Raw genomic sequence first — 72,089 nt, 5'->3', positions numbered from 1 at the left:
ACCTATTGTGACCGGGGTGGGGACTTCAACTGTAAATGTGTGTGGGAACGGGCCTGAAGGGGAGATTCCGAGGATGTCCTTTCATACTTCAAAGCATTACAAGAATGTGTTACCTGCAATAAAATTCATAAACTTGTGTATAAGAGGCCAGGCCTCAGAGATGCGGTTAGAGCACCTCGTGACGATACTTGCTGTCCGAACTGATGTGTTCTCCTCCGGAGAGAATAAACCCTTGTTTCCTGCCTTCCAGTCTCCAGCGCCTGCCTCTTCATTGATTAATATCTTGTGGGTTAAAGAGGCGACACCGCCGGGCAATACTTAAGGATCTTTTTCTGGTTGGTTGCCTGACCTTTTTACAGCTTCCTTCAGAGAGAAAGAACACCGTCTCCAAATTATCAACGTTCTTTGCATAAAAATATCCTCTCTTTCCCGAACCTAACTCCTAAAACATAAGGCGTTATTCTAACTAACAAAGATGACTTTCTCCACCAGCAACAGAACAATTCCAACATGCACGTGAAATTCTCTAACAAACCTAATGCAAGAGCTTCCAGGGAAAATACATTTCAGGCTACAGAAATCGGCCAACATAAGAGTGAAACACATAGGCCCTTAGAATACGCACATAAGTAATCATTTCATTTGGGTCTTCCTAAATCATCATGTTACATGAGCATGTCAAATACATATTTCATTGCAAGCAATCTATGAAATCCTACAAGTTAAGTACAACTAGTCACATCTACATGCAGACTTTAATATGGTGCATGTTTAAATCAAATGCATTACATTACATGTGAGCAACTTTGTTAAACAATTGCAAACAACTACTAAGGGTTACATAATTCAGAATATAAATGCCAAGTTGTTACTTTACATGGCACAAAACATTTCTATCATTGCACTTTCACATGTTCATACTGAATATATCCTAACAACCAAAAGTTAACACGACAACGGTATACATGCGGGTACACCCTACTCGTGATTATGATGCACCCTCACAAATCAAAGAGCACCATCGCGCTATATCAAATGTAACTGATGCTTATGTAAAGCGCTCCAATACTTTCGGGTGGAGTTCAACCTATATAAAACTGCAAAAAAAAACACTGTTAGCATGGGCTCAAACGTCTCAGCCGACAAAGTGCTTTTGACTTATTCGCTGGGACTGGTAGTTGGTGGCACACGTGACCTGGCGCCATCTGACAGCTATACTCGATCATTTGACAAAAAAGCAAGAATGAATACAGTTTTTGTTAAAATTGAAATGCACTGCTGAAAATCAGTTTTCATTATATCTGTCAGTCAAAACCCACCTACATTCTTAAGTTTGCTACATAACATTTTATGCAATAAATGTGAGAAAATATGTTTGTCTTGATTTTTGTTGTTGTTGGGAGGGCATATCACATTATCTTACGCGAGCTGTATTTTACTGCTGTGATGGGTGAAGACGTGGGGGCATATTCACAAGCCCCTTGCTCCACTTTTGCGTCATTTTTAACATGGGAAACATGACGCAAAAGTGGCGCAAGGAGCTTGTAAATCTGCCCCGTGGTGCGTTGCACTGAACGCGACTCTTACGAAGGGCCACTGGAATTATGCGGTGGAAACGGGATCAAATTGTGTGGCAGGGTTGAACAAATTATGCAGCAAAAAAAAGGCAAAATATGTAGTAAAGCAGCACACATTATCTGATAGTATTACTTCGTAATTTTGCCATTTTTGAACCTTATTAGTTACAGTTTAACACCTAAATACAGCAATAATCAATTAAAGATGACTGGTCAAATTTAGCGGAAAGCGTTCTGGTGCGCTTGAGCCCGAGTCGCTACATTTTTGCAACTTTTTATCCGTTTGAGCCAGAAACAATCACAAAAAAAATCAGCAGATTATGCAGCAGGTGATGGATTAAGTGGCAAATGCGGCAAATACATAATTATGCGAAAATCGCAAAATGGCAGTGGTCCTACTCTTAGTGCTACCTTTCAACTGGTGCGTTTACTGGGGGTGTGTGGCTATTGAGGGCCTCATTTACGAAAAGTGACGCATCGCTGCGTGAAAACGGCGATGCGTCACTTTTCATTGCGCCCTCCTTGCGACACCAATGATGCGTCATATTTACAGTATGACGCATCATTTCGCAAGGAGTTACAGATACGTCAGTATTTCTGACGTATCTGTATGGCGCAAAAATGACGCATTGCTGGAGTGTGTCACAAAAGTGATGCAACTCCAGCAATGTGTCCAAAGGGCCTGCGTCAGTCTTACGCCTGCTGTGAGGCAGGCGTAAGAAATTGACGCATTTGTGTCCTAGAAGTGGCACAGTGAAATCTTATAGATTTCACTGCGTCACTTCTATGACCTTTTCTTGCGTCAGAACGCCCCCTGCATACATTATACCTGGCGCAGGTATAATGTAGCGCAGGGGTGTACAAAGTGACGCATCTACCTAGATGCGTCACTTTGTAAATATGGTGCAACAAGGCACATTTTTTACGCTGCTGGTGCGTCACTTTTTGTGACGCACCGGCGGCGTAAAAGTGACGCATGGCCTCATAAATGAGGCCCCGAGAGAGGCCGAGGCAAGCTATAACGCAGTGGGCGGGGCCTGCCTGCGCAGGGGAATAGCGCCTCCTCCGCCCTCGCTGGAGGCTCGGCTGCCAAGGCACACCGCACAGCAGCAACCAGATCTGGCGCCGTAATTAGATTTAAATTGTGGTCTGAATGCTCGAATCCCACAAGGGCCCCGGCAATAGAGATTTCATTTACCCGCTCTTTGAAACGTCGCCTCGCCCCTTAAATAATCATGAGGGCGGCTCAAAGCAAAACAAGCTGAAACAGATGAATATTGCATCAGGGGAGAAACGTGCGGCCTCAGCCCGGAGCCTGCTACAGACCACGGGCCCCAGGGCTGCTGCCGGGGGACACATGGGGGGCGAGTAGGGGCCCATTTTGGAAGACAAAGTACTTTAAATGACTGGCCCTAGGCCGGGCCTACGAGCTTTTGGCCTTACGATGGGCTATGCTCATTTTTAGTTAGATTGCAGTTTCTAGGCGCTACGGGATCAGAGGAAATAATTCGATTAGCGAGGAAGGACGATATTTTGTGTATAGAATCTGAGGAGGCCGGGCTCGTCTCTGCCCTTAAAAGAAAATGCGCTGCATTCAGACCTGTCAACTTACCCAGTTCCCTGAGTGAGTAGCTCTTCCAGTCCGGGTTTTATTTTCTCATTTCTTGCTAGGATTTGTAGTCTCATTTAACCCATTATCAAACCAGGACTACAAGTCCCAGAATTCAAAGAAAAGTCTGCGCGAGGAAGGTACATTCATTTATATGACTGCCCAGGAAATGAAGGGTCCACAAATTATAACAAACAAATATAGATTCGATTTTTCATAATTTAGTCGACCAATTTTCCTATGATGTGGATCGTTGTCGTTGTTGCGGAGGCCGTTCCTTCTCCTACCTCGCTGTCAAGTGCTGGAACGGCCTTCCCTTTCATCACCCTCGCTGGAAGAATTCAGGATGAGACTGGAGACCTGGCTTTTCGACTGAGCCCTACTACCTAGCACCTGGAATACCCTCTTGGGTGATTAGCAGCGCTATACAAATATGATTGATTGACAGCTTGTTAGATCCTTGACTGCAGGTCACCAAATGGGAGGTTTAGTTAGTCTCTGTGGAGCTGGAGGTCTTGCCAAGAAAAGTGGTGACTAAATGTCTCTGGACATGCGTGGTTGTTCGAGAACCTGGGTTTATCGTATGATATAATTGTAATGAATTTGTAGAGGAATTCCATGCTATGACTTTGACGCAGGCAGCCACGGTCGGTAGTGGGAGTAGCTGCTGAACGGTGACGTGGGGAGGGGCAGGGTGGGGGGTAGTAAACAGAGGTTTACAGGTAAGTAAACATATAAATAAATAAAACACATTTTGTTGCGCGCACTGCATCCCCAAATGCGATGCAGTGCGCGCAAAGAATGAAAAAAAAATTATTTATATGTTTACTTATCTGTAAACCTCCGTAATCCATAGTTTACTACCCCCACCCAGCAGCTACTCCCACTACCGACCGCGGCTGCCTGCAACTTTCGGAATACGCACTGTTGGAGCCAACATGATAGCAGCAACATACTTCCACACCCTCAAGATGCTCAGAAAAATCCTCAAATGCCTCCCACTGGACACCCATAGCACAGAAACTCAACTCTCAGCAGCAGCAAACTTAGGGTGACCAGGCGTCCCGGACTTGCCAGGACGTTCCCCGTTTTCCACCAGCTGTCCGGGCAGATTTCGAGAAATTTAGCTCATGTCCCAGTTTTTGGAGAGGGTCGACTAAAAAAGAGGGGTGGTGTTTTTTTATGTTTTCAAAGCGGGGATAGTTAGCAGTTGTTCCAAGAAAACAATTTAATTCACAGGCAAGCTACTGGGTTTAAAAATTGCAACTTATTTATATTCTTACTGCCTGTTTTTTAATTCTCTGCTGAGAAGCGCTGTCATTCTGTGTGCTTGCTTGACGTAAAATTATAGTCCTGCTATTTTTGTGAAATGTCTCGGTTTTTTGCCTTAACATTCTGGTCACCCTAAGCAAACAATACTGTGTTGTTATAGCTGGGAATAAGGCATTCCCTGGGCTTAACTACTTCAAGGCAACCTCAAATTATATAAAGTGGTTTGAATAAAATGACATAGTTCAGTTAAGTGTGAAAGCCTGGATTTTAACCTTGGGTTTACTGGTTACACATTGAGCAATTATCCACGTCTAGCTTGGCTTGACTTGCGCAATATAGTAAAGTCAATGCTACAATAAGTGGAGAGAAAAGCATTAAAAGCAAATACAGAAGCAAACTCAAAAAAATGCACCAAACCATTTATAAAACGAATCACTACGTTTTTATAGATTTTGCTACCACAATGTATGTGATTTCTTAGCTCTACCAATAACAAGTGCTATTTTCACTCGACGTAATAATTCGAACTAACCCCCAGATGCATCAAGCATCCATTTTGCGATAACTTATTAGCGAAAAATAAGGATTCGCTAATAAGGAATAGCAAAATGCCATGCATGAAGAACTCGCTTTAAAAATAGCGATTTCTTTAAATTCCTTAATTGCGATTCGCAAATTTCGAGTCGCAATTAAGGAATACCTCCCCACTCATTCCTATGGGCCTAGTGGCCCATAGGAATGAATGGGAAGACAATCTCAATTTGCGATTCTCAATTAGAAAAATTGAGATTGCAATTTCAAGGGTTCCAGGGAGTCAAAAAGACACCCTGTTGCACCCCTGAAATCTGCATATGGGTACATCTTGCACACACACATGCCCTAAGGGCATGTCTGTGTGTAAAATGGAACATTGAAAAATGCACTTTAGTGCATTTTTCAAAGTTTTTGCAAATTACCATTAAGTTCAACTTCATGGTAATTTGCGCCACCTATTAGCGAAATCGCTATTTTATTAACTTTAATGCATTGCATTTAAGGAATCTCAATTTGAGATTCCTTAAATGCAATAGCAATTTAAGTAATCACAATTTTGAAATTTCTTAAATTGCGATTTTTGCATTTGGGATGATGCATCCCAAATGCAAAAATACCGGTCGCAAAGGGGCAGATTCTGAGAACCTGCCCCTTTGCGAGCGGATTTTAGCTTGATGCATCTGGGCCTATGACACGTGAATCACTGAGTCGGTCCTACCGAATTTTGAACTTGTGAACTTCAGGTCTGTCACTGGCAAGCAGCAGGGACTTAACGTCCTGAGTCATCTGACATGAAATTAAAAAAATATTATAAACTGATAACCTGCTTAAATGTCCAACTTGAAAAAAAAAGAAAACATACATTTAAATAGGTTTAAAAGAAAATACCAACAATTACACCTTCCCTTCTTTTAAGTGGAGTGAAGTCGGAATCCCTGTTTCTGACTCTCCCCAAAAAGCCACAATCCTTTGTATCTCTTCTTACAGTTCACATACCCTTACACCATTAGACGGTGCATTTGCACTGTTGAGTATGAATTTTTCGATCCTTTTCCTTCTGGATTTTGCGGTTTCACTGTTGATGTTCTGGGTTTTGTTTGTCTTTATAACCCCTGCTTAACTTGTAAAACAAAAAAGTTAAATATTTTTATAAGGAGCCAAAAGCCAAGTACAAAAATTGCAAAGTCTTAATTACACCACAAGCTTTTCTGTCTTTATCTCTCCTGCTCTGGTCTCTCCTGCTCTGGGTTATGTTTCATCAGGAAAAATAAGACCTGGTCCCAAAAACTGAGCTTGATGCACACCAGATTCAACCACTGGCACAAACTAAGCACTGGTCCTATCCCTCACCTGATTTTTCCTTTAAGTATATATATATACACAAGAGTGGTTCAGTACTCAACTCAATGATCAATTTTATGTACACCACAAATTGTCAGCGGCCCAAGTTAAGCACTGGATGTGTGCTGTGTAATGCAGCAAATATGCAAAGCAGCAGCTTTCGAGAGAAATCACCACTACACCTTTGTTTATGTCTATTTCGAGTAGGATTTAGTTTTTGAAAAGGTTATTTGATTAGATTGAGCTTTGCATCAAAATCTATGGATGTTGCCTCTTGTCCACCCCAGTACCACCCTCTTGACGTAAAGCATAACAAAGTGTTTTCTTGCATTATGAACAGGGCCCAGGTAATAATTAGTCTGTGCCTCTTTGCATTGCACTAGCACAGTCATAGAACTTTAGTCTTGCACACAAATGTAGTAGAAAAAACCCCAAAACACAGCTGTGTGCATTGTATACAAACTCCAAATGCATCAGTCAGTCAAGTCCTATCCCAGAAGCAGAAGAGGCCATGATCAACCTCCATGCACTGTGCTTCACCACAAAAGGCCGGCATGGTTAGTGACCGCCCGCTTGCACACAAAACAAATCCCTGGCAACAAACCAGCAGACACCCCGTGCTCCAATCAGCCCAACTCTCTAATCAATACCAAAGCAAGGTGGAAACCAGCTGAAGACAGATACCTCACTAGCATAGATCCATTCCCTGCCAACCTCATGGACTTTAGGTCAAAACAAAAATCCAATTTTTTCGAGCCGCCCGGTTTAGATCGACCAAGGCCCGGAGTCCGGTAGTGAAACAGGAAGTCATGTAGTGAAACAGGAAGTACCAGCAATGACCAGATGTCCAGCACCCAAGTAAGACCCTCCAGTACCTGGTACTGATGTGCCACCCAATCCAGAAGGCACCAAAAAGCTATGCTTGCCTCTCCAGCGCTACAAGGACCAGTCACCAAGGGTGCTGCAGGCAATTATGCATGAATGTAACATACATGTCACACAGTAAAGTCCAGATCAATGCTGTGTGTAGTGTCTGCTACTGTAATTATGTTGTGTTGTGCCTCAACAAATAGCAAAAGACTCCATAGTGCTTTGAAAATATTAATTAACATAAGCACAGAGCTGCAGGACGACACAACCATCAGCGCCAACGCGGGCTCGCGCCAGAGTTCCATAGAGAGGGCTGTGCAGATAGGATGCTGCTCCGGGTGGGGGCTACTCTACTATGTAACCCCTTCAATAGACCTACAACCTGTTATTCTACATGAACTGGCTACCTCACTCCTACTTACCAAGAGGTAAACATTTCATTTACAACAGCGTGGCATCACCAAGGCGAGCAAATCCCTGCGGGAGCAGGTTTTGTTTCTTCTCGTCCTGATCACTGCATAGGCCTTTACAACAAACCTGCTGAGCTGCCGAACCACCTGAAACAAGCGGTATCTTGAGTCTTAGGGCCATATGTATCATACAAATTCGCATATGCATAGGCCGAAATTCGCAGAATTTCGGCCTTTGCCAATGCAAATTTGCTAAATGGGATATATGAATGAAAGTCCGGTGCAAAATAAGGAATCGCAAAATTTGTGATTCCTTATTTTGCAATTGCATTTAAGGAATCGCAATTTTTGCGATTCCTTAAATGCAATGTATGAAGCTAAAAAAAAATGCTAATTGTCCCTAAGGAATCGCAAATTACCACCAACTTCAAGATGGTGGTAATTTGCGAATTTCTTGAAAAATGTCAATTTTTGCATTTTTCAAAGTGCCATGTGACGCACATACACCACATGTGCACCCATGCTTATTTCAGGAGTGCAACAGGGTGTCCTTTGGACACCCCTGCACCCTTGAAATGATTCGCAATTTGCAATTAGCAAATTGCGAATCGCAAATTGAGAATAAATTCCCATTCCTTCCTATGGGCCTCCCGGCCCATAGAAATGAATGGGAAAGTATTCCTTAATTGTGAATTCACAAAATTAAGGAATATCAAGAAATCGCTAAAAAATTGCAATTTTCTTGATACATACCAATTAGCGATTCTGAAATAGCGATTTCTTAAGAATCGCTACTACAGAATCACTCATTGGTACCTTGATACATATGGCCCTTAGACGCTTAGAGATCTGTACTGCCTGACCTTTAACGCAATCTGTATCGCCCACAGAGCCATTGGCAATAGAGAACCTGCCTTAATAAAAAATCTGGTTGCCCACTATATCCCAAGCAGGGACCTAAGGTCCTCAGCAGATGTTCTCATGCATCAAGACAGAATAAAAAGAGCAAGATGAGGAGGTAGATCCTTCCGGCACCTGGTCCCCAATTTGGAAATCACTGCCCAAAGATGTACACGTGCTAACTGATGAACTAGCCTTCAGGGAGAGACTTAAAACACTGCTTTTCCCCTAAAACTCCTACCTGGCGGTCTGACTAGCCCACCGATGTCATTTTCTCCTAGCGCTGGGAAGCCTACACATAAACATGGTGGAACTGAGGATTCACTGATAATGCACGTGCCTGGTGCATAAAGCTTTGCACAGTCCTGCAACATCTGCCTGCCTTCACTCTTCATCCCACCACATGGTCAATGTTCAGAGAGCTTACTAGTGGTGGTCTGGAGGTACCTTGGACAAAAGAGGAACACGCAGGAGGTAGCGCCTTTACACCGGTGCCCACCAAAAGAAGGCTCTACCGCAGCTCAGAAAGATTGAGTCGCGTTTTTCTAAGAGGTTGACTCTGGAACCTTTGTATTCTCCTGTGATCTTGGGCTGCGTGGCCTCCACCCCTCCCACTGATGTTTGCTCCTCAGCACCAAGAGGCCTCGTATTCCTATAGGATCTTGGGCTGTGTGGCCTCCTCACCTCCCTCTTTGGTTTAGCTCCTTAGCGCCTAGAAGCTGCAAATCCTCTGAGGAACGTGGGCTGTGTGGCCTCCACACCTCCCTCTTTGGTTTAGCTCCTTAGCGCCTAGAAGCTCCAAATCCTCTGAGGAACTTGGGCTGTGTGGCCTCCACACCTCCCTCTTTGGTTTAGCTCCTTAGCGCCTAGAAGCTGCATATCCTCTGAGGATCTTGGGCTGTGTGGCCTACAGCCCTCCCTCTTTGGTTTAGCTCCTTAGCGCCTAGAAGCTGCAAATCCTCTGAGGATCTTGGGCTGTGTGGCCTCCACACCTCCCTCTTTGGTTTAGCTCCTTAGCGCCTAGAAGCTGCAAATCCTCTGAGGATCTTGGGCTGTGTGGCCTCCACACCTCCCTCTTTAGTTTAGCTCCTTAGGGCCTAGAAGCTGCAAATCCTCTGAGGATCTTGGGCTGTGTGGCCTCCACACCTCCCTCTTTGGTTTAGCTCCTTAGCGCCTAGAAGCTGCATATCCTCTGAGGATCATGGGCTGTGTGGCCTCCACACCTCCCTCTTTGGTTTAGCTCCTTAGCGCCTAGAAGCTGCAAATCCTCTGAGGATCTTGGGCTGTGTGGCCTCCACCCCTCACTCTTTGGTTTAGCTCCTTAGCGCCCAGAAGCTGAGAATCCTCGGAGGATCTTGGGCTGTGTGGCCTCCACCCCTCCCACTTTGGTTTAGCTCCTTAGCGCCTAGATACTGCATGTCCTCTGAGGATCTTGGGCTGCGTGGCCTCCACACCTCCCTCTTTGGTTTAGCTCCTTAGCGCCTAGAAGCTGCATATCCTCTGAGGATCTTGGGTTGTGAGGCCTCCACCCCTCCCTCTTTGGTTTAGCTCCTTAACGCCTAGAAGCTGCATATCCTCTGAGGATCTTGGGCTGTGTGGCCTCCACACCTCAATCTTTGGTTTAACTCCTTAGCGCCTAGAAGCTGTATATCCTCTGAGGATCTTGGGCTGTGTGGCCTACAGCCCTCCCTCTTTGGTTTAGCTCCTTAGCGCCTAGAAGCTGCAAATCCTCTGATGATCTTGGGCTGTGTGGCCTCCACACCTCCCTCTTTGGTTTAGCTCCTTAGCGCCTAGAAGCTGCAAATCCTCTGAGGATCTTGGGCTGTGTGGCCTCCACCCCTCCCTCTTTGGTTTAGCTTCTTAGCGCCTAGAAGCTGCAAATCCTCTGAGGATCTTGGGCTGTGTGGCCTCCACCCCTCCCTCTTTGGTTTAGCTTCTTAGCACCTAGAAGCTGCAAATCCTCTGAGGATCTTGGGCTGTGTGGCCTCCATCCCTCCCTCTTTGGTTTAGCTCCTTAGCGCCTAGAAGCTGCATATCCTCTGAGAATCTTGGGCTGTGTGGCATACAGCCCTCCATCTTTGGTTTAGCTCCTTAGCGCCTAGAAGCTGCAAATCCTCTGAGGATCTTGGGCTGTGTGGCCTCCACACCTCCCTCTTTGGTTTAGCTCCTTAGTGCCTAGAAGCTGCATATCCTCTGAGGATCTTGGGCTGTGTGGCCTCCTCACCTCCCTCTTTGGTTTAGCTCCGTAGCGCCTAGAAGCTGCAAATCCTCTGAGGAACGTGGGCTGTGTGGCCTCCACACCTCCCTCTTTGGTTTAGCTCCTTAGCGCCTAGAAGCTCCAAATCCTCTGAGGATCTTGGGCTGTGTGGCCTCCACACCTCCCTCTTTGGTTTAGCTCCTTAGCGCCTAGAAGCTGCATATCCTCTGAGGATCTTGGGCTGTGTGGCCTACAGCCCTCCCTCTTTGGTTTAGCTCCTTAGCGCCTAGAAGCTGCAAATCCTCTGAGGATCTTGGGCTGTGTGGCCTCCACACCTCCCTCTTTGGTTTAGCTCCTTAGCGCCTAGAAGCTGCAAATCCTCTGAGGATCTTGGGCTGTGTGGCCTCCACACCTCCCTCTTTGGTTTAGATCCTTAGCGCCTAGAAGCTGCAAATTCTCTGAGGATCTTGGGCTGTGTGGCCTCCACACCTCCCTCTTTGGTTTAGCTCCTTAGCGCCTAGAAGCTGCAAATCCTCTGAGGATCTTGGGCTGTGTGGCCTCCACCCCTCCCTCTTTGGTTTAGCTCCTTAGCGCCCAGAAGCTGAGAATCCTCGGAGGATCTTGGGCTGTGTGGCCTCCACCCCTCCCTCTTTGGTTTAGCTCCTTAGCGCCTAGATACTGCATGTCCTCTGAGGATCTTGGGCTGCGTGGCCTCCACACCTCCCTCTTTGGTTTAGCTCCTTAGCGCCTAGAAGCTGCATATCCTCTGAGGATCTTGGGTTGTGACGCCTCCACCCCTCCCTCTTTGGTTTAGCTCCTTAACGCCTAGAAGCTGCATATCCTCTGAGGATCTTGGGCTGTGTGGCCTCCACACCTCCATCTTTGGTTTAACTCCTTAGCGCCTAGAAGCTGCATATCCTCTGAGGATCTTGGGCTGTGTGGCCTACAGCCCTCCCTCTTTGGTTTAGCTCCTTAGCGCCTAGAAGCTGCAAATCCTCTGATGATCTTGGGCTGTGTGGCCTCCACACCTCCATCTTTGGTTTAGCTCCTTAGCGCCTAGAAGCTGCAAATCCTCTGAGGATCTTGGGCTGTGTGGCCTCCACCCCTCCCTCTTTGGTTTAGCTTCTTAGCGCCTAGAAGCTGCAAATCCTCTGAGGGTCTTGGGCTGTGTGGCCTCCACCCCTCCCTCTCTGGTTTAGCTCCTTAGCGCCTAGAAGCTGCATATCCTCTGAGGATCTTGGGCTGTGTGGCCTACAGCCCTCCATCTTTGGTTTAGCTCCTTAGCGCCTAGAAGCTGAAAATCCTCTGAGGATCTTGTGCTGTATGGCCTACAGCCCTCCCTCTTTGGTTTAGCTCCTTAGCGCCTAGAAGCTGCATATCCTTTGAGGATCTTGGGCTGTGTGGCCTCCACACCTCCCTCTTTGGTTTAGCTCCTTAGCGCCTAGAAGCTGCAAATCCTCTGAGGATCTTGGGCTTTGTGGCCTCCACACCTCCCTCTTTGGTTTAGCTCCTTAGTGCCCAGAAGCTGCATATCCTCTGAGGATCTTGGGCTGTGTGGCCTACAGCCCTCCATCTTTGGCTTAGCTCCTTAGCACCTAGAAGCTGCAAATCCTCTGAGGATCTTGGACTGTGTCGGCCTCCACCCCTCCCTCTTTGGTTTAGGTCCTTAGCACCTAGAAGCTGCATGCCTCTTAGGATCTTGGAATGTGTGGCCTCCTCACCTCCCTCTTTGGTTTAGCTTCTTAGCGCCTAGAAGCTGAAAATCCTCTGAGGATCTTGGGCTGTGTGGCCTCCACACCTCCCTCTTTGGTTTATCTCCCTAGCGCCTAGAAGCTGCAAATCCTCTGAGGATCTTGGGCTGTGTGGCCTCCAGCCCTCCCTCTTTGGTTTAGCTCCTTAGCGCCTAGAAGCTGCATATCCTCTGAGGATCTTGGGCTGTGTGGCCCACAGCCCTCCCTCTTTGGTTTAGCTCCTTAGCGCCTAGAAGCTGCAAATCCTCTGAGGATCTTGGCCTTCACCCCTCCCTCTTTGGTTTAGCTTCTTAGCGCCTAGAAGCTGCAAATCCTCTGAGGATCTTGGGCTGTGTGGCCTCCTCACCTCCCTCTTTGGTTTAGCTCCTTAGCGCCTAGAAGTTGCATGCCCTCTTAGGATCTTGGGCTGTGTGGCCTCCACACCTTCCTCTTTGGTTTAGCTCCTTAGCGCCAAGAAGCTGCATATCCTCTGAGGATCTTGGGCTGTGGGGCCTATAGCCCTCCCTCTTTGGTTTAGCTCCTTAGCGCCTAGAAGCTGCAAATCCTCGGAGGATCTTGGGCTGTGTGGCCTCCACACCTCCCTCTTTGGTTTAGCTCCTTAGCGCCTAGAAGCTGCAAATCCTCTGAGGATCTTGGGCTGTGTGGCCTCCACCCCTCCCTCTTTGGTTTAGCTTCTTAGCGCCTAGAAGCTGCAAATCCTCTGAGGATCTTGGGCTGTGTGGCCTCCACCCCTCCCTCTATGGTTTAGCTCCTTAGCGCCTAGAAGCTGCATATCCTCTGAGGATCTTAGGCTGTGTGGCCTACAACCCTCCATCTTTGGTTTAGCTCCTTAGCGCCTAGAAGCTGAAAATCCTCTGAGGATCTTGTGCTGTATGGCCTACAGCCCTCCCTCTTTGGTTTAGCTCCTTAGCGCCTAGAAGCTGCATATCCTCTGAGGATCTTGGGCTGTGTGGCCTCCACACCTCCCTCTTTGGTTTAGCTCCTTAGCGCCTAGAAGCTGCAAATCCTCTGAGGATCTTGGGCTGTGTGGCCTCCACACCTCCCTCTTTGGTTTAGCTCCTTAGCGCCCAGAAGCTGCATATCCTCTGAGCATCTTGGGCTGTGTCGCCTACAGCCCTCCATCTTTGGCTTAGCTCCTTAGCACCTAGAAGCTGCAAATCCTCTGAGGATCTTGGACTGTGTTGGCCTCCACCCCTCCCTCTATGGGTTAGGTCCTTAGCACCTAGAAGCTGCATGCCCTCTTAGGATCTTGGGTTGTGTGGCCTCCACCCCTTCCTCTTTGGTTTAGCTCCTTAGCGCCTAGAAGCTGCATATCCTCTGAGGATATTGGGCTGTGTGGCCTACAGCCCTCCCTCTTTGGTTTAGCTCCTTAGCGCCTAGAAGCTGCATGGCCTCTTAGGATATTGGAATGTGTGGCCCCCTCTCCTCCCTCTTTGGTTTAGCTCCTTAGCGCCTAGAAGCTGCATGCCCTCTTAGGATCTTGGAATGTGTGGCCTCCTCACCTCCCTCTTTGGTTTAGCTCCTTAGCGTCTAGAAACTGCAAATCCTCTGAGGATCTTGGGCTGTGTGACCTCCACCCCTCCCTCTTTGGTTTAGCTCCTTAGCGCTAGAAGCTGCAAATCCTCTGAGGATCATGGGCTGTGTGGCCTCCAAACCTCCCTCTTTGGTTTAGCTCCTTAGCGCCTAGAAGCTGCATATCCTCTGAGGATCTTGGGCTGTGTGGCCTCCACACCTCCCTCTTTGGTTTAGCTCCTTAGCGCCTAGAAGCTGCATATCCTCTGAGGATATTGGGCTGTGTGGCCTACAGCCCTCCCTCTTTGGTTTAGCTCCTTAGCGCCTAGAAGCTGCATGCCCTCTTAAGGTATTGGAATGTGTGGACTCCTCACCTCCCTCTTTGGTTTAGCTCCTTAGCGCCTAGAAGCTGCATGCCCTCTTAGGATCTTGGGCTGTGTGGCCTCCACACCTTCCTCTTTGGTTTAGCTCCTTAGCGCCTAGAAGCTGCATATCCTCTGAGGATCTTGGGCTGTGTGGCCTCCACACCTCCCTCTTCGGTTTAGCTCCTTAGCGCCTAGAAGCTGCAAATCCTCTGAGGATCTTGGGCTGTGTGGCCTACAGCCCTCCCTCTTTGGTTTAGCTCCTTGCGCCTAGAAGCTGCATATCCTCTGAGGATCTAGGGCTGGGTGGCCTACAGCCCTCCCTCTTTGGTTTAGATCCTTAGCGCCTAGAAGCTGCATGCCCTCTTAGGATCTTGGAATGTGTGGCCTCCTCACCTCCCTCTTTGGTTTAGCTCCTTGGCGCCTAAAAGCTGCAAATCCTCTGAGGATCTTGGGCTGTGTGGCCTCCACACCTCCCTCTTTGGTTTAGCTCCTTAGCGCCTAGAAGCTGCAAATCCTCTGAGGATCTTGGGCTGTGTGGCCTCCACACCTCCGTCTTTGGTTTAGCTCCTTAGCGCCTAGAAGCTGCAAATCCTCTGAGGATCATGGGCTGTGTGGCCTCCACACCTCCCTCTTTGGTTTAGCTCCTTAGCGTCTAGAAGCTGCATACCCTCTGAGGATCTTGGGCTGTGTGGCCTCCACACCTCCCTCTTTGGTTTAGCTCCTTAGCGCCTAGAAGCTGCAAATCCTCTGAGGATCTTGGGCTGTGTGGCCTCCACACCTCCGTCTTTGGTTTAGCTCCTTAGCGCCTAGAAGCTGCAAATCCTCTGAGGATCATGGGCTGTGTGGCCTCCACACCTCCCTCTTTGGTTTAGCTCCTTAGCGCCTAGAAGCTGCATATCCTCTGAGGATCTTGGGCTGGGTGGCCTACAGCCCTCCCTCTTTGGGTTAGCTCCTTAGCGCCTTGAAGCTGCATGCCCTCTTAGGATCTTGGGCTGTGTGGCCTCCTCACCTCCCTCTTTGGTTAAGCTCCTTAGCGCCTAGAAGCTGCAAATCCTCTTAGTCCCCCACCACCTTTGGCTTTGCTCCTCACCACCAAGAAGCCTCATACTTTACACAATTAAAATCAAACGGCCCCTGCAGGAGCGCTCTATAATCTACTCCCCTCGAGCTCTGCCCTCCAAGACAGCGCTAAGAAGCAGTTTAGATATGCGCTTTATAAGTAACATGTACATAAACATTTTATTTTACTGTGAGTTAACTTGAATGTAATTTTTCTTTTGTTTATTGTAAAGTACAATAAACAAAAGAAAAATTACGGCGTTGCTTACTTGTACGTATATTACAATTTGTAATATACGTACAAGTAAGCCTCGCCATTTCTTTCATTTTTTCTTAAATCTGTTACAATGATGTCAATTTGCATGTATTGGATATTTAGTATGGCGAAATTGATTGAAAATGTAATGTGGGCTAGCCAAAGTATTTTATTGCCCTCCGCTGTGTATGACCGATTGTCCCAGGCGGACACATCCTTCACAGTATTAAGGCACGTTTTTCCACAATATTAGGCACATCCTTTTCACAATATCAGGGCACATCTTTCAGAGTATCAATGCAAATGTTTTCACAGTAGTAAGTGACATCTTTCCACAGTATTAAGGCACAACTTCTCGCAGTATTAAGTCTCCAGAGTGAGACAACATATTGCCTGGCAGAGCAAAGAGTGGGGCAGCGTTGCAGAGACATATTTCCACCAGACGAGGCCCAGCTGTTGCACAAGTAGCGCCCACGTTTCAAGTACTTGTCTTCATTGCACGTTTCACTTAGTGCCTACATTTCTGTATTATAACAGCTCTTGAACTTACCAAGCCTGCAGAAGACGGGCATGCCGATGAATGGCTGTGGCAATGGGTATATAGCTTTAAAAATTAATCTTTGAGCCCATTTTGGCGTTACAGAGTAACACAGATTCTGCAACCTTTCTGCCTCTTCTGGTTTCCACTAATGATACAGATGTTTTCCACATGTGTAGGGATTGTGTAGAGGAAACATCCTTTCACTTCTCCCACAGGGTGCTCAGATAGTCGCTCTCTGAGTCAGCATGTCCAGCAGCAGAGTGTGTGTCTTAGATACGTTCGGCCTGCTTTCTTGGGAGCTTTCTTCTGCACCTCACCTCTTGTTTGCTGCCAGCAGGTGCTTGTTTTCTGTTGGACTGTGCACAATTGCTGTAATAGTTGGTGTGGTCGTGGCACTGGATTTCGCTGTCAGATTGGGGGGTCCGCCTGGTAAAACCATCACATAGTTTTGCACAGAGTTGTGGGGAAGGCTCACTTCCTGGAGCTGGCTCTTCTAGTGCATACGGTTTGAGTGACTTTCTCTTGGTGACATAGTGGCAAGTGTGCAGTTGACCAGCAGGGCTAGTGTGGTAGAGCCTGTGGCTGCTGATCCATGCTTCTCTGCCCTTTGGCATCACCATTTGTTGTGGCTGCTGTTCCCATGCTTCTCTGCCCTTTGCCATCACCATTTGTTGTGGCTGCTGATCCCATGCTTCTCTGCCCTTTGCCATCACCATTTGTTGTGGCTGCTGATCCCATGCTTCTCTGCCCTTTGGCATCATCATTTGTTGTGGCTGCTGATCCCATGCTTCTCTGCCCTTTGGCATCATCATTTGTTGTGGCTGCTGATCCCATGCTTCTCTGCCCTTTGGCATCACCATTTGTTGTGGCGGCTGTTCCCATGCGTCTCTGCCCGTTGGCATCACCATTTGTTGTGGCTGCTGATCCCATGCTTCTCTGCCCTTTGCCATCACCATTTGTTGTGGCTGCTGTTCCCATGCTTCTCTGTCCTTTGGCATCATCATTTGTTGTGGCTGCTGATTCCATGCTTCTCTGCCCTTTGGCATCACCATGTGTTGTGGCTGCTGTTCCCATGCTTCTCTGCCCTTTGCCATCACCATTTGTTGTGGCTGCTGTTCCCTTAGCACCTAGAAGCTGCAAATCCTCTGAGGATCTTGGGCTGTGTGGCCTCCATCCCTCCCTCTTTGGTTTAGCTCCTTAGCGCCTAGAAGCTGCATATCCTCTGAGAATCTTGGGCTGTGTGGCATACAGCCCTCCATCTTTGGTTTAGCTCCTTAGCGCCTAGAAGCTGCAAATCCTCTGAGGATCTTGGGCTGTGTGGCCTCCACACCTCCCTCTTTGGTTTAGCTCCTTAGTGCCTAGAAGCTGCATATCCTCTGAGAATCTTGGGCTGTGTGGCCTCCTCACCTCCCTCTTTGGTTTAGCTCCTTAGCGCCTAGAAGCTGCAAATCCTCTGAGGAATGTGGGCTGTGTGGCCTCCACACCTCCCTCTTTGGTTTAGCTCCTTAGCGCCTAGAAGCTCCAAATCCTCTGAGGAACTTGGGCTGTGTGGCCTCCACACCTCCCTCTTTGGTTTAGCTCCTTAGCGCCTAGAAGCTGCATATCCTCTGAGGATCTTGGGCTGTGTGGCCTACAGCCCTCCCTCTTTGGTTTAGCTCCTTAGCGCCTAGAAGCTGCAAATCCTCTGAGGATCTTGGGCTGTGTGGCCTCCACACCTCCCTCTTTGGTTTAGCTCCTTAGCGCCTAGAAGCTGCAAATCCTCTGAGGATCTTGGGCTGTGTGGCCTCCACACCTCCCTCTTTGGTTTAGCTCCTTAGCGCCTAGAAGCTGCAAATCCTCTGAGGATCTTGGGCTGTGTGGCCTCCACACCTCCCTCTTTGGTTTAGCTCCTTAGCGCCTAGAAGCTGCAAATCCTCTGAGGATCTTGGGCTGTGTGGCCTCCACCCCTCCCTCTTTGGTTTAGCTCCTTAGCGCCCAGAAGCTGAGAATCCTTGGAGGATCTTGGGCTGTGTGGCCTCCACCCCTCCCTCTTTGGTTTAGCTCCTTAGCGCCTAGATACTGCATGTCCTCTGAGGATCTTGGGCTGCGTGGCCTCCACACCTCCCTCTTTGGTTTAGCTCCTTAGCGCCTAGAAGCTGCATATCCTCTGAGGATCTTGAGTTGTGACGCCTCCACCCCTCCCTCTTTGGTTTAGCTCCTTAACGCCTAGAAGCTGCATATCCTCTGAGGATCTTGGGCTGTGTGGCCTCCACACCTCCATCTTTGGTTTAACTCCTTAGCGCCTAGAAGCTGCATATCCTCTGAGGATCTTGGGCTGTGTGGCCTACAGCCCTCCCTCTTTGGTTTAGCTCCTTAGCGCCTAGAAGCTGCAAATCCTCTGATGATCTTGGGCTGTGTGGCCTCCACACCTCCATCTTTGGTTTAGCTCCTTAGCGCCTAGAAGCTGCAAATCCTCTGAGGATCTTGGGCAGTGTGGCCTCCACCCCTCCCTCTTTGGTTTAGCTTCTTAGCACCTAGAAGCTGCAAATCCTCTGAGGATCTTGGGCTGTGTGGCCTCCATCCCTCCCTCTTTGGTTTAGCTCCTTAGCGCCTAGAAGCTGCATATCCTCTGAGGATCTTGGGCTCTGTGGCATACAGCCCTCCATCTTTGGTTTAGCTCCTTAGCGCCTAGAAGCTGCAAATCCTCTGAGGATCTTGGGCTGTGTGGCCTCCACACCTCCCTCTTTGGTTTAGCTCCTTAGCGCCTAGAAGCTGCATATCCTCTGAGGATCTTGGGCTGTGTGGCCTCCACACCTCCCTCTTTGGTTTAGCTCCTTAGCGCCTAGAAGCTGCATATCCTCTGAGGATCATGGGCTGTGTGGCCTCCACACCTCCCTCTTTGGTTTAACTCCTTAGCGCCTAGAAGCTGCATATCCTCTGAGGATCTTGGGCTGTGTGGCCTATAGCCCTCCCTCTTTGGTTTAGCTCCTTAGCGCCAAGAAGCTGCATATCCTCTGAGGATCTTGGGCTGTGTGGCCTACAGCCCTCCCTCTTTGGTTTAGCTCCTTAGCGCCTAGAAGCTGCAAATCCTCTGAGGATCTTGGGCTGTGTGGCCTCCACCCCTCCCTCTCTGGTTTAGCTCCTTAGCGCCTAGAAGCTGCATATCCTCTGAGGATCTTGGGCTGTGTGGCCTCCACACCTCCCTCTTTGGTTTAGCTCCTTAGCGCCTAGAAGCTGCATATCCTCTGAGGATCATGGGCTGTGTGGCCTCCACACCTCCCTCTTTGGTTTAACTCCTTAGCGCCTAGAAGCTGCATATCCTCTGAGGATCTTGGGCTGTGTGGCCTATAGCCCTCCCTCTTTGGTTTAGCTCCTTAGCGCCAAGAAGCTGCATATCCTCTGAGGATCTTGGGCTGTGTGGCCTACAGCCCTCCCTCTTTGGTTTAGCTCCTTGGCGCCTAGAAGCTGCAAATCCTCTGAGGATCTTGGGCTGTGTGGCCTCCACCCCTCCCTCTCTGGTTTAGCTCCTTAGCGCCTAGAAGCTGCATATCCTCTGAGGATCTTGGGCTGTGTGGCCTACAGCCCTCCATCTTTGGTTTAGCTCCTTAGAGCCTAGAAGCTGAAAATCCTCTGAGGATCTTGTGCTGTATGGCCTACAGCCCTCCCTCTTTGGTTTAGCTCCTTAGCGCCTAGAAGCTGCATATCCTTTGAGGATCTTGGGCTGTGTGGCCTCCACACCTCCCTCTTTGGTTTAGCTCCTTAGCGCCTAGAAGCTGCAAATCCTCTGAGGATCTTGGGCTGTGTGGCCTCCACACCTCCCTCTTTGGTTTAGCTCCTTAGTGCCCAGAAGCTGCATATCCTCTGAGGATCTTGGGCTGTGTGGCCTACAGCCCTCCATCTTTGGCTTAGCTCCTTAGCACCTAGAAGCTGCAAATCCTCGGAGGATCTTGGACTGTGTTGGCCTCCACCCCTCCCTCTTTGGTTTAGGTCCTTAGCACCTAGAAGCTGCATGCCTCTTAGGATCTTGGAATGTGTGGCCTCCTCACCTCCCTCTTTGGTTTAGCTTCTTAGCGCCTAGAAGCTGAAAATCCTCTGAGGATCTTGGGCTGTGTGGCCTCCACACCTCCCTCTTTGTTTATCTCCCTAGCGCCTAGAAGCTGCAAATCCTCTGAGGATCTTGGGCTGAGTGGCCTCCACCCCTCCCTCTTTGGTTTAGCTTCTTAGCGCCTAGAAGCTGCAAATCCTCTGAGGGTCTTGGGCTGTGTGGCCTCCAGCCCTCCCTCTTTGGTTTAGCTCCTTAGCGCCTAGAAGCTGCATATCCTCTGAGGATCTTGGGCTGTGTGGCCCATAGCCCTCCCTCTTTGGTTTAGCTCCTTAGCGCCTAGAAGCTGCAAATCCTCTGAGGATCTTGGCCTTCACCCCTCCCTCTTTGGTTTAGCTTCTTAGCGCCTAGAAGCTGCAAATCCTCTGAGGATCTTGGGCTGTGTGGCCTCCTCACCTCCCTCTTTGGTTTAGCTCCTTAGCGCCTAGAAGTTGCATGCCCTCTTAGGATCTTGGGCTGTGTGGCCTCCACACCTTCCTCTTTGGTTTAGCTCCTTAGCGCCAAGAAGCTGCATATCCTCTGAGGATCTTGGGCTGTGTGGCCTACAGGCCTCCCTCTTTGGTTTAGCTCCTTAGCGCCTAGAAGCTGCAAATCCTCGGAGGATCTTGGGCTCTGTGGCCTCCACACCTCCCTCTTCGGTTTAGCTCCTTAGCGCCTAGAAGCTGCAAATCCTCTGAGGCTCTTGGGCTCTGTGGCCTCCACCCCTCCCTCTTTGGTTTAGCTCCTTAGCGCCTAGAAGCTGCAAATCCTCTGAGGATCATGGGCTGTGTGGCCTCCACACCTCCCTCTTTGGTTTAACTCCTTAGCGCCTAGAAGCTGCATATCCTCTGAGGATCTTGGGCTGTGTGGCCTATAGCCCTCCCTCTTTGGTTTAGCTCCTTAGCGCCTAGAAGCTGCAAATCCTCTGAGGATCTTGGGCTGTGTGGCCTCCACCCCTCCCTCTCTGGTTTAGCTCCTTAGCGCCTAGAAGCTGCATATCCTCTGAGGATCTTGGGCTGTGTGGCCTCCACACCTCCCTCTTTGGTTTAGCTCCTTAGCGCCTAGAAGCTGCATATCCTCTGAGGATCATGGGCTGTGTGGCCTCCACACCTCCCTCTTTGGTTTAACTCCTTAGCGCCTAGAAGCTGCATATCCTCTGAGGATCTTGGGCTGTGTGGCCTATAGCCCTCCCTCTTTGGTTTAGCTCCTTAGCGCCAAGAAGCTGCAAATCCTCTGAGGATCTTGGGCTGTGTGGCCTCCACCCCTCCCTCTCTGGTTTAGCTCCTTAGCGCCTAGAAGCTGCATATCCTCTGAGGATCTTGGGCTGTGTGGCCTACAGCCCTCCATCTTTGGTTTAGCTCCTTAGCGCCTAGAAGCTGAAAATCCTCCGAGGATCTTGTGCTGTATGGCCTACAGCCCTCCCTCTTTGGTTTAGCTCCTTAGCGCCTAGAAGCTGCATATCCTTTGAGGATCTTGGGCTGTGTGGCCTCCACACCTCCCTCTTTGGTTTAGCTCCTTAGCGCCTAGAAGCTGCAAATCCTCTGAGGATCTTGGCCTTCACCCCTCCCTCTTTAGTTTAGCTTCTTAGCGCCTAGAAGCTGCAAATCCTCTGAGGATCTTGGGCTGTGTGGCCTCCTCACCTCCCTCTTTGGTTTAGCTCCTTAGCGCCTAGAAGTTGCATGCCCTCTTAGGATCTTGGGCTGTGTGGCCTCCACACCTTCCTCTTTGGTTTAGCTCCTTAGCGCCAAGAAGCTGCATATCCTCTGAGGATCTTGGGCTGTGTGGCCTACAGGCCTCCCTCTTTGGTTTAGCTCCTTAGCGCCTAGAAGCTGCAAATCCTCTGAGGGTCTTGGGCTGTGTGGCCTCCAGCCCTCCCTCTTTGGTTTAGCTCCTTAGCGCCTAGAAGCTGCATATCCTCTGAGGATCTTGGGCTGTGTGGCCCACAGCCCTCCCTCTTTGGTTTAGCTCCTTAGCGCCTAGAAGCTGCAAATCCTCTGAGGATCTTGGCCTTCACCCCTCCCTCTTTGGTTTAGCTTCTTAGCGCCTAGAAGCTGCAAATCCTCTGAGGATCTTGGGCTGTGTGGCCTCCTCACCTCCCTCTTTGGTTTAGCTCCTTAGCGCCTAGAAGTTGCATGCCCTCTTAGGATCTTGGGCTGTGTGGCCTCCACACCTTCCTCTTTGGTTTAGCTCCTTAGCGCCAAGAAGCTGCATATCCTCTAAGGATCTTGGGCTGTGTGGCCTACAGCCCTCCCTCTTTGGTTTAGCTCCTTAGCGCCTAGAAGCTGCAAATCCTCTGAGGATCTTGGGCTCTGTGGCCTCCACACCTCCCTCTTCGGTTTAGCTCCTTAGCGCCTAGAAGCTGCAAATCCTCTGAGGCTCTTGGGCTCTGTGGCCTCCACCCCTCCCTCTTTGGTTTAGCTCCTTAGCGCCTAGAAGCTGCAAATCCTCTGAGGATCATGGGCTGTGTGGCCTCCACACCTCCCTCTTTGGTTTAACTCCTTAGCGCCTAGAAGCTGCATATCCTCTGAGGATCTTGGGCTGTGTGGCCTATAGCCCTCCCTCTTTGGTTTAGCTCCTTAGCGCCTAGAAGCTGCAAATCCTCGGAGGATCTTGGGCTGTGTGGCCTCCACACCTCCCTCTTTGGTTTAGCTCCTTAGCGCCTAGAAGCTGCAAATCCTCTGAGGATCTTGGGCTGTGTGGCCTCCACCCCTCCCTCTTTGGTTTAGCTTCTTAGCGCCTAGAAGCTGCAAATCCTCTGAGGATCTTGGGCTGTGTGGCCTCCACCCCTCCCTCTATGGTTTAGCTCCTTAGCGCCTAGAAGCTGCATATCCTCTGAGGATCTTGGGCTGTGTGGCCTACAACCCTCCATCTTTGGTTTAGCTCCTTAGCGCATAGAAGCTGAAAATCCTCTGAGGATCTTGTGCTGTATGGCCTACAGCCCTCCCTCTTTGGTTTAGCTCCTTAGCGCCTAGAAGCTGCATATCCTCTGAGGATCTTGGGCTGTGTGGCCTCCACACCTCCCTCTTTGGTTTAGCTCCTTAGCGCCTAGAAGCTGCAAATCCTCTGAGGATCTTGGGCTGTGTGGCCTCCACACCTCCCTCTTTAGTTTAGCTCCTTAGCGCCCAGAAGCTGCATATCCTCTGAGCATCTTGGGCTGTGTCGCTTACAGCCCTCCATCTTTGGCTTAGCTCCTTAGCACCTAGAAGCTGCAAATCCTCTGAGGATCTTGGACTGTGTTGGCCTCCACCCCTCCCTCTATGGTTTAGGTCCTTAGCACCTAGAAGCTGCATGCCCTCTTAGGATCTTGGGTTGTGTGGCCTCCACCCCTTCCTTTTTGGTTTAGCTCCTTAGCGCCTAGAAGCTGCATATCCTCTGAGGATATTGGGCTGTGTGGCCTACAGCCCTCCCTCTTTGGTTTAGCTCCTTAGCGCCTAGAAGCTGCATGGCCTCTTAGGATATTGGAATGTGTGGCCCCCTCTCCTCCCTCTTTGGTTTAGCTCCTTAGCGCCTAGAAGCTGCATGCCCTCTTAGGATCTTGGGCTGTGTGGCCTCCACACCTCCCTCTTTGGTTTAGCTCCTTAGCGTCTAGAAACTGCAAATCCTCTGAGGATCTTGGGCTGTGTGGCCTCCACCCCTCCCTCTTTGGTTTAGCTCCTTAGCGCTAGAAGCTGCAAATCCTCTGAGGATCATGGGCTGTGTGGCCTCCACACCTCCCTCTTTGGTTTAGCTCCTTAGCGCCTAGAAGCTGCATATCCTCTGAGGATCTTGGGCTGTGTGGCCTACAGCCCTCCATCTTTGGCTTAGCTCCTTAGCGCCTAGAAGCTGCATATCCTCTGAGGATATTGGGCTGTGTGGCCTACAGCCCTCCCTCTTTGGTTTAGCTCCTTAGCGCCTAGAAGCTGCATGCCCTCTTAAGGTATTGGAATGTGTGGACTCCTCACCTCCCTCTTTGGTTTAGCTCCTTAGCGCCTAGAAGCTGCATGCCCTCTTAGGATCTTGGGCTGTGTGGCCTCCACACCTTCCTCTTTGGTTTAGCTCCTTAGCGCCTAGAAGCTGCATATCCTCTGAGGATCTTGGGCTGTGTGGCCTCCACACCTCCCTCTTCGGTTTAGCTCCTTAGCGCCTAGAAGCTGCAAATCCTCTGAGGATCTTGGGCTGTGTGGCCTACAGCCCTCCCTCTTTGGTTTAGCTCCTTGCGCCTAGAAGCTGCATATCCTCTGAGGATCTAGGGCTGGGTGGCCTACAGCCCTCCCTCTTTGGTTTAGATCCTTAGCGCCTAGAAGCTGCATGCCCTCTTAGGATCTTGGAATGTGTGGCCTCCTCACCTCCCTCTTTGGTTTAGCTCCTTAGCGCCTAAAAGCTGCAAATCCTCTGAGGATCTTGGGCTGTGTGGCCTCCACACCTCCCTCTTTGGTTTAGCTCCTTAGCGCCTAGAAGCTGCAAATCCTCTGAGGATCTTGGGCTGTGTGGCCTCCACACCTCCCTCTTTGGTTTAGCTCCTTAGCGCCTAGAAGCTGCATATCCTCTGAGGATCTTGGGCTGGGTGGCCTACAGCCCTCCCTCTTTGGGTTAGCTCCTTAGCGCCTTGAAGCTGCATGCCCTCTTAGGATCTTGGGCTGTGTGGCCTCCTCACCTCCCTCTTTGGTTAAGCTCCTTAGCGCCTAGAAGCTGCAAATCCTCTTAGTCCCCCACCACCTTTGGCTTTGCTCCTCACCACCAAGAAGCCTCATACTTTACACAATTAAAATCAAACGGCCCCTGCAGGAGCGCTCTATAATCTACTCCCCTCGAGCTCTGCCCTCCAAGACAGCGCTAAGAAGCAGTTTAGATATGCGCTTTATAAGTAACATGTACATAAACATTTTATTTTACTGTGAGTTAACTTGAATGTAATTTTTCTTTTGTTTATTGTAAAGTACAATAAACAAAAGAAAAATTACGGCGTTGCTTACTTGTACGTATATTACAATTTGTAATATACGTACAAGTAAGCCTCGCCATTTCTTTCATTTTTTCTTAAATCTGTTACAATGATGTCAATTTGCATGTATTGGATATTTAGTATGGCGAAATTGATTGAAAATGTAATGTGGGCTAGCCAAAGTATTTTATTGCCCTCCGCTGTGTATGACCGAGTGTCCCAGGCGGACACATCCTTCACAGTATTAAGGCACGTTTTTCCACAATATTAGGCACATCCTTTTCACAATATCAGGGCACATCTTTCAGAGTATCAATGCAAATGTTTTCACAGTAGTAAGTGACATCTTTCCACAGTATTAAGGCACAACTTCTCGCAGTATTAAGTCTCCAGAGTGAGACAACATATTGCCTGGCAGAGCAAAGAGTGGAGCAGCGTTGCAGAGACATATTTCCACCAGACGAGGCCCAGCTGTTGCACAAGTAGCGCCCACGTTTCAAGTACTTGTCTTCATTGCACGTGTCACTTAGTGCCTACATTTCTGTATTATAACAGCTCTTGAACTTACCAAGCCTGCAGAAGACGGGCATGCCGATGAATGGCTGTGGCAATGGGTATATAGCTTTAAAAATTAATCTTTGAGCCCATTTTGGCGTTACAGAGTAACACAGATTCTGCAACCTTTTCTGCCTCCGCTGGTTTCCACTGATGATACAGATGTTTTTCCACATGTGTAGGGATTATGTAGAGGAAACATCCTTTCACTTCTTCCACAGGGTGCTCAGATAGTCGCTCTCTGTGTCAGCATCTCCAGCAGCAGAGTGTGTGTCTTAGTAAAGTTCGGCCTGCTTTCTTGGGAGCTTTCTTCTGCACCTCACCTTTTGTTTGCTGCCAGCAGGTGCTTTTTTTCTGTTGGACTGTGCACAATTGCTGTAATAGTTGGTGTGGTCGTGGCACTGGATTTCACTGTCAGATTGGGGGGTCCGCCTGGTAAAACCATCACATAGTTTTGCACAGAGTTGTAGGGAAGGCTCACTTCCTGGAGCTGGCTCTTCTAGTGCATAAGGCTTGAGTGACTTACTCTTGGTGACATTGTGGGAAGTGTGCAGCTGACCAGGAAGGGCTAGTTGGGTAGAGCCTGTGGCTGCTGATCCCATGCTTCTCTGCCCTTTGGCATCACCATTTGTTGTGGCTGCTGATCCCATGCTTCTATGCCCTTTGGCATCACCATTTGTTGTGGCTGCTGATCCCATGCTTCTATGCCCTTTGGCATCACCATTTGTTGTGGCTGCTAATCCCATGCTTCTCTGCCCTTTGCCATCACCATTTGTTGTGGCTGCTGATCCCATGCTTCTCTGCCCTTTGGCATCATCATTTGTTGTGGCTGCTGATCCCATGCTTCTCTGCCCTTTGGCATCACCATTTGTTGTGGCTGCTGATTCCATGCTTCTCTGCCCTTTGGCATCACCATTTGTTGTGGCTGCTGATCCCATGCTTCTCTGCCCTTTGCCATCACCATTTGTTGTGGCTGCTGATCCCATGCTTCTCTGCCCTTTGGCATCATCATTTGTTGTGGCTGCTGATCCCATGCTTCTCTGCCCTTTGCCATCACCATTTGTTGTGGCTGCTGATTCCATGCTTCTCTGCCCTTTGCCATCACCATTTGTTGTGGCTGCTGATTCCATGCTTCTCTGCCCTTTGCCATCACCATTTGTTGTGGCTGCTGATCCCATGCTTCTCTGCCCTTTGGCATTACCATTTGTTGTGGCTGCTGTTCCCATGCTTCTCTGCCCTTTGGCATCATCATTTGTTGTGGCTGCTGATCCCATGCTTCTCTGCCCTTTGGCATCATCATTTGTTGTGGCTGCTGTTCCCATGATTCTCTGCCCTTTGGCATCATCATTTGTTGTGGCTGCTGATCCCATGCTTCTCTGCCCTTTGGCATCATCATTTGTTGTGGCTGCTGATCCCATGCTTCTATGCCCTTTGGCATCATCATTTGTTGTGGCTGCTGATTCCATGCTTCTCTGTCCTTTGGCATCACCATTTGTTGTGGCTGCTGATTCCATACTTCTCTGCCTGCTTGGGGCTGCCGTGTGTTCAGGCTGCTGATCCCCTGGTTTTCTTCCACCCTGGGGTCACTGTGTGTTCTGGCTGCTGATTCCAGCTCCCTCTGCCACCCTGGTGCCACCCTTGGGGTCACCGTGGGGTGCCTGGTTCTCACTCCAGCAGTGTATGGAAGGGTGCTGGTCCCCTCCCCTGCTGGCTGGCATTGAGATGTAGTCAAGGCTGGTCAATGGGCTGCAGACTGGTGGTCATGACTGGAGAGGAGAGGCGTATAACTAGACTAACCAGACAGGTAAACAGAGGCCCCGGCCGTTCACTGGGTTGTTGGCTGAGTGTGCAGGTCTCTGGGGTGGTGGGTTCGGGTAGAGGTAATAGTCACTCAGACCAAAGCCCCATATTGGCCCTGACCTGAATATTTTCAATTGTGACTTCCTCGTCTACACCTAAATACAAAACAACATCAGTACCAGAAATTACTCTTGACGACAAGTGTCTCTAGTTCATTTCTCAACCTTTCTGTCACTTGTTTTGCAAATTTTTTCAGATTGAAAAATTTCAAAATATCTCAGCTGACCTCACTCCAGACGCTTGAGTGTGTTTTTCTTTTTTATCTTCACGGAGATTTCACCAAACAAGGCTGCAGAAGATACTTCTTCACAAAACCACAGTAGACATTTACTGTGCATAATGTTCCTAGATAGCCTTATATAGATTTGTGCTCATAAATTATAATGTGGTACAAAAGGGGGTGGTGATGGACGGAGCATCTGAACCAATCAAACACTCACACCCAGTCAAAAGATCTGGGTTTAATCCATCACCGTTCTTTAGCCCACTCTGCCACCCCAGTTCAGACATGGCCATATGCAAATCAGTCTGACCCTGTGCCTCATGGGAACAGTCCAGCCCGAACTGCCAAGCCATGCCTTCCCTAGACCGGAAACAAGCTTCCGAGGACCGGTTTCTGGCAATACAGCCGTCTTCAGCCCGGCTTGCTTGAATCCAGTGGCAAAGTGAGCAAGGGACTCACGTCTGAGCATACCCTGCCACACTTATGGCGGCCAAAGGGGTACAAAAGGGGGTGGTGATGGACGGAGCATCTGAACCAATCAAACACTCACACCCAGTCAAGAGATCTGGGTTTAATCCATCACCGTTCTTTAGCCCACTCTGCCACCCCAGTTCAGACATGGCCATATGCAAATCAGTCTGACCCTGTGCCTCATGGGAACAGTCCAGCCCGAACTGCCAAGCCATGCCTTCCCTGGACCGGAAACAAGCTTCCGAGGACCGGTTTCTGGCATTACAGCCGTCTTCAGCCCGGCTTGCTTGAATCCAGTGGCAAAGTGAGCAAGGGACTCACGTCTGAGCATACCCTGCCACACTTATGGTGGCCAAAGCGGCCAAAGTGTTTGATTGGTTCAGATGCTCGGTCCATCACCACCCCCTTTTGTACCATAAATTATAATGTGACATGTTTAGAAGCGTTATGTATTTTTAGCAATGTCTTATTCTTTTCCTTTAGCCTTTCCATCTATTATTGCCCCTTACGAAGAATATCGCAGGTAAGTCCTGTTTAATTAGACATCTGCAACTTACCTTCTGTTCTAGAAATTGATTAGTGTTTGGGTTTTTTTCCCTTCAGAGGTGTCGATAGTTCATGAGCTGCGCTGCACTGAAGCTCTGTCAAATCTGCAGCAAAGGGATGAAAATATTAGGTAAGTAGTGAATCCGGGAGAAGAAGCGGGGTTGATAGTTTGTGTGTGGCTTATACTGGCGGTCCACACCCAACATGACCGCCAATTCCCCCGATATCTAGCAGCCACTTGCCACAGTTTCATTAGCCTTTGGAGGGTTTAAACATCATATATGGGATAAAGTACCCCATACCATACATTATAAGGCTATCGCAAGTCACAGAGGAGTTCCATGACCATACATTATAAGGGTATAGCAAGTCACCAAGGAGTTCCATGAGCATATAGAGGAGCGAGGCCAAAGGGAAAGTTGTAAGGTTATGTGACTTGCAATATTCTTACAATATACAGCAGGGGGTAGTTTATTTCTTATAATTAATGGTTATACCATCATCTTTACCACAAACCACTTAAATTGCTGGTGCGTAGTTCTTTCATATGGAAAAGAGAGCATGTTTGCAAACATGAACAATAATTTTTTTATCTCTAGTGCAAAATTAACATATCAAATAAACTCTTAGCCAAAACAAATTGTGAAGGTTAATATACATGAACAATATGTTTTTCAAAAGGCACAGTAGAAACATGTAGAAAAATTCAAACTTTTCTATAACTACCGTAGGAGTGTAAAACATAAACATATTGGAATACATTTCTCCGTTCTGCTTGGCACTGAACAGCTAGAAAAACAGACCAGAAGAAAGAAAAGCACTGTTTACTTTCGGTTCTTTAAACAGTGGCTTTAATTAAACTGCACGAGCTGACCTGCCTTTCCCCTCGGCTGCTGGCTCTGGCAGCAGGCATTGTGACAACTGTGTGCCAAAAGTAATAAGAGGAGAGGGTGTGGCCTAACGGCTAGAACGGGCAACCTCAAAGTTGGGAAGCTGGGTTCGAGCCTCAGCAGGAACGCTCAGCATCCTTTGATTCTGAGCAAATCTCTTAATTTCCTAGTTCTCCAGCAAAAAATGAATGTGTTTTGTCTGTAACGCAACTGGTGCTCATGTAAAGCATTCTGATATCTTCGGGTCGAGTTTGTGCTACAAACAACTCCTAAAATAAAAGATATTACAGTTGAGTTCTGATGTCATTTCTTTCAAATCAGCAACTAGGTCCATCATGAGTTGCCGAATATATATAAATTACAGAATGTTTTTAACCCAGGAACTACTAATTATATAAGTGCGCTCGTGCTGAGTCAACAAATGCTAGCGCGCTTTAACCCTTCAAATCCCTGAATCGTTTGTGCCAGGCCCACTAAAGTCGCCCTCTGGCACAACCATGTGATCTTCCATTCTGGGGCGTGGGGTCCAGACAAGGGTGATGACTGTTCACACTGACCTGAGTGTCTTCTGCAACACTTAAGGGCAAATGGAGGGTTCAAGGTGAGAGTGAGGTAGAAGTTGGACAGTGGGGGACAAATATGGAACCTTGTGGAACATTAGAGAGGGTGGAGTGACATGAGGAGAGGTAAAGGGAAAGAGAGATGCTTCAGGCACGGTCTTAAAGATGTTTGTATGAAGAGGGAGCTACAAGAGAGCAGAGGCAGCAGGAAAGCATGGGAAGGTGGACCAGTTGGTGCCTTGGGGGCATTTAGAGTAAATGCTGGATAGTAAGAGGGTAGGGAAAGGGCAAGACATGAATGAGGAAAGAGAGAGTGCAAGGGAACATGGGCAGAGAGAAAAGAGTAGGGGTGGGCGTTATTTGCGTAGTCGCGCAAGGCATAGCTCCGCGAAACGGTAAAAAATCTCTGCGAGCATGAGCAGAGTTCTGCGAACACGTGGAATTGCTTCTTCCGCCCATTTGCGATGTTTTTTTTCCTGTTAGTGAACGCTGTTTGCGTGCTCGGGGGGAAATATCTCGCGAACGCATATTTTGAAAGCGCGAACATGCAATTTTTGGCAAATCCGCGCTTTCCGCGGAACGAGAAACTACCCAAATTATGCAAATTCCGCAAGCGGAACAGAGTTTTCTGCCCAGGCCTAGAAAAGAGCTGTGGTTATGGAAGTGGAGGAAAAACAAAAGAGAACAAGAAGTTGGATAGAAGTGACTCTCGCATAGGAGGGTGCCAGGGGATACTGACCGAGCCGGAGATGGGCTTGACTGATGGTGTGAGCTGGGCAAGTAGTAAAGGAAGGGAGCTGTTAATGTGAAGAGAGATGGGTCAAGGGAAAGACAGAGAAGGCCAAGGTAGGATATAAGAAGAGGAGAACAAAATAAGGCAAGAGAGAAAGTCAGAAATAACAACATTATGGATTCTGGGGGCTGCTCACTCACGCAACACAGTCCTTTCACTTTTGACAACTCATTGACATGGCTGGGAGCATCTAAGTGGCTATATGGAATCGATTGTATAGGTTCCTTTCTAGCTTCACACCAATGAGACATACAGAAATATAAAGATGTAGGTGACGTCCTGGGCCACACCCATTGAGAAGGCCGTCCAGATGAGGAAAGCAGAACTACAATGAACACACAGGTCTTGTGCAAATAAAGATTTTTTATCCGGAGCAATTGTCCAGTTCATAACGAATCCACAAATATACTACCGTAGAGGTCTTCTTCGATTTTCAATCTTGCTTTATTCCAAAATTAGCTTTATTAGAGCCAGTCCAAAAAAAACATAACTTCAGCCAACACATGTTTCGTCTTTTGGAAAGTGTCCCATCAACTTCCTCAGGGCGACAAATAAACAAGCAAGCCTCTATTATTAAAAATCTCACTAAGATTAGTACGGTGTCACTGAAACCATGGCAGAAAGAAAAGGACACAAAGACAAAGTTGGTGATCATAAGTAATAATGAAACATTTTTAATCAAAAGAGATATTTGATATCATAAAAAAGGATGCTCTTACCCACTTACCATCTACAAAAACACATATACACACACACACACAACATGAACACATACGCACACACACGCACAGAACATACAAGCCTATGCATGATAAACGACAAGAATAAAAGTAAAAAAAGAAAAAAAAAAGAAAAGAAAAGAAAAAAGAAAGAAAGAAAAAAACACTGACAACTAGATATGCCGGGCATTTGCTTACAATAAAAGGTAAGTATTGGCCACATACAGGAATGGAAGGCTATCTTGCACTTTGCATAGTGTGTCTTTGCTTTAAAGTTAACAACAAAAGTTTCACTTTCAGAGACAATGTGTAGGCCATCTTATAATGGTAAAACAGTGGTGCGCGTTGCACTATACTATTCCAAAATGGCTACCCGGTTTAGAAACAGTGGCCTGTCAGGCCAGATCAGAGAAGTACTTTAATTCCCAGGCAAACACCACAAATGAAATTACAAATATGTTACACAATGCAGTTGGGAAACAATATTATACCCCTACTAAGATGGTATATCAGTGCAAATATTTTAGCTCTCAGTGGGTATCAGTTGGGGTAACCAACACCAAACCTGTTGCCTACTATGGTAATTCCTGACTGCAAGCTCTAGCACAGTGTAATGACAATCCACCCTTAACAGCCCTTTGTCTTTAACATGTTTCACAATAAATAATTCAACCCTACTGCCTTTGTTGTACTTTTTCATAACAATCAGATCATAATACATAGAATATACATACAGCATCTAACATAACATTTCCCAATTAACCCATCATAGTCTGATTCACTTAGGCTTATTGGGCCCGATTCACAGAACTAACTTAAGACAAAATCCTAAACTTACTACTTTTGGTATTAACAGAAGGCATTTAGAAGTAGTAAAGATAGGATTTTGTCTTAAGTTTGACTTAAGACAGACTTAAGACACACTTAAGACAGACTTAAGACAAACTTAACACAAACTTAGGACAGACTTACGACAAACTTAACACAAACTTAGGACAGACTTAAGACAGACTTAAGACAGACTTAAGACAAACTTAACACACACTTAGGACAGACTTAAGACAGACTTAAGACAGACTTAAGACAAACTTAACACAAACTTAGGACAGACTTAAGACAGACTTAAGACAGACTTAAGACAGACTTAAGACAAAATCCTAACTCTACTACTACTAAAGGCCTTCTGTGACTACCAAAAGTAGTAAGTTTAGGATTTTGTCTTAAGTTAGTTCTGTGAATCGGGCCCACTGCATTGACCATAAGCTTTTCAAGGAGGCAAGAAGTGCGAACCAAGAACTCCTTTTCAGTAAAAGGAAACATGTTTTACCCAATCAAAATGCTGCAGAGAAGCAGCGTAACATCTGGGCGGAGCCTAAGCACCTCTCTGTGCTGCTTCTTACAGCTTTCTTTCTGGTGCTCACATAGCGTATGATGACGGTTTTGATTGCAAGCCAGACCTAAAACCTTATGGAAACATTATGATGAATCAGGTCTGTTTCTGGTAGTCTTCAAACTGTTTTAATCCAATGAGGCTTCAGTCTCTCCTAAGCCAGGGACATTTGTTTGCAAATCTAGCGCATAGAGTCCATTCCAATGAGTTATTTCAGGCCCTGTGCCTAGGCGCTCCTCTTGTGGCATATGTGTTAATGCCACTGCCTTGTACTGTGTGTACCACACACATCACCGGTTTGTACCGTGCAAGACACTAGCACCGGCTTGTGCTGTGCATACACTACTGTGCTGTATACCATATCAAAACCTGCTGTACCATGCATAACACAATGCACCGGCTTCTAAACTACTACCTGCTTGTACCAGTATTTGCTTGAGCCGAGCATATCATACTGTGCTTCATATTGTATATAACACCTGCTTGTACCGTGCTTACAGCACAGCACCTGCTTGCGCTGTGCATACCATACTGTGCGTAGCACATACTATACTGGGTTGCATATGACCTATAGACCTGTGCGTTTCCTGCATGTGACCTATAACACATGCTTCTGTACTGCATGCATAACATACCTTGTACTTGTGTGTACCCTGCATATCATCTCCAACACCTGTGCGTGCCCTATGTACCATATAACACCTGTGCATGCCCTATGTACCATATAACACCTGTGCATGCCCTATGTACCATATAACACCTGTGCATGCCCTATGTACCATTTAACACCTGTGCATGCCCTATGTACCATATAACACCTGTGCATGCCCTATGTACCATTTAACACCTGTGCATGCCCTATGTACCATTTAACACCTGTGCATGCCCTATGTACCATATAACACCTGTGCGTGCCCTATGTACCATATAACACCTGTGCATGCCCTATGTACCATTTAACACCTGTGCGTGCCCTATGTACCATATAACACCTGTGCATGCCCTATGTACCATATAACACCTGTGCATGCCCTATGTACCATTTAACACCTGTGCATGCCCTATGTACCATATAACACCTGTGCATGCCCTATGTACCATATAACACCTGTGCATGCCCTATGTACCATATAACACCTGTGCATGCCCTATGTACCATTTGACACCTGTGCATGCCCTATGTACCATTTAACACCTGTGCATGCCCTATGTACCATTTAACACCTGTGCATGCCCTATGTACCATATAACACCTGTGCATGCCCTATGTACCATATAACACCTGTGCATGCCCTATGTACCATTTAACACCTGTGCGTGCCCTATGTACCATTTAACACCTGTGCGTGCCCTATGTACCATTTAACACCTGTGCGTGCCCTATGTACCATATAACACCTGTGCATGCCCTATGTACCATTTAACACCTGTGCGTGCCCTATGTACCATTTAACACCTGTGCGTGCCCTATGTACCATTTAACACCTGTGCGTGCCCTATGTACCATTTAACACCTGTGCGTGCCCTATGTACCATATAACACCTGTGCATGCCCTATGTACCATTTAACACCTGTGCATGCCCTATGTACCATTTAACACCTGTGCATGCCCTATGTACCATATAACACCTGTGCATGCCCTATGTACCATTTAACACCTGTGCATGCCCTATGTACCATATAACACCTGTGCATGCCCGATGTACCATTTAACACCTGTGCATGCCCTATGTACCATATAACACCTGTGCATGCCCTATGTACCATTTAACACCTGTGCATGCCCTATGTACCATTTAACACCTGTGCATGCCCTATGTACCATATAACACCTGTGCATGCCCTATGTACCATTTAACACCTGTGCATGCCCTATGTACCACATAACACCTCTGAGTGCCCTATGTACCATGTAACACCTGTGCATGCCCTATGTACCATTTAACACCTGTGCATGCCCTATGTACCATTTAACACCTGTGCATGCCCTATGTACCATATAACACCTGTGCATGCCCTATGTACCATTTAACACCTGTGCATGCCCTATGTACCATATAACACCTGTGCATGCCCTATGTACCATTTAACACCTGTGCATGCCCTATGTACCACATAACACCTCTGAGTGCCCTATGTACCATGTAACATGTCTCCTGCATACATACCATATCCCACCTGTGTGTACCTTGCATACCAACTCTTTCACCTGTGCGTGCCCTACATACCATTTAACACCTGTGCATGCCCTACGTACCATATAACCCCTCTGAGTACCCTATGTACAATGGAACACCTGTTTGTATCCTGCATACATACCGTATAACACCTGTGTGTACCCTGCATACCAGCTCTAACACCTGTGCGTGCCCTACGTACCATATAACACCTGTGCATGCCCTACGTACCATATAACACCTGTGCGTGCCCTACGTACCATATAACACCTGTGCATGCCCTACGTACCATATAACACCTGTGCGTGCCCTACGTACCATATAACACCTGTGCGTGCCCTACGTACCATATAACACATCTGAGTGCCCTATGTACCATTTAACGTCTGTTTGTATCCTGCATACATATCATATACCTCCTGTGTGTACCCTGCATACCAACTCCAACACCTGAGCGTGCCCTACATACCATATAACACCTGCCGTGCCCTACATACCATATAACACCTCTGAGTACCCTATGTACCATGTAACACCTGCTTGTATCCTGCATACATACCATATACCACCTGTATGCACCCTTCGTATCATATAACACCTTTGCATGCCCTACATAAAATATAACACCTGCTTGTATCCGCCATACCATCTATAGCACCTTGTGTTCCCTCAGGGGCATAGCTCCGGGAGTGGGGGTTAGAGGGGGGGTAGGAGTCTGAGGTGCTTTCTGGGGGTACGGTGAAGTGCCTGTCGGATTTTACTTGGGATTTTTTATGCCCACACTGATAAAAAACACACACACACACACACACACATCCACATACTCTCTCGTCTATGTTTTCAAATGTTGGTGGGTTTGAAAAATATTACGTTTTAAGGACACCTCACAATCGGCGCTCCTCTCTCCTTCCACTGCCCCTGAAGCCCCCTCATGTCCCACTTCTCAAATAATGTGTATGATATAATTTAATAATAATATGTACTATACGATGTAATAGTTATATAATAATCTGCAGCTCGCCCCCCCCCACATCATACTGCCCAAGCCACGCCCCTATGTACCCTGCATAAGAACTATAACACCTGACTGTGGCCCACATACCATCTCTAACATCTGTAATGAATGTAACACCTGCCTTGCATCCCTGCCCCATCTCCATCTGTAAGGATCACCACGTGGTGCTCAGCTGCCGACGGCCACGCCCCCGCGTCAGTCTCCGCTGCTCACGCGCAGCTCCAGAGCTCACCCCGATGACAGCCGACCCCGCAGGCGGGAGGCACCGACAGGTGCTCACTGTTCACTCCGACAGCCCCAGACTCCGGAACATTTAATTAAAGCCGGATTCCAACAGCTGGCGCCGCGCATAGCCGCGCAGGAAGGCGCTTTGTGCTCAGTAACAAGCTCAGGCTGTGAGCTAGCCCGGCGGGTTCGGCGCCTGCTTCAAAGAGGCGCTCGCAGACTGCGGATCAGAGGGTTACACCCCCAAAGGGCTCCTAAATCATTCATCATGGTTTGAAACAACAGACCCTACAAGCTCAATCATTTATAATGAAGTTGCACAGGTACTAACACATACTCCAACATTTCTCACTCCATAATGAAATGTTTAAAAACAGCCATAACACCCATAACAATGTTAAAGGCTAGAGCAGGCTGAATCAAGAGGGTTCAGATTAGCAGATGAGAGGCATTTTCTTGAGTAAAATCAGTGCTTGAAATGGAAAAAGTAGAAGTGCAGGTATCCTGTACAAGAGCACCTGGGGGCATATTATCAAGAACGGCGATAAAATTATTGCTGTTTAGCGGCAGGAAACTGCCGTTAAAGCGTCGATAATGTGCTTGATAATATGCCTTTGTGAATTCCCATAGCAGCCCAGGTTCTGGTGTTAACCTGGGCTGCTATGGGAATTCACAAGGGCATATTATCAAGCCCATTATCGCCGCTTTAGCGCCAGATTCCTGCCGCCGCCGTTCTTGATAATATGCCCCCTGCTTCTTTCTGAGAAGTGCCGGCACTCTCCAATTAAACGTATTGCGTCTCTCTTGAGAAGTGCAGGTACACTTACCTTTCAAAATAAAAAAGTGCTGGTACTCAGTACCAGACAGTACAGGTCCATTTAAAGCACTAACTAAAATTGATACTTATTATTTTCTGCTCTACTGAGAAGAAACACTGTGGTAGCCAGAGGTATATAAAAACACAGTATTATTTAATCTTACTCCAACTCACTCTTATCACGGTTGTTACTCAAAGGAGGCAAATGTAATGTAATGTAATGTAACAGGCACTTAGAAAGCGCTGTGTTACTCCAAGGAGTGTCCTGGCGAATCCCACCTCAAGCAACAAGAAAGCTCCAGGAGTGATGAAAATGCAAACTCCGCCCACCTCAGCTAGGCACAAAAGGATGTCTGGACTTCCCGGCCTCCTCCTGTCACGACCAAGTAGTCTCAAAGGCTATGGTTGTGAGAGGGTAGGCGTGACGTAATAACTCTGAAGAATAAAACTAACAATAATGCTTCAGTTAGCACTATTTAATCTACTCATCCTAGTTGCAGTCATTACTATTGAAGATTATCAGTAAGTAATCGAGACATTACCTCTACACTAGGTCTGGGCAGTAAATTCCGTTCCGCTCGCGGAATTTGGGTAATTTCGTATTCCGCAGAGAACGTGGAATTGTCACAAATTCCGCGATCCGCTGCTTTGCGGAATTGTTTGCTTCTTCGTGCTTTCAAAATGCGTGTTCGCAAGATATTTCCCCCCAAACACGCAAACAGAGTTCGTGAACAGGAAAAAAGCATTGCGAATGGGCGGAACAAGCAATTCCGCGTGTTCGCCCTACTCTGCGTGCTCGCAGAGATTTTTTACCGTTTCGCTGAGCTTTTGCATAGCACGACTACGCAAATTCCACCCACCCCTACTCTACACCCATTGTTGTCGCCCCATCCGTTACTAATGAGGTTTGGCCAACCCAAGCTTTCGATTAAAAGTCAGAGCAAGAGTCATCCCTGTATTTAAATCCATTTTAATTCAATCAGAGACCCAACCCACACCACAAACCAAAACCATAAATACAAATCTCAGTGCACAGCATGATTTAAGAGATTTTATGAGCACCTCAACCAAAGTTAGATCCGAGCATTAAAAAGACCTGACAGATGCTAATGCTGAACACAAATATTCAACCAAATTGTGCTCAGAACACTATTCGAAGGTGCTGTACAAGTCCACGCTCTGATACCTTCGGGTCTAACTAGCGCTATATAAAACCTATTAGTAAATAAATAAATTATGACAGTCCATTTAAACACAAGCAATACATATAGATCCAGTTTTTTTTTACCCTTTATTGATTTCATGTATGATTTGTTATAGTCAATGAAATTGCTTGTAGCCAATGTGCTTCAATCTACAAAGTGCTTCCTTGGGACTAGAATCAAAATAGTCGGACAAAAATAATTAAAATATAATATAAACACATTAGACAGCTTAAAACAGTTTTATACTTCAACGATGGAATTATCCAAAAATATGTCAGATGTGGTACACTTGTTTCTAAATACCCGGAATTATGCAGAGACAATAATAGTTACATAGGTCCTTGTTAACACACAAAATCATATCACATACATTCCAAATATGAATTGCCGTGCCTGTTTATTTCAAATGGATCCATACATTTAAAATGTGTAAATTGTGTTACTTGATCAATTGCTCTTATCAATAAGTTCATAAAGGAGAAGAGCACGCTTTGGTCGCATAATAAAACATATCTACGTGAGTTTTCCTCTGTCAGTTGCCCACATCCATCACAAAAGTAACTTACAAAAAAAAGAAATGAATAGCATCAACATACCTCAAAAACGGTCTACGTACGTACATCTACGTACATCTGGAGTAACGCAATGCAGTGCAAATCGCTGCATTACTCTGCCCTGATAAGTTGTTCCATGTGTGTAGCATCGGTGTTCCCATGCAACTCTCATGGATTTTTATGCATTTCCAGACATACTAGAACTGGCAAACCTGGCAATGCACTAACATGCTACCCCTTCCCCGGGTAGGTACAAAGAGGAGAACTATCTTTATTTCTCCTCGTTACTTTCTCTTTATATGTGTGCTGCATTCTGCAGCAAACATGGATAGAGGAAAACGCCTCTCAGGATTGTTTTTGTGTGGGAAGGTGCACCTTCCTGCACAAAAACAATCCTGCATGCGACACAGGCACCCTTGCACCATGGTGCAAGGGTGCCTGCGTTGGTGCTGGGCAGCTGAAATGGAGCCAGTGCAATGACAAGGAGAGGAATGTGCCGTATTCTTTTAAATACGGTGCATTTGTGTCCTTTCCCTGTGTCGCAGCGCAGAACGGTAACTTGCTGAGCTTCATCACTACCTCATAAATGTGCTCTCATTCTCCAGTTATTCTTTGCTTCAAACTCAATCAGGCCTTATCATTGGCGCCACACAGCATTCATTGAAAACAAGTAGTAATTATATGTAACCGCTACCAATAAAAAAACACAGCAGCTTCACCAAAGCTTCAAAAAGGTGGATGACATAACAAAGCAGATAATCCCTTGTTTCTACGGGTCGATGCACTGGTCACTAAACAGGCCGCCTTCACCGTCAAGCGTTTCAGGTCCACACTTGAAACTGGCTCAAGGGGATAGAGCTGCAGAGCTTGTGACACCACCAAATCCCATAGTGGGGATATGGGATGAACTATAGGCCTGGGTAGGAAAAAAACTTTCAAATAAACTTTGAACAACCAATCAATCTTTTTTAATGCTCCCACAGGGATCCCTAAAAGCTTTGATGACCCCTCTCCCCCATTGGTTCTTTACGACAGAAAGTGAACAATGGGAGTCCAAAGCTATGCCAAAGAACATAAAGAATGGATGGAAGAGGCCCTTATAGAGCCTTTCTCTCAACTTCCACACCTAGAGCAAGAGTTGTCTTGGAAGAATCCAATGACAAAGGAGATGGGAACAGAGCAAGATCTCAAGGACGGCAAGTCGCCAGGTATTTCAGGAGAGGCAACCACGTTCTCTAGTACCAGTCGAGAATCATTGCAACAGCTTCTGAGCCCTCCTTCCTGAATCTGGATATCAGGATCAACAGAAATGGGTGGAACTCTTATAACAAGCTCTTGGGCCACTTCGCTGACTCAGCATCCGCTCTCCAAGCTTCCTTCTATAGATTTAGGGAGCAGAATGAAGTGAATATTATCCTTGGAAGAAAATAAGTCCAAGAATGCGGTGTTCAACCTCCTGCGCATCTTATGTAATGTCAGAGGAGTTACCAGCTCCTTCAACTTCGAAGATCGACAGCGCTTAATTTGAGCAGGTGCTTTCAGGTGTCCAGCACCAGCACTTCTTTCACAGGGCCGGGGCTATGATTTCTGGTCCTGCAGGTTGTGGTCTCAATATTAATTGCCCAATTTAAAATAAAAAGAACCACGTACCTATAATGGTGACGGGCTGGTATGTTTTCATAGACAGGCATACATCTGTTCAGGCAGGCATGATTGTGTATCATCACTTTAGTGATGATGTTGTCACACCTGTCATGAATCCAAGAAGTCATCATTAACCCCTTCGGTGCTGATGACGGCTCCCGGTCGTCATCAGTTACGGTGGGCGTGTGCTGACGACGGCCGGGAGCCGTCATAACCACGCCCGCGATCAGAATGTGCTGCACAGGCGCAGAATTCCGGCCGCAGCCAGGGGGTTAATGAATGGCTTGCATTCTATTCCCCGAGCTACACCTTGCCACTGCCTGAGCCTAAGCCTCCCATTGAAAAATTGTAGTGGGAGCCTGCAGTCCTGCATTGCTACTATCCTCAACGTGCTTGTTGTGGCTGTGGCCCACTGCAACTTTTGTGCGCTATGGAGTAACCTGCAGTTTCCGTGCGCTGCCTCCAAGCATGCTAATTGCTGAGTGTGCTTGAGCACAGCAGGTGCAACAGCCATACTCACATCTCACAGGCATTGCAGCATTGCGGCTGGAGACAGTGCTTGTGCTGTGGCAGGCAGGGTCACAACAAGCTGAGCAGTGGATGTCTATGCTGTCGTCATAACTGGACCAAACTAATTACAGGCAGCAATAGCAGTGACATGGCCTGCTGTGCTCAAGCAGCCTCCTGACCTGCAACAAACCCAGTCAGACTGCACTGATTAATATGTTCAAAAAAAGCATTTTCATATGGAGTACATTTTGTTTTCGCACTCATCTGTCGCTGTAGGTCAAGAAGTAAAAAGCCTGACTTATGGGACAGACAGCAGGGCATGGTACAGGATAGAGACTATGCGGGTGTTGAAAGTTGGGCACACCGGAGGTAGAAGTGGGCTGTAACCTCCTTGGCAGCATTTTCAGCACCGGCACTTCATTTTTTTACAAATTAAGCACTGTCGACAACACTCCACCAAGAACCTTCAAGCTTGACTTGACACAGACCCAATCGTAGTTCACCATCGCAAAGAGGTGGCACCTGCCATCAGGACTAGTAGGTCACTTGGATCTCCTGAAGAACTGATAGATCCCGCTGCCACTGAAGACCAGCTCTTATCTCTGGTGTTTCCAAAGACTGAACTGCTGGATGCAGTGTTTCGGAAGATGGAAAGCATCGGCCGAAGATTAAGTTAATCCCCTACGACTATAAATACACATGGCACCACATGCCCTGACCATCCACTAATTCCTTGCTGTTGGCTTCTGAGGATTCAACAGGACTGAAAGCAGAGACAGCAGAGGGATCACCCTTGTTTCTTGAAGGAATACCTTGTCTATGTCTGTCCTGAATGTGACCAATATGAAGATCATATCCATAACTGGAAATCATTGGCAATTTTGTGGACGGATAATGAAGCCATGTTGATACAGACAGCTCTTTATTTCTTCCAACTCCCGTAGTGCCTTGGCTATTGACCGAGCATGCATCAGCCAGGCCCACAGCTAAGGGAAAACAGGTATCCCCTGACGATGCAACAGAACAACAGTTGGTGCCACTATTCTGGTGAAGAACTCTTAATTGAAAGTGTGAACCTGGATAAGGCCTGGTCAGAGTTAGCGGAACACCATGGAGTGACCCAAAAACTCTGCTGCGCTACGCGGAGTTCTGCAAGTGTCAGAGAACATTAGGTCGTGCCGTTCGTGCTGATTTTTAGCTCTGAGTGTTTGTCCTGTGCTGGAAAATCAGCGTGAATGGCACCATGCGCAGCGCAAGAAGGCGCTGCTTCATTCTGCCACTCCAGTAGATTTTCTACTCGAGCGGCAGCTTCTTCAACAAGAACAGATGGTTTCTCAACACGAGCAGTCGTGACCATCCCAACTGCCGGTGTGGAGAAATTTTGCTGCGAGGTGGTCTAGCGTTGGAATTTCCTCGCTCTCCAATTTAATGTTGGTGAGCGCGAGTGAGGAATAAACTCCGCCTTGTGGAGCGGAGTTTTTTGGAACTCCGCGTTCTCAGCAGAGGGGGGGTGTGCGGATACTCCGCAAACTCCACGAACGGAGCAGAGTTCACTGCCCAGGCCTACCTAGACACAAAACGTAACATATTCATGATGAGACTTCGCAATCGAAATGTGAAAATAAGCATCAATCAGATCCACTGCTCTAAGGCAAAGACCATTCGACACCATTGGGATAATCCCAGGTAGAGTTTTGGATGGAATCTTGATTAACCAACGGTTAACTTGTTTCAAGTCTATAACTATGTGGAAACCACCGGTCAGTTTTGGGACCAGGAAGAATATTGAGAACCCCCTCTGCCTCTCCCTGGCAGTTGTACTGCTTCCTCCTTTATCTGTCGGCCCATCATCATGTTGTGGATTGTGAGGCATTGTTGCGCTTTCACTTGCAGCACCTGCAAAGCAATCTCTACCACAAGCAACACACACTGAACAGTTGCGCCACTTGCAGATGGTGCTGCTTTACAAAAGCCAACAATGTTACTAAATAAAGAAAGTGGCAAATGCAGATGTCTGGTCTCCATAGCAATTGAGATTGTTAATACATATGCAGTGATTCAGACACAGGGAGTTCTGTGAGGGAAGAGTGAATGTTGGAAAAACAAAGGCAGGTGCAAAGTAGGTCCCCATTGTTTTCAGTGCTGACATAAATACAATGTTGGCTGTCTCGCCAACTTGCAGTAATATACAAGAAGTAGCGAAGCCAGTAGGTCTGGTGTTGGCTGTCAGCCCAACGACTTTGTCAGTGCTTGTTTTGTTTTGTAGGATTTTTTTGCAAACATTTATTGTTGGGTAAGCAGCTGGGGCCTGGTGGTTGGCTAAAACCAAAAATATATTTTGATCTCGAAAAGCACACATTACCATAGTAACTCCTGGCACTGAATAACTAATTTGTGTGTGATGTGCTGCTTGTGAAAGGGTAGAATGCCGTTACTCTGAGAAGTTGTCCAATTGTTGGAGGGTGCGGACCCATTTACCCATGCGGTATGCTGTAGTGGGCGTTAAAAGAAAGTGAATGACACAATAACAGATCAATGGAAGAAGAAGACTGGCTGACCGCCCTAATGAATATGCATATATATAAAACTTTATAAATAAATAAATAAATACATCAAATTTTAGTAAAATTATAAGAACACCTGCCCCCTTCTGCCCAAAAAGAGGTGCAATTCACTTACAGGCCTTGTGGCGAAATTCTTTATTTGGTAATGCTTTGTTCTTTAAGGGCCAGATGTAGGTAATTCTATTTTACCGATTCATAAATACCGAATTTTACCGATTCGGTATTTATGAATCGGTAAAATAGAAGGTGGGAGATGTAGGAAAAAATAATTTTTCAATTACCGATTCGGTAACATTCGGTATTTACCGAATCGGTATTTCCCATTGATTCCTATGGGCTATGAAGCCCATAGGAATCAATGGGAAATACCGATTCGGTATTTACCGAATCGGTAAATACCGAATGTTGCAAGGGTGCAGGGGGTGTCACTTTGACACCCTCTAGCACCCGAAGTAAAGGCATGTGTGACATGTGGCACACATACATGCCCTTAGGGCATGTCTGTGTGTCACATTGCACAGTGTGCATGCACAGATGTGCATGCACACCTGGATTCGGTATTTTACCACCCAATTGGATTGGGTGGTAAAATACCGAATCTGTAAGGCCTTTGGGACTCAGAAGAGTCCCACCTACATCTGAGATTTACCGAATCGGTAAAATTACCGATTCGGTATTTTACAGAATCGGTAAATTTACCGATTCTGTAAAATATTGGCCCCTACATGCCAATTCCTAAATACCGGTCGGTAACGGCCGAAATCGGCCGTTACCGACCGGTATTTGGGCTCCTACATCTGGCCCTAAATTGTTTAATTCCTTTTAGGTCAAGCTTGACTTCACAGCTGGAGATAGACCTTCTGATATCTACAAAAATGAGCTATAAGAAGCACTACTGATAGCGGGACTTCGGCTCCACTCAGATGTTGATTCTCTTAAATATACATTTTGATTGGGGAGAAGTTGTGTTCTTCTGCTAAAAAGAGAGTGCTCGTGTTTTACCTGTTGCCTTGTGGGAACGGTTACGCACCACACAGTAGTACTCAGTTTGTCATGGTGACAAGTCATTGATCTAGGCTATAGACCTCATCTGTTTTATGTGAAAAGGTACGACAAATGCAGTAGGCCTGATTTATTTATTGTGAAAAGCATATGTTAAAGCCAATTGGACTTGAAGAGTTATATGTCCTTACTGTGTAGACCGGTATTTTGTTACTGGGAATCATACAGAGAAGGTGTTGGTGTTAGTTACAATCTGTGACAAACACTAGGAGTAGAAGGTTTGCGTTTTGATTTTTGAGTTCCTCAATATGCCACTTTAGGAAGGGTATTATTTTGTCATGTGTGATTCTGGGTGCATTTGTCATTTTGATGACCGTATCCTAGTGGTTGCACTGATTTTTTAAATATTTTTTACAGAGTTTTATATAGCGTGTACTTGACCTGAATCGGGTATCATAGTGCTTTACATAGCACCAGTTTCGTTACAGAAGGACACATTCATTTTTGTTAGGCACGGGGAGATTAATTGATTTACCCAGAATCACAGGATGTTCAGCGTCTTTGCTGAGACTTGAACCCAGTTCCCCAGATTCGAGGTTGACCGCCCTAGCCGTTAGGCCAACTCCACTCCAATGCTTGTGCTCAGTACAGTAGGCCTGAGTTTTTATGGTGACTAGCCAGTGATAAAAGCTAAAGCTCTGGTTGGGTTATTGGTAAACATCATGTCAGATGACATAGGTCTTTTCTATTTATTATGAAATGTATCAGCACAGTAGGGCTGGTTTATTTAATGTGAAACACACATGTTAAAGCCAATGGTCCTTACCGGTGGATAGTGAATCCCTTGTGCAACGGCCTATAGACAGATATTGCATTCCTTGGATCCTTGTAAATTGGTCTGCAAGGGGCCGGTGTTGGCTACCTCTATGACATCAACCTGGTGGTAGACTTGCACTGCGAGAATCATTATTAGGCCCTCTCAAAAGGCGTTGTACATTGTTCTGATATCTCTAATTTAGTAGGTACCTTTAGTTATGTTACTGTGTACTCAGTTGCTATGCTGTTGAAAAGCTTATGCTCAAAACAGTAGGCCTGAGTTTGTTCTGGTTATGAGCCAGTTATGAAGAACAGAGGCCTCAGTGGTCCTTTAGAAGTCAAAGGTCCAATCTGTTTTTTATGAAAGATGGTCATTAAGTTTAGAAGACATTAATTGACAACATTCCATCAGTACAACAATGATGCACAATACACATGAGCATTGAAAGATGGTTGACTAGAGTGATGTTAACGGAGTGACTGTCTTGGAAACGTGTTGTGCATATGATAGCATTATCGTTACCAGTTAAAGATGGCCAGCAAGTTGCTTCTAAAAGGGGCTGCTATTTTCAACTTTAAAACAACCATACGCTAAATACAATACCACTGCAAGACATCCGTCCTGTGCTTCGTTTAATTTTATTGTGTATTATAAGCATATTCAAACCTTGTTAAGGTGGTGGCATTTATCTTTCATGTGCCTTTGAGTTTGTATATCTGCTTTATTGTGGATGGGAAGATGGGTGAATGCAAGAATGCATCACTAGGTGAATGAATGTGTGTATGAGTGTAGGGATGAGTGACAGAATACATGCATGATAACTTACTGAAGCCTAAACACGAGTGACTAAAACAGCACTTTCAGTAATAAGCCAGGCCTATTGGTTCTACCAATGTTTGTTGTTTTATTTAGTCATCTTTGTGTGTTTAAACTATGTTTCCAGGTTGCAGTAGCTCAAAGGTAGCAGTAATGTGTCATTGCACCAATAATAATCATATTTTCCTGAAATGTGCATTAAAACAAAAATCTTTAATACTTATTCTAAGTGCACCTGTTGCTTAGAAAGAGCATTTATACTGTTCTCTTAAAACTTTTCGTAGCATATGCTTGATGTAAAAAAAAACTTACCCACTTGGCAAAGCCAGACCTATTGACTTTGCCTAAGCTTGTATAAAATACCCACCATCAGTCCTTCTCAGCCTCTTCTCTTTATTACTAAACTAAAAACAGTTGCAAGTTCCTTGGAAATGACACAAATGTAAGATAATTTTCGCTGCTAACAGTTTTAGTAGCTGAACTTCAGAAGCCTGGCTTTGGTGAATGAAAGATCAATGGTTCACCAGTGAGTGATGGCATGTGACTGGAGCAAAGTTTGAATCAACTATGGCCTGAAACAATAGGCCAGAGCTCCCACATTTTCAAATTCCAAGGAGGAGCAGCCCATCCATGCCATGATTTGTCTTTGCATTCTGGTACTTGTAGTCCTGTAAGTACACTGCTTTTGCATCCTTCCTTTGCTTGCATTCCACCATCCTCGTGAGTAGCACTAGACTGCTTTATAGCTGGGGTTGTTTATAAAGCTAGCAGCAACTTTATATGAATGACTTAAGCATTCAGTAGTGAAAATTACAGCTCCTGTGACCAGCTGACATACTCTAAGGCGCTACATCCCTGCGATGTCAGTGGAAGACTACCCACTACATAAATGACAAATAACAATGCAAACTCTACCATACCATACCATACCAAGGCACCATTACTACACACAGGCAGGAAGCGACCCTCATTCACCCTCTTGCGCCTAACACAATAGAATAATCAGAACTAACATCAGATCCCTAAGCAATCCAGCAATCACTCCAAAACCATGTATGTGAGACACAACTGCAACTCATACACAGTGGGTGCCAACATGCTGAAGACAAGACACTACATCACCTCCTACCCTTACACACAGAAGAAAGAGACAAGAATCACACCGCTGAACCACCCGCAGCCAGCCGAGTAAAAGGAAAGGACTCACCCCGTATCCTCAACAGTCACCCAAAAGGACAATAAACACCACTCCAGCTCATACACAGTGCAGGCCAACGTACTCCTCAACCCTACACACAACACAAAGAGAGAAGAAACTCCCACTGCTGAACCACTGACAACCAACAGAACAAACGTAAAGGACTCACCCCAGAACTCCCAACAATTAGTCCAAAACGACAATAAATACCACACTGCATGCCAACATACTTAAGGAAAGACACTACATCATCTCCTATCCTTACACACAGGAGAAAGGGACAAGAAACCCCCACAGATGAACCACCGACAACCAACAGAACAAACTTAAAGGACTCACCCCAGAACTCCCAACAATTAGTCCAAAAGGACAATGGATACCACTGCATCTCATACACACAGCATGCATACATACTCAAGGAAAGCCACTACATCATCTCCTATCCTTACATACAAGAGAAAGGGACAAGAAACCCCCACAGCTGAACTACTGACAACCAACAGAAATAACTTAAAGGACTCACAAAAGAACTCTCAACAGTCAGCCCAAAAGAACAATAAACACCACCGTGTCTCATACACATTGCGTGCAAACATGCTCAAAGCAAGCATTTCCAGCCCTTACACACAGAACACAGAAGAAGAACTGGCCAAGCCCCGAACCCCTGACAACCAACAGAACAAACTTAAAGGACTCACCCCAGAACTCCCAACAATCAGTCCTAAACGACAATAAATACCATACGGCATGCAAACATACTCAAGGAAAGACACTACATCATCTCCTATCCTTACATACAAGAGAAAGGGACAAGAACCCCCCACTGCTGAACCACTGACAACCAACAGAACAAACTTAAAGGACTCACCTCAGAATTCTGAACAATCAACCCAAAAGGAGGATAAACGCACATTGCATCTCAAACAGAGTGTAAGACTCACAATCGAAGAGTCTACATACGCGTTCTTTACATATCCATGTGTGTCAACACAAATTCTATTTGAGAACTAACAGTAAAGGGTTGAAGGTTTACCTTGTTGTTCCCCAGTCGCTATGAAACATTCATGTTTATGACACACATGAACATATGTGTTTTCTCTGATATGCTTGGATGTGAAAGAATTAGTGACTCTTATTGCTTCAACCATAACTCCCACATACTCACTGTACATGGTTTGTATTCTACACAACTGTGGCGCACCAGACACTGCTCCAACCCCTTCCCTGTACTATACTTCTAAAAGACACAAGAAGATAAAAGTCTTTCCCCACGCACAACTCTCGCTCTCCTCCTCGCCTCCTCTTCATTTGACTTCCTAAAGACTCTTGTTTTTATCTCTTCATTGTCTCTTCCTTCAAACCTTGTTGTTTCTTTTGTTATTGTCAATCTCCCACTAACTGTTTTTTGTAGTGCAAAATACCTGTCGACATGGCTTAATTTTAGAGCCCTACCAATTTGATTTTTTTTTAAACATTATTTGATGTTGTCACTTTATGGCTGATTTAAAAAAACTCATTCCTTCCTCCCATGTTTTTGAGGGGCTCCAGCCCTGTCACCCCAATTGTTGAGGGGAAGGCCTTGTTTTTTGTTCCAGGCACAGTATAAAGAACTTCATCAAGTAATTCCCATACCTCCAGAATCCTAAATGATGTACACTGCTGTCAGCGCAGGGTCAAAGCGCAAATCCAAATCACCCAACATGTATGCCATCAACTGGGTGTCCGTGTACAATCTACCTCCTCTGCAGAGGACCAGATATGTAACACCTGGCTCTCCATGGGATCCACGGTGGTGCTGGAAAGAGCCCTGGCTGTGATGTTATCAAGCTCTTCTATGAAAGTTCTCTATGATCTCGGTTCATGATGCCGCAGTCAGCAGTCTCAGGGACGGGTCCTTGCAACGGCGAAGACAAAGTAATCTGGTGCCTCTGGAGTTAGTAGTTCACCAGCCGGGCAAGTAAAATTCTTCATTCTGAAGCTGCAAGTTGGGTTGGAGTCTTAGTATAGGTGTAAAACAGCCCCCCCCAACTCTAAAGAGCAAGTTGCGTAGAAGTAAAAATTAATCTCATGCTCCTCAAAGATACAAACTTTAGCACTCAGGTGTATTCATTCCAGTGGTTGAAGACTCCTTGACAGCAAGGGATTCCACAGGAGGATCCATATGGAAGACAAGATGTAGATAGGTCAAGACATTATAGACCTATGGATCTTCACATACGTCAGATCATCAAATCATTTCTACAATGCACTCTACACAGGAGGAGAAGCATTGGATTAGAGGGTCTGGATTCTGGAACATAGACAGATAAGGTACCAGCAATAAAAGAAATTCAGGGCCTGATATAGATCTTGCTACTCCATCACAACAGTAACGGATATCCCTTCTGCTGAAATATAAATCCCAATATATTCTGGAGTAACCCATCTGCCAAGATCTAAATCAGGCCATTGGGGACTGATTTAAATCTCTCTAAATCATCTTGATGGATGGAATATTCTGTCACAAACAAGACGATGTGCTGTCCGCTGTATTACGATCCCATTATACCCTATGACGATCGTAATATGGCGTATGGTATATACGTCACCTTTGTGATGGAGCAACTCATCCACCAAGATCTACATCCGGCCCATCTCTCTAAATCAGGCCCTTAGGCCCAGATTTAGCTCTCGATGGATGGAATACTCCATCACAAACATGACGGATCTCATGTCCGCCTTATTACGATACCATTATATCTTATGGTGATCGTAATACGGCTGGGATATCCATCAGCTTTGCGAGGGAGTAACTCATCCGCCAAGATCCAAATCAGGGTCATCTCTCTAAATCAGGCTCTTAGAGCCGGATTTAGATCTTGGCAGAGGGGAACACTCCTCACTAAAGTGACTGATCTCCTGTCCCGCGTATTATGATCCCATTATATCCTATCGAGATTGTAACAGGGCAGATGTGAAATCCATCACATTTGTGACAGAGTATTCCATCTGCCGGGATCTAAATAAGGCCTTTAGTCAATATCCTGACTTCAATGTCAAGAACTTGGCCAACCAGCAACACTCAATGTCTGTAGTGACCAGGGAAGGACCAGGAGCCGGAGTCACGGAGGCCCCTGCAGAAAAGGGGTTGAGTAGCGTGAAATAGCCACTATGCAGCAGGAACGCGCACAGAGTATTCCATCCGCTGAGATCTAAATAAGGCCCTTAGTCAATATCCCTGACCTCAGTGTCAAGACCTTGGCCAACCAGCAACAGTCAATGTCTGCAGTGACCTGGGAAGGATGAGGAGCCGGAATCATGGACTTCCCTGCAGAAAGGAGTTGAGTAGCGTGAAATAGCCACTATGCAGCAGGAACGCACACCCGCTTCGCTGACACGCGCAGCCAAGTGGAACAATGCAACACTCCCACCAGGACGGCGGGGGTTGCATCGAGGTACACAAATGACTCCCTGCAATCTGACAAGCCATTACCCCATTTATTAATGTATGAGGTTTGCAACAGAAGATTATAGGGTGCCCAGGAAAGGAACAGACAGCTCCTCGCCACCCACACCCTGCCGGCTCTGCACGAGGGGCTGGGAGCTGCTTCACGCTTTGTCTAGGCTCCGCGCGCGTGAAATATGGAACAATGAAAGGTATTACAGCTTAATGTATATTCATCTGCATCTGGAACAAGGAGGCGTTGAGAAGCCCGCATAATCAAAATGATTTAGATTAGAGAGATGCGGTTAATCAGGGAAACGCTCTGGGCGCGCTAATGCCATTAAACAAGCTTTATTCGGCGCCGTGCAGCGAGCATTGAGATTCACACAGCGAGGCTGCGCGGAGAGAGAGGAAAAGGCATCTTTTCTGACTTCCTTTTCTCTCATTTGATTTTACAGAACAAACCCCCAGATTCATCAAAGTCATGTTTTACAAGTCCTTAATAGCGAATTTTAAGGATTCGCTATTAAAGACTCGCAAAACGGGATGCATGTAGAAATTGCAATATTTTTAGCGATTTCTATTGATTCCTTATTTGCGATTCGCTAATTGCTAATCGGGCAGGAATGAATGGGGAGTCATTCCTTATTTGCGATTAGCGAATCGCAAATAAGGAAGCAATTTCAAGGGTGCCAGGGTGTCCAAAGGACACCCTGTTGCACCCCTGAAATGGTAATTTACACTGGTGTTGCGCACACACATGTCCCAAGGACATGTGTGTGTGTGTGTAACATACAACTTAGAAAAATGCACTTAAGTGCATTTTTCTAAGTTTTTGCTATTTACCACGTAGTTAGACTTCGCGGTAAATAGCGGCCCCAGATTGCGAATTCGCAATTTTGAAATGGTTCATGCATTGCATTTAAGCAATCTCAAATTGAGATTCCTTAAATGCAAATAATCGCAATGTAGCGATTTCTAAAATTGCGATTTTTGCATTTGGGATGATGCATCCCAAATGCAAAAATACTGCTCGCAAAGGGCCAGATTCTCAGAATCTGGCCCTTTGCGAGCGGATTTTGGTTTGATGAATCTGGCCGAAAGTTCCACACTGGGAGAGGGTGAGAAGTAAAAGTGCAGCTTTCTGTAGAGTTGTGACACAAAGCCCACTTGACTTTTTCCACCTGATTATGAGGTCCAGACGTGACAAATAAAAGTGTCAGATACACGCCCAGCGTTCAGTATATTTAATATAGAATAAACCTAAGTGCCAATAGTTTACATAGTGGTAAATCGCTGTATCTTCAAGAATACACACTTGATCAGCTTCAGAAAGATGAGAGGCTGAGTTGACAAGCCATGGGCCGACTCTTTGACCTTCAGGGCACCTTAAGATCTAGACCGCGGCCCTCGACGCCATCAGTTTCTCTCTCTGCGATGTAAACACGTTGGGATAACAGTGTAAGGTAGGCCCCAAGAGCCCGCTTGAGAGGGCCCTGCACTGCCCACCTATTTTGTATTCCTATTACGCGTCCACCTGATTGGAGTTTTAAAGTCCTTCGTCTAATTTTGCAAAGATGCATCCTTTTGTGTCAAACTCACGCCACTTGTAGAAAGTGTTTTCACTCTGCAAGAGGAGACCCTTCAGGCTGGCTCTACCCTGAAGGCTGGCTCCACCCTGCAGGCTGGCTCTACCCTGAAGGCTGGCTCCACCCTGCAGGTTGGCTCTACCCTGAAGGCTGGCTCCACCCTGAAGGCTGGCTCCACCCTGAAGGCCGGCTCTACCCTGCGGGCTGGCTCCACCCTGAAGGCCGGCTCTACCCTGCGGGCTGGCTCTACCCTGAAGGCTGGCTCTACCCTAAAGGCTGACTCCGCCCTTCAGGCTGACTCTACCCTGAAGGCTGGCTCTACTCTGCAGGCTGGCTCTACCCTAAAGGCTGGCTCTGCCCTGAAGGCTGGCTCTACCCTGCAGGCTGGCTCTACCCTGCAGGCTGGCTCTACCCTGCAGGCTGGCGCTACCCTGAAGGCTGACTCTACCCTGAAGGCTGGCTCTACCCTGAAGGCTGGCTCCACCCTGAAGGCTGGCTCTACCCTGAAGGATGGCTCTACCCTGAAGGCTGGCTCTACCCTGAAGGCTGGCTCTACCCTGAAGGCTGGCTCTACCCTGTGGGCTGGCGCTACCCTGAAGGCTGGCTCTACCCTAAAGGCTGGCTCTACCCTGAAGGCTGGCTCTACCCTGAAGGCTGGCTCCACCCTGAAGGCCGGCTCTACCCTGCGGGCTGGCTCTACCCTGCGGGCTGGCGCTACCCTGAAGGCTGACTCTACCCTGAAGGCTGGCTCTACCCTGAAGGCTGGCTCCACCCTGAAGGCTGGCTCTACCCTGAAGGCTGTCTCTACCCTGAAGGCTGGCTCTACCCTGAAGGCTGGCTCCACCCTGAAGGCTGGCTCTACCCTGAAGGATGGCTCTACCCTGAAGGCTGGCTCTACCCTGAAGGCTGGCTCTACCCTGAAGGCTGGCTCTACCCTGTGGGCTGGCGCTACCCTGAAGGCTGGCTCTACCCTAAAGGCTGGCTCTACCCTGAAGGCTGGCTCTACCCTGAAGGCTGGCTCCACCCTGAAGGCCGGCTCTACCCTGCGGGCTGGCGCTACCCTGAAGGCTGGCTCTACCCTGAAGGCTGGCTCTACCCTGAAGGCTGGCTCTACCCTGAAGGCTGGCTCTACCCTGAAGGCTGGCTCTACCCTGCTGGCTGGCTCTGCCCTTCAGGCTGGCCCTACCCTGAAGGCTGGCTCCACCCTAAAGGCCGGCTCTACCCTGCAGGCTGGCTCTACCCTGAAGGCTGGCTCTACCCTGAAGGCTGGCTCTACCCTGCGGGCTGGCGCTACCCTGAAGGCTGGCTCTACCCTGAAGGCTGGCTCTACCCTGAAGGCTGGCTCTACCCTGAAGGCTGGCTCCACCCTGAAGGCCGGCTCTACCCTGCGGGCTGGCGCTACCCTGAAGGCTGGCTCTACCCTGAAGGCTGGCTCTACCCTGAAGGCTGGCTCTACCCTGAAGGCTGGCTCTACCCTGAAGGCTGTCTCTACCCTGCTGGCTGGCTCTGCCCTTCAGGCTGGCCCTACCCTGAAGGCTGGCTCCACCCTGAAGGCCGGCTCTACCCTGCAGGCTGGCTCTACCCTGCGGGCTGGCGCTACCCTGAAGGCTGGCTCTACCCTGAAGGCTGGCTCTACCCTGAAGGCTGGCTCTACCCTGAAGGCTGGCTCCACCCTGAAGGCTGGCTCTACCCTGCGGGCTGGCTCTGCCCTGCAGGCTGGCTCTGCCCTGCGGGCTGGCTCTGCCCTGAAGGCAGGCTCTACCCTGAAGGCTGGCTCAACCCTGCAGGCTGGCTCTGCCCTGCGGGCTGGCTCTGCCCTGCGGGCTGGCTCTGCCCTGAAGGCGGGCTCTACCCTGAAGGCTGGCTCTACCCTGCGGGCTGGCTCTGCCCTGCAGGCTGGCTCTGCCCTGTGGGCTGGCTCTGCCCTGAAGGATGGCTCTACCCTGAAGGCTGACTCTACCCTGCAGGCTGGCTCTGCCCTGCAGGCTGGCTCTACCCTGCAGGCTGGCTCTGCCCAGAAGGCTGGCTCTACCCTGCAGGCTGGCTCTGCCCTGAAGGCTGGCTCTTCCCTGCAGGCTGGCGTTACCCTTCAGGCTGGCTCTACCCTTCAGGCTGGCTCTACCCTGCAGGCTGGCTCTGCCCTGCGGGCTGGCTCTGCCCTGAAGGCGGGCTCTACCCTGAAGGCTGGCTCTACCCTGCGGGCTGGCTCTGCCCTGCAGGCTGGCTCTGCCCTGCGGGCTGGCTCTGCCCTGAAGGATGGCTCTACCCTGAAGGCTGACTCTACCCTGCAGGCTGGCTCTACCCTGCAGGCTGGCTCTACCCTGTGGGCTGGCTCTACCCTGAAGGCCGGCTCTACCCTGCGGGCTGGTGCTACCCTGAAGGCTGGCTCCACCCTGAAGGCTGGCTCTACCCTGAAGGCTGTCTCTACCCTGAAGGCTGGCTCTACCCTGAAGGCTGGCTCTACCCTGAAGGCTGGCTCTACCCTGTGGGCTGGCGCTACCCTGAAGGCTGGCTCTACCCTAAAGGCTGGCTCTACCCTGAAGGCTGGCTCTACCCTGAAGGCTGGCTCCACCCTGAAGGCCGGCTCTACCCTGCGGGCTGGCGCTACCCTGAAGGCTGGCTCTACCCTGAAGGCTGGCTCTACCCTGAAGGCTGGCTCTACCCTGAAGGCTGGCTCTACCCTGAAGGCTGTCTCTACCCTGCTGGCTGGCTCTGCCCTTCAGGCTGGCCCTACCCTGAAGGCTGGCTCCACCCTAAAGGCCGGCTCTACCCTGCAGGCTGGCTCTACCCTGAAGGCTGGCTCTACCCTGAAGGCTGGCTCTACCCTGCGGGCTGGCGCTACCCTGAAGGCTGGCTCTACCCTGAAGGCTGGCTCTACCCTGAAGGCTGGCTCTACCCTGAAGGCTGGCTCCACCCTGAAGGCCGGCTCTACCCTGCGGGCTGGCGCTACCCTGAAGGCTGGCTCTACCCTGAAGGCTGGCTCTACCCTGAAGGCTGGCTCTACCCTGAAGGCTGTCTCTACCCTGCTGGCTGGCTCTGCCCTTCAGGCTGGCCCTACCCTGAAGGCTGGCTCCACCCTGAAGGCCGGCTCTACCCTGCAGGCTGGCTCTACCCTGCGGGCTGGCGCTACCCTGAAGGCTGGCTCTACCCTGAAGGCTGGCTCTACCCTGAAGGCTGGCTCTACCCTGAAGGCTGGCTCCACCCTGAAGGCTGGCTCTACCCTGCGGGCTGGCTCTGCCCTGCAGGCTGGCTCTGCCCTGCGGGCTGGCTCTGCCCTGAAGGCAGGCTCTACCCTGAAGGCTGGCTCTACCCTGCAGGCTGGCTCTGCCCTGCGGGCTGGCTCTGCCCTGCGGGCTGGCTCTGCCCTGAAGGCGGGCTCTACCCTGAAGGCTGGCTCTACCCTGCGGGCTGGCTCTGCCCTGCAGGCTGGCTCTGCCCTGTGGGCTGGCTCTGCCCTGAAGGATGGCTTTACCCTGAAGGCTGACTCTACCCTGCAGGCTGGCTCTGCCCTGCAGGCTGGCTCTACCCTGCAGGCTGGCTCTGCCCAGAAGGCTGGCTCTACCCTGCAGGCTGGCTCTGCCCTGAAGGCTGGCTCTTCCCTGCAGGCTGGCGTTACCCTTCAGGCTGGCTCTACCCTTCAGGCTGGCTCTACCCTGCAGGCTGGCTCTGCCCTGCAGGCTGGCTCTGCCCTGCGGGCTGGCTCTGCCCTGAAGGCGGGCTCTACCCTGAAGGCTGGCTCTACCCTGCGGGCTGGCTCTGCCCTGCAGGCTGGCTCTGCCCTGCGGGCTGGCTCTGCCCTGAAGGATGGCTCTACCCTGAAGGCTGACTCTACCCTGCAGGCTGGCTCTACCCTGCAGGCTGGCTCTACCCTGCAGGCTGGCTCTGCCCTGAAGGCTGGCTCTACCCTGCTGGATGCCTCTACCCTGCGGGCTGGCGCTACCCTGAAGGCTGGCGCTACCCTGAAGGCTGGCTCTACCCTGCTGGCTGCCTCTACCCTGCGGGCTGGCGCTACCCTGTAGGCTGGCTCTACCCTGAAGGCTGGCTCTACCCTGCGGGCTGGCTCTGCCCTGCAGGCTGGCTCTGCCCTGCGGGCTGGCTCTGCCCTGAAGGCGGGCTCTACCCCGAAGGCTGGCTCTACCCTGCGGGCTGGTTCTGCCCTGCAAGCTGGCTCTGCCCTGCGGGCTGGCTCTGCCCTGAAGGATGGCTCTACCCTGAAGGCTGACTCTACCCTACAGGCTGGCTCTGCCCTGCAAGCTGGCTCTACCCTGCAGGCTGGCTCTGCCCAGAAGGCTGGCTCTACCCTGCAGGCTGGCTCTGCCCTGAAGGCTGGCTCTTCCCTGCAGGCTGGCGCTACCCTTCAGGCTGGCTCTACCCTTCAGGCTGGCTCTACCCTGCAGGCTGGCTCTGCCCTGTGGGCTGGCTCTGCCCTGAAGGCGGGCTCTACCCTGAAGGCTGGCTCTACCCTGCGGGCTGGCTCTGCCCTGCAGGCTGGCTCTGCCCTGCGGGCTGGCTCTGCCCTGAAGGATGGCTCTACCCTGAAGGCTGACTCTACCCTGCAGGCTGACTCTGCCCTGCAGGCTGGCTCAGCCCTTAAGGCTGGCTCTACCCTGCGGGCTGGCTCCGCCCTGCAGGCTGGCTCTACCCTGAAGGCTGGCTCTACCCTGAAGGCTGGCTCTACCCTGAAGGCTGGCTCTACCCTGCGCGCTGGCTCTGCCCTGAAGGATGGCTCTGCCCTGCAGGCTGGCTCTACCCTGCAGGCTGGCTCTGCCCTGCAGGCTGGCTCTACCCTGAAGGCTGACTCTACCCTGCAGGCTGGCTCTGCCCTGCAGGCTGGCTCTGCCCTGAAGGCTGACTCTACCCTGCAGGCTGGCTCTACCCTGCAGGCTGGCTCTACCCTGAAGGCTGACTCTACCCTGCAGGCTGGCTCTGCCCTGCAGGCTGGCCCTGCCCTGAAGGCTGACTCTGCCCTGCAGGCTGGCTCTACCCTGCAGGCTGGCTCTACTCTGCAGGCCGGCTCTACCCTTCAGGCCGGCTCTACCCTGCAGGCTGGCTCTACCCTCAAGGCTGGCTCTGCCCTGAAGGCTGCCTCTACCCTGCAGGCTGGCTCTACCCTGCGGGCTGACTCTACCCTGTAGGCTGACTCCACCCTGCAGGCTGGCCCTACCCTGAAGGCTGGCTCTACCCTGAAGGCTGGCTCTACCCTGAAGGCTGGCTCTACCCTGCAGGCTGGCTCTACCCTGCAGGCTGGCTCTACCCTGCAGGCCGGCCCTACCCTGAAGGCTGGCTCTGCCCTGAAGGCTGGCTCTACCCTGTAGGCTGGCTCTGCCCTGAAGGCTGGCTCTACCCTGCGGGCTGGCTCTACCCTGAAGGCTGGCTCTACCCTGTAGGCTGGCTCTACCCTGCAGGCTGGCGCTACCCTGAAGGCTGGCTCTACCCTGAAGGCTGGCTCTGCCCTTCAGGCTGGCCCTACCCTGAAGGCTGGCGCTACCCTGAAGGCTGGCTCTACCCTGCAGGCTGGCTCTACCCTACAGGCTGGCTCTACCCTGAAGGCTGGCTCTGCCCTGCAGGCTGGCTCTACCCTGCAGGCTGCCTCTACCCGGCGGGCTGGCGCTACCCTGAAGGCTGGCTCTACCCTGCTGGCTGCCTCTACCCTGCGGGCTGGCGCTACCCTGAAGGCTGGCTCTACCCTGAAGGCTGGCTCTACCCTGCGGGCTGGCTCTGCCCTGAAGGATGGCTCTACCCTGAAGGCTGACTCTACCCTGCAGGCTGGCTCTGCCCTGCAGGCTGGCTCTGCCCTGAAGGCTGACTCTGCCCTGCAGGCTGGCTCTACCCTGCGGGCTGGCTCTGTCCTGCAGGCTGGCTCTACCCTGAAGGCTGGCTCTACCCTGAAGGCTGGCTCTACCCTGCGGGCTGGCTCTGCCCTGAAGGATGGCTCTGCCCTGCAGGCTGGCTCTACCCTGCAGGCTGGCTCTGCCCTGCAGGCTGGCTCTACCCTGCAGGCTGGCTCTACCCTGAAGGCTGACTCTACCCTGCAGGCTGGCTCTGCCCTGCAGGCTGGCTCTGCCCTGAAGGCTGACTCTACCCTGCAGGCTGGCTCTACCCTGCAGGCTGGCTCTACCCTGAAGGCTGACTCTACCCTGCAGGCTGGCTCTACCCTGAAGGCTGGCTCTACCCTGAAGGCTGGCTCTACCCTGAAGGCTGACTCTACCCTGCAGGCTGGCTCTACCCTGATGGCTGGCTCTACCCTGCAGGCTGGCTCTGCCCTGAAGGCTGACTCTACCCTGCAGGCTGGCTCTGCCCTGAAGGCTGACTCTACCCTGCAGGCTGGCTCTACCCTGCAGGCTGGCTCTACCCTGAAGGCTGACTCTACCCTGAAGGCTGGCTCTACCCTGAAGGCTGGCTCTACCCTGCGGGCTGGCTCTGCCCTGAAGGATGGCTCTGCCCTGCAGGCTGGCTCTACCCTGCAGGCTGGTTCTGCCCTGCAGGCTGGCTCTACCCTGCAGGCTGGCTCTACCCTGCAGGCTGGCTCTACCCTGCAGGCTGGCTCTGCCCTGCAGGCTGGCTCTGCCCTGAAGGCTGACTCTACCCTGCAGGCTGGCTCTACCCTGCAGGCTGGCTCTACCCTGAAGGCTGACTCTACCCTGCAGGCTGGCTCTACCCTGAAGGCTGGCTCTACCCTGAAGGCTGGCTCTACCCTGAAGGCTGACTCTACCCTGCAGGCTGGCTCTACCCTGAAGGCTGGCTCTACCCTGAAGGCTGACTCTACCCTGCAGGCTGGCTCTACCCTGAAGGCTGACTCTACCCTGCAGGCTGGCTCTGCCCTGCAGGCTGGCTCTGCCCTGAAGGCTGACTCTGCCCTGCAGGCTGGCTCTACCCTGCAAGCTGGCTCTACCCTGCAGGCCGGCTCTACCCTTCAGGCCGGCTCTACCCTGCAGGCTGGCTCTACCCTCAAGGCTGGCTCTGCCCTGAAGGCTGGCTCTACCCTGCAGGCTGGCTCTACCCTGAAGGCTGGCTCTACCCTGAAGGCTGCCTCTACCCTGCAGGCTGGCTCTACCCTGGGGGCTGGCTCTACCCTGTAGGCTGACTCCACCCTGCAGGCTGGCGCTACCCTGAAGGCTGGCTCTACCCTGAAGGCTGGCTCTACCCTGAAGGCTGGCTCTACCCTGAAGGCTGGCTCTACCCTGCAGGCTGGCTCTACCCTGCAGGCTGGCGCTACCCTGAAGGCTGGCTCTACCCTGAAGGCTGGCTCTACCCTGCATGCTGGCTCTACCCTGCTGGCTGGCTCTACCCTGAAGGCTGGCTCTACCCTGCATGCTGGCTCTACCCTGCAGGCTGGCTCTACCCTGCTGGCTGGCTCTACCCTGCATGCTGGCTCTACCCTGAAGGCTGGCTCTACCCTGAAGGCTGGCTCTACCCTGCATGCTGGCTCTACCCTACAGGCTGACTCTGCCTTGCATGGCTCTACCCTGCTGGCTGGCTCTACCCTGAAGGCTGGCTCTACCCTGAATGCTGGCTCTACCCTGCAGGCGGGCTCTACCCTGAAGGCTGGCTCTACCCTGCAGGCGGGCTCTACCCTGAAGGCTGGCTCTACCCTGAAGGCTGGCTCTACAGGCTGACTCTGCCTTGCATGGCTCTACCCTGCTGGCTGGCTCTACCCTGAAGGCTGGCTCTACCCTGAATGCTGGCTCTACCCTGCAGGCGGGCTCTACCCTGAAGGCTGGCTCTACCCTGAAGGCTGGCTCTACCATGCTGGCTGGCTCTACCCTGAAGGCTGGCTCTACCCTGAAGGCTGGCTCTACCCTGCATGCTGGCTCTACCCTGCAGGCTGGCGCTACCCTGAAGACTGGCTCTACCCTGCAGGCTGGCGCTACCCTGAAGACTGTCGCTACCCTGCAGGCTGGCTCTACCCTGAAAGCTGGCTCTGCCTTGCAGGCTGGCTCTGCCCTGCAGGCTGGCTCTGCCCTGTGAGGTTCTGAGATTCCGAACCCGTTTCATAAATATCGTCGTATCATGACGACTTTGGTATCAGAGGACCGAAAATAGCGAGTGTAAGATGTACGAGTGTTTTCGTCATGGTCGAGTGACGAGATCACCATGAAATCAGGGATTCCGTTCTGAACCCGTGGGTTCCATTTTGTGTACGGCAGCCATTTTGTGGTTGCCCTCACATAGGCCGGTGACTAAGGCCGAACGAGTCCTTAGGACACGTACACCTTTAGCTGACTTCTGTGTGACCTGGGCAAGCTAACTCCGTTGCCCGAGGCCAAGCTTGTTGAGCCAGTTCCTTGTTCGGCAGCTGGTCAAGATTGAGGATCAGGGCACAGGACATCATAAACCCTTTATTGCACACAACTATGTCTTATCTTACTCACACCTGTCTCTGCTCCTTTCTTTATGGCCTGTTTACGATGAGGAGGTGCCCGTTTTTATTAGGGGTCCGTTCGACTTATCTGATGAAGAATGTTGGGCCTGTCCGGGTAATTGATGGTGGGCTGGACAATGAAATGTGGGTTTGTCATGCAATGCTTTTTGTCGTGTATACATGGGATTGGTCAACTGTAAATAAGGAATGTTGGCCTCAAGCACAATATTTGGTATAAAAGGGATGGCTTGCTTTGTAAAATTGAGCAGTCTCCTGAGAACATACACCGTGTTGTACTTCTAGGATCTCTGTTACTGGTTGCAGCCAATAAATTTGATCTTTGACGTCACCAAGAAGTTTCCGCGTTTCTGTACTCTGAGACAGGAGAATCTGAAGACTTTGGGTGTGTCCCCTGGCACCGCTGGGTTCTAAAAAACCCGGTTCTTCATTAGGCGCCCAAAATAGGGCGACTTCAGCGGTACCGGTCCAAGCCTGATGATCGTGAGGAGCTTTGTGTGAAAATTCTGGAGGAAGGCCAGCCACTTCATCGACCCCTGTATGTCGTCGTGGTCCGAAAGTCTTTGCTGCGAGGTTCCCCGCTTTCCGACGGCTACGAAGGACTGATGCCCTGACTGTCACCCTGTCTTGGAGCCTTTTTGATTTGTAGAGCGAGACGATAGACGGGTCTTCTGGTGACGTCATCGATACCTCAGTTAAGTATGAGTGGAGCGTCTTCCAGTCCTTAGTTTTGGGTATCCCCTTGGGATCTTTTGATTTGGGTTCTTTGATTTGGGCCTTGCAAGCTCCAAAGCCGAGGGACTTGTGTATTCACTAGACTATCGTATTTGATACTCCCTTGAAGTTTGAAGCTAGACTAGTGAGCGAAGATGCCTGGTCCTAGCAGACTTGGAAGATTATTTTGTTGTGGTTGTAATAGGGATTCCCGATTGGAGGACTCGTGTCCGGTTCCTCCAATTGGAACTCCAACCTATGAGCTCTATGTGAAACATGGCGTGGGCCCCATCACGTATAATGAAGTGTGGATGCGCTACACTAGAAAGGATGGTGTCCTAAAATGGCCCCAGTTTGGTAGCTATGACACGGAAATATTAGATAATTTAGAAGCTAAACTCTTCAAGAAGAAAGCCCGCCGGCGATGTTTGACTCTTTCCGCCTCTGGCGAAAGGAAGCCAAACAGAAAGAAATTAAATTAGCGAACAGGAATAAAAGAGAGAAGGGTATCTCGATAATGCAAGCTGCTATACAGTTTAAAGATAACGAAGAAGAACAGGCTAGTGAGCAGTTGCACAGGCAACGTAAAATGGCGATTGATAAATGCTATCCAGCTTTGTCGCTTCTTCAGCAAGATGCAGTGAAGAAACTTGAGAAAGATCCCTTGATGTCGCATTTGTTGACTTCTCCACCCCCTTATGTACAGAGTGCTACAGCACCTCCGCATCCTTTAGTTGCGCAACCTCCGGTTGCTTTGCCTCCTGTTATTGCACAACCGCCAGCTCCTCTTCAGTTGGCTCCTACTCCTCTGGTGCAGCCTTCTCAAGGGCCGCCGACTTTGCTACCTGCTCCACCTTTAATTCCTGCGACCTTTTCGCCTGTTCTCGCTGCTTCCTCTGCTACTGCTCCTATGTTGACCTTTTCTCAATCAGCTTTATCTCCTGTCCGGTCAACTTCTCCTTCCGTTCGACAGAGAATGACTGATACTGTTGCTAGTCTTTTATCTCCTTTCTTTGGGTCATCGAGTATGACCCCCGCTTCAGCGCGTAAATGGGTACTCGTCCTTTAAGATATGATGTAGAATCTGTTATGGATGTCTTCCGTCAATGGGAAGCACCGAAGCAGAGATATGTTTTCGATAAGGTGTGTACTTTCCTTCGTGAAGAATGGGAAGATGATGATTTGGGACAGACTCCGTCTGAGTTGCTCCGTGTACAGTCCGAGTTTGCGAAAGGTACGATTGTGGGTTCCGATGTTGAGAGAGCAGTTGCGACAATGTTGTAGTTCAGGAGCGAGTCTCCTTCTCAGCCGCTGTTTGAGCCTGACGCTTCTGTTAGGAGAAAGGTGCGACAATATCCAATGAGAGAGGTTCCCCCGGTATGGAAAGAGGCCTTTCATGCCAATGTTAATGCTGGTATTGTAGCTGCACCGGCTCATTTTCAGCGTGTTTGGGTACATGTTCCATGGAAACGTGCTGAAGTTTTAGCTCTTAAACAGACTTTGCCTGACCCCCGTAAAAATCCTGCAGGGTATTATAAGGAATTATCACAGTCCGCAGACTCATGTGTTATGAATCTAACTGATATAGACATGTTGTTTGGAAATGTGGTTCCACAGCCTTTATGGGGTTTAATTCGTCATACTGATCATGTGCAGTAGTTAGGTGATACATGGGTTAATATTAGTGCTGCGGACGGCCGACAAGCTGGTGGTGCTAAACCTGAGCCTTTAGTTGCAGAACTTCCTGGTAGGATCATTACTTACATGAAAACTGTAATGCCTGCTATGCGAGTAAATTGGGACAAATTGTCTGTGTGTAAGCAGAAGAAAGATGAGACTGTATCTGATTTCTTCATTAGGTTTGAAGAAACGTTCATTGACCATAGTGGTCAAGACATGAGTACAGAGGGTGGTCAACGGTTGTTTGTTGATAAGTTTGTGCATAATTTACTTCCCGAGTTATGTACCAAGTTAAAGGATTCAGAGAGTTCTTGGGCTGTTTCCTCGTCAGCACAGATATTGGCTACTGCACAATACTACGAAAATAGGGATAAGGATGAGAAGGATAGAGCAGACAAGAAGACTAAAGATTTGAAGACGAAGGTTCTTTTACAGCAAGCGTACCCGCCTCGCAATAACCAACATGATTATCAGCAACCCCAGCAGTTTCAGCGAAACTCGCAAAGGTTTGAGCCTCCTCAACCGCGTTTTCCTGTAGGCCCTAATCAATGTGCATATTGCAAAGAGGAGGGTCATTTTAAACATAGTTGCCCTGTTTTGTTACAGCGTATGAATGGTGTCTCTGGTGCAAGAGGTCGAGGTGTTCCGCAAGCCTCTAGAGGTAGGGGACGTGGAGGATTCCCCCAGAATGCTCGTCCCTTTCCTCCACAAAATTCAATGAATTGTTTTGATCAGCAGAATAATGCGTCTGGTAGGACGACTCAGTACTATGCTAACGACTACTATGTCGAGGGTGAGAATATGGATGGTAATGAATGCTAGGACAGCCATGGACAAAGAAAGGGAGTTGTTTCAGTTCCAGTAGATCAGAGTGGACCTTATATTGAGGTGATTACATCAGGTGTGTCAGAGCCTTTTCTGTTGGATACTGGTGCTGCGAAGAGTTCTATTATGCACTCAAAACTCCCTGGCGCACCTTTGTCTGGCTTAACGAATGTTTCAGTAGGTTTTTCTGGCGCCCCAGTTAGAAACCCGATTTCTAATCCTTTGTCTCTTTCTGTTGGACCTCGTGAATTCGAAGCACCCCTCATTCTGACGACAGGTTGTGGTGAGAACTTGTTGGGATTGGATCTGTTGAAAAGGTTGTACGCAACGTTGTATTGTTCTCCTTCGGGAGTACAACTTACATTGGGTAAGAAAGTGGCCTCTCCGATGTATTTGTCGAAGGATCAACTTCCAATAGAATTGTCTTCTCTTCCAGATACTTTTTGGGCTACTGGTCCTAATGATGTGGGTCTTTTGGAGATACCGCCATATGTTGTGACGCTGAAAGCGAACGTTAAAATGCCACGTATTCCCCAATATAGGATCTCCAGTGATGGTGAGAGGGCGTTGCTAGCGATTATCCATGATTTGATTGAGAAAGATGTGATTGAAGAAACGAGAGGAAATGTGTGCAACAGTCCGGTTCTGCTTGTTCGGAAACGTACTGATTCTTCTCAACCGCCTGTATATAGGTTTGTGATCGATCTTAGAGAGGTTAACAAGATAGTAGTTCCGCAATTTCCTGTTGTTCCCGATATCACTGCCTTATTGACGATGATTCCTGCTTCGGCCACTTGGTTTTCGGTGATTGATTTGAAGAATGCTTTCTTCAGCATCCCGATTGCCGAGGAGAGTTGGGATATCTTTGGCTTCTCTTTAGGAAGTCGAAGTTTCCGGTTCAAGCGCGCTCCTCAAGGATATTGTGAGAGTCCGTCAATCTATAGTCAGGCTTTGAAAACACAACTCGACGCGATTGTCTTACCTGACGGTGCTGCTCTTCTTCAGTACGTCGACGATTTGTTAGTTGCTGCCGATACTGAGGAAATGTGTAAAAAAGCTACTTTATTATTGCTGCGTCATTTGTCTGATTTTCATCACAAGGTGTCTCTTTCGAAATTACAGTATTGTCGACAAGAAGTGACCTACTTAGGTCATCTCTTATCGAAGGAGGGAAGAAGATTGACCCCAGAACGAATTCAAGCGATTGCGAAAATGAGTGTGCCAATTACACAGAGAGAAGTGCGTGCTTTCTTGGGTATTACGTCATATTGCAGACAATGGATACCAAATTTTTCTCTGCTGGCCAAACCGCTGGTGGCATGGACCTGTGAGGATACACCGAATCCCCTCCCGTGGTCTGATGATTGTCAGAAAAGTTTTTCTGAATTGCGTAATGCCTTGTGTTCGGCTCCTGTGTTGGGTACTCCCGACTACAGTAAGCCTTTTACGCTTTATGTCCACAAGAGAGAAGGATGTGCGTTGTCAGTTTTGACACAGCAGTTCGGCGAGAAGCAACATCCGTGCGCATATTTCTCGTCGACCTTGGATCCGGTAGCTAGAGCGTTGCCGAGTTGTTTGAGAGCTACAGCAGCAGCAGCTGTTTCTATTCGACAGTCTGCTGGTTTGGTGATGAATAATGCACTGATTGTGATGGTTCCACATGCAGTGGATACCTTGTTAAACAGGACCAAGACACAGCACTTAACTAGTGCTCGATTGTCAGGTTATGAGCTGACACTCTTAGCGAGTCATGTGCACATAAAGAGATGCAATATGTTGAATCCAGCTACGTTGTTGCCGATTTTAGTAGAGACAGATGTTTTTGAACAGCATGATTGTTTTCTCAGGACAGATGAGGAAACAAAAGGAAGAGTAGATCTTAGGGACACTCCTCTTGTGAAGTGTGATGGTACCTTATGGGTGGATGGTTCATGCTTCAAGCTTCCGAATGGTGATACGACTGCGGCATATGCTGTCACGACTTTGCATACGATTGTTGAAGCTGCACGTATCCCACATAATTCAGCCCAAGCAGCAGAGTTGATTGCACTTACGAGAGTGTGTGTGTTATCGAAAGGAAAGAAAGTGACCATATACACTGACAGCCAGTATGCATTTGGTGTGGCTCATAGTTTTGGACGCCTGTGGAAGGAACGTGGGTTCCTCACGTCTCACGGAACGAAGATTCAGAATGGTCAGTTGGTGAATGAGCTTCTGGAGTCACTTACCTTGCCGTTGCAAGTTGCAATTGTAAAATGCAGTGCACACAAGAAGGTTACCGATGACGTTGGTCGCGGTAACGCGTTTGCAGATGAAGTCGCGAAAGATGTGGCGAGAGATGTGATGAGTCGAATGTATGTCTCAGGCCCTGCAAGATGGATTGGTGATGTTGGAATGTGTGAAGATACGATAGAAAGCGTGAAGTCTATTCAAGCTGAAGCTACAGAGAGAGAGTTGAGCGTATGGAGAGAGAGTACGGGTAAATTGGATCCGAATGGTTGTTGGGTTGAGTTGTCAGAGCATCAGCGATGGTTGTTACCCGATGCGTACGTGCTTGCAGTGGTTACGATGGCGCATGGAATGGCCCATATCAGTGTGAAAGGGATTTGTAAGCTGTTGGCTCCAGTATGGCAAAATGCTGGAATTCCTAAGTGTGCAGAGAATGTGGTCAAGAATTGTATGGTTTGTCTGAGGTACAATCCTGGTAAGGGGACCCCAACTCCAGCTGGTCATTTTGCTCCTCCGACGTATCCGTTCGAGGTTTTGCAGCTAGATTTTATTCGCATGGAGAGATGCAACAACCTAAAATACGTACTCGTGGTTGTTTGTGCCTTTTCAAGATGGGTAGAAGCATATCCCCTGAAAGATAATACTGCCTTCTCCACAGCTAAAGCCCTTGTCAAAGAGTTTTTCCCTAGGTATGGTTTGCCGAGAATGGTCTGGAGTGATAATGGGAGCGAATTTGTCTGTCAAGTAATGAAGAGAGTGTGTGATGGGTTAGGAATCCGCCAGAAATTCCAGTCGGCAAATCACCCCCAATCAGCTGGTCTAGTTGAATGCTATAATGGCACTCTTAAACTAAAACTCGCCAAGATACAAGCGAGCTCTGGTCTTAAATGGCCTGATGCCTTGCCATTAGCACTTTTGTCAACTAGAATGACTGTACATTCTCGAGTGGGACTTAGTCCCTATGAAATAATTTTTGGTCGCCCGGCCAACATATGGGGAGTGCCGAGGCCGACGAAATTCAGCGAGATTGAACACCCTGTATTGCTTGACTATCTGTATGATTTGACGGCTAAATTGTGTGTCTTACATCAACAGGTTCATGATACACTGCCACAGGCTTCTGAAGATCCACAACATGTCATCGATCCTGGCTCATGGGTGCTGATCAAAAACTTTCAGCGGACAAAGAACGATCAGCCTCGCTGGCTCGGTCCCTACTTGGTACTTTTATCACCGCGATCTGCAGTGCGGGTGCAAGGAAAGAAGAACTGGATCCACAGCGTCCACTGCAAGAGGGTTCCTTTGCCTCTGCCGTACGACTGATGGGTCCAGGAGGGTATTCCTGATTCAGAAACTGACACTGTGCCTCGTTTTCTGCCTTTTAGCGATGCACGTTTATTTGGGACAAGTTCTGAGCGAGAAAGCGACGATCTTCTGCAAGAAGCTGTGCCGCCGTCAGTTCCATTGGACACTACTGAGCCTGAAATCCTGTTCCGAGATCAGACATTGCCTGGGAAGGGCCGTTATAATTTGCGACCAAGAGTTCCTTTTTGCTACTTTTGAAATCCAGATCTCCCATCTGAGAAACTGTTTTGACCGATTTTTGTTTTTCGAACCGCCATCCGGGTTCAGCTGTAAGGTCGTGATGTCAAGTCTTTGAAGTGCAAGCCGAAGACGCAAGGTCAACGGTTCTGGTTGGTCCTAGGGCGTTTCCCTGGACTGACAGATGCATTCCTTAGCACGGAACACCCAACAGCCGCGAACAGCACGGTTAGAGGATGGAGTTTTTCAAGATGGAGAGACCTGTTGAACAATTGACTTTTAAGAGCAAAATGTTTCGAATTATGAGTAGAAAGTGTTTTATAATATTGTGTCTTTTTATGTTACTTAGCCTGATGATGTTTCTAATGGGATAAATTATATTCTCTTTGCAAGTGACGTTTGCACCCACTACACAGCCCATACCTTCTTCTACTGTTTCTTCGCATTCTTTTCATCCTCTGCCTGAACATGAGTCCATTAGGAGATTGGAGTTCGCTAATAACTCCTTTGTTCAGCTTTTGCACCAACACCAGCTAGCAGTGAACACAACAAACTGTTGGGTGTGTGGTCTTTTGCCTCATACTACCGGTAAAGGTCAATCAATCAATCAAAGCATTTATATAGCGCACTACTCACCCAGAGGGTCTCAAGGTGCTAGGGGAGGGGGGTCCGCTACTGCTCGAACAGCCAGGTCTTGAGTTGCTTCCTGAAGGCGAGGTGGTCCTGGGTCAGGCGGAGGTGGGTCGGGAGGGAGTTCCATGTCTTGGCGGCGAGGTAGGAGAAGGACCGTCCCCCTGTGGTGGCTCTTCGGATGCGGGGACGGCAGCGAGGGCGTGGCCGGTCGATCGGAGCTGGCGTTTGGGAGCGTAGAAGTTGAGGCGACTGTTGAGGTACCCTGGGCCTTGGTTGTGTAGGGCTTTGTGTGCGTGGGTGAGGAGACGGAAGGTGATTCTCTTGTTGACCGGGAGCCAGTGCAGGTCTCTCAGGTGTCCGGAGATGTGGCTGCGACGGGGGATGTCCAGGATGAGTCGTGCTGAGGCGTTCTGGATCCGCTGGAGTCTCTTCTGGAGTTTGGCGGTGGTTCCGGCGTAGAGGGAGTTGCCGTAGTCCAGGCGGCTGGTGACGAGGGCCTGGGTGACCGTCTTCCTGGTCTCGGTGGGGATCCACCAGAAGATCTTACGTAGCATGGGCAGGATGTTGAAGCACGACGAGGAGACGGCGTTGACTTGTCTGGTCATGGAGAGGGAGGAGTCCAGGATGAATCCCAGGTTGCGTGCGTGGTCTGTTGGTTTGGGTGCGCTGCCTAGGGCGGGGGGCCACCAGGAGTCGTCCCAGGCGGAGGGTGAGGATCCCAGGATGAGGACTTCCGTCTTGTCCGAGTTCAGTTTCAGGCGGCTGTTCTTCATCCATTCGGCTACCTCTTTCATCCCTTCGTGAAGGTTGGCTCTGGCGGTGGCGGGGTCGTTGGTGAGGGAGAGGATCAGCTGGGTGTCATCGGCGTAGGAGATGATGTTGAGGTTGTGCTGGCGTGCGATGGCTGCAAGGGGGCTCATGTAGACGTTGAAGAGGGTAGGGCTGAGCGAGGAGCCTTGGGGAACGCCGCAGATGACTTCGGTGGCTTCAGATCTGAACGGGGGGAGGCGGACTCTCTGTGTCCTTCCGGCGAGGAAGGAGGTGATCCACTCCAGTGCCTTCTCCTGGATTCCGACGTTGCTGAGACACTGTACTAGTGTACGGTGGCAGACAGTGTCGAAGGCCACGGAGAGGTCTAGGAGGATGAGGGCTGCTGTTTCTCCGTTGTCGAGCAGTGCTCGGATGTCATCGGTGGCTGCGATCAGGGCGGTCTCGGTGCTGTGGTTGGCCTGGAATCCAGACTGAGAGAGGTCGAGGGATCCGTTCGTCTCGAGGAAGGCGGCCAGCTGCTTGTTGACGGTCTTCTCGATGACTTTTGCAGGGAACGGGAGCAGCAAGATGGGGCGGTAGTTCTTGAGGTCTGTGGGGTCGGCTGATGGCTTCTTGAGAAGAGTGCTGAGTTCGGCGTGCTTCCAGCTCTCCGGGAAGGTAACGGTGTCGAAGGAGGTGTTGATGATGTCCCGCAGGTGGGGTGCGATGACAGCGTCGGCCTTGTTGAAGATGTGGTGGGGGCAGGGGTCGGTCGGAGATCCGGAGTGGATGGAGTTCATCGTGCGGACGGTGTCTTCGGTGCTGATCGGGGTCCAGGCGTGGAGGGTGGTGGTTCGGTCATGACGTGCGTTGGTTGAGTGCTGAAGCTGTTGTGTATGTCCGCGATCTTGTTGTGAAAGTAGGAGGCGAGGGAGTTGCAGAGGTCTTGCGAAGGGGTGATGTCGTTGTTTCCGGCGTTGGGGTTGGAGAGCTCTTTAACGATGTTGAAGAGTTCCTTGCTGTTGTGGGCGTTGTAGTCCAGTCGTTCCTTGAAAGCAGTTTTCTTGGTGGCGCGGATGAGTTGGTGGTGTTTTCGGGTGGCGAGCTTGAGGGCAGTCATGTTGTCCGGTGTTGGGTCTCTGCGCCAGGTTCTCTCGAGGTCTCGGCAGTTCTTCTTGGAGCTCTTGAGTTCGTCGGTGAACCATGGGGCTTTCTTGCTGCCGGGTCTGCTGGGCGGGGTCCTCAGGGGGGCGAGGTCGTCTGCGCAGTCGCTGATCCACTGCGTGAGGTTGTTGGCCGCTTGGCTGGGGTTCGTTGCGCTGGTGGGTGGGTTCTTGCTCAGGGAAGTCGCGAGCTGGTCGGCTGAGATCCTGTTCCAGTTTCTGCGTGTAACCTGTTGCTGGTGGTGGTGGGTGGATCGTGGTCCTTCTGAAGCTGAAGTGGACGCAGCTGTGGTCCGTCCAGTGGAGTCCGGTGGCGTGGCTGAAGGTGATGTCCATTTTGGATGAGAAGACGGGGTCGAGTGTGTGTCCGGCGTAGTGGGTGGGGGTGGTCACCAGCTGCTTGAGTCCCAGGTTGGCGAGGTTGTCCAGCAGGGTGGTGGTGTTGCGGTCGTTGTTGTTCTCCAGGTGGAAGTTGAGGTCCCCGAGGAGGATGTAGTCAGCGGAGAGGAGGGCGTGTGGGCTGATGAAGTCGGCGATGTCCTCGCTGAATTGTGTGCGTGGTCCCGGGGGTCTGTAGATGAGGGTGCCTCTGAGGGTGGTCTTGGGGTTGATGTGGACCTGGAAGTGCAGGTGCTCGGCGGGTGCGAGGGAGTCGTCGGTGTTGGTCGTGATGCGGATCGTGTTCTTGTGGATGATGGCGATGCCTCCTCCGGTCTGGTTGATACGGTTCCTACGGATGATCTTGTAGCCGTCTGGGATGGCGATGGGGATGTCGGGCGCTAAAGAGGCGTTCATCCAGGTTTCCGTGAGGAAGGCGACGTCTGGTGAAGTTGTGTCGAGCAGGTTCCAGAGCTCGACGGCGTGTCTGTGGACGGAGCGGGTGTTGAGCAGGATGCATTTCAGGTGGCTGCTGCTGTTGCTCGTCTTGGTCTTGGTCGGTGCTGGAGAGGTGCAGGTCTGGATGCAGGTGAACTTGCAGGAGTGGCAGCAGAAGGGTCCGTGGGTGCGTCTCGGGGTGGCTCGGTAGCAGCCCGGGAATCTACCGGCGTTGAGTGCGTAGAGTTCGGTGGTGTCGTCGGTCCGGCGGGTGGGCTGGTTTCTGCGGGGACCAGGGGTCCTAGCGCTGGGCGCGGTCCAGGCGCGGACGGGCTTACCTTTGGCGCACCTTCGGCGCTCAATCGGTGCTCCCGCTGCGCGCGTCCGCTGCGCCGTCGCTCTGGGGGCGTCATAAGAAGGGGGACGGGAGGGCGGGTCAGCTGGGCGTCGGTCGCGGTTCGGCCAATGGGCCGGTGGTGGGCGGGGCCTGTGTGGAGCTGCGGCGGGAAAAACTGGCGAGCGGGCGGCTCTGCTGTGGCTGGGCCGCTCGGGGGGCAGGGGGGCGTCGGCGGCGGAAAATGCGGCAAAAGGCTGGCTTGTCAGGAGCAGGAGGCGGC

This window comes from Lissotriton helveticus, chromosome 11, assembly GCF_964261635.1.
Source record: "Lissotriton helveticus chromosome 11, aLisHel1.1, whole genome shotgun sequence".
Classification (NCBI taxonomy): Eukaryota; Metazoa; Chordata; class Amphibia; order Caudata; family Salamandridae; genus Lissotriton; species Lissotriton helveticus.
This window is presented reverse-complemented; position numbering follows the sequence as displayed.